General features: G+C 38.3%; 1 protein-coding gene across 1 annotated transcript; it reads left to right on the top strand.

Moving 5' to 3' along the window:
* Positions 1-389: 389 nt before the first annotated feature.
* Positions 390-20,739, top strand: LOC127944534 (transmembrane channel-like protein 6). The gene is made up of 24 exons (XM_052540543.1): positions 390-524; positions 1,268-1,382; positions 1,520-1,630; positions 8,387-8,506; positions 8,861-8,969; positions 9,112-9,199; positions 10,233-10,481; positions 10,625-10,770; positions 10,861-11,005; positions 11,845-12,006; positions 12,612-12,745; positions 13,589-13,682; positions 14,332-14,429; positions 14,501-14,596; positions 14,683-14,758; positions 15,524-15,657; positions 15,747-15,854; positions 15,955-16,033; positions 16,128-16,209; positions 16,364-17,105; positions 17,406-17,490; positions 18,079-18,174; positions 18,848-18,994; positions 19,823-20,739. The coding sequence occupies exons 2-19, from the start codon at positions 1,283-1,285 to the stop codon at positions 16,206-16,208; spliced, it is 2,130 nt and encodes a 709-aa protein (XP_052396503.1). The 5' UTR covers positions 390-524; positions 1,268-1,282; the 3' UTR covers position 16,209; positions 16,364-17,105; positions 17,406-17,490; positions 18,079-18,174; positions 18,848-18,994; positions 19,823-20,739.
* Positions 20,740-55,200: the final 34,461 nt, after the last annotated feature.

Here is a 55,200-nt window from a genome sequence, read left to right on the forward strand (position 1 = left end):
AGGCCTCTGTTTACAATATCACATACTGTACCACACTGTAATGTAGAACACCTGTCTCCCACCTGATGATGGATGCTGTCATTGAGTGTTTGTTTCTTCTGCTCTTTCCTGCTCTATTTTCACAAATTAGAAATATTACATTGCAGTCCAGTTGCTGTGAATGATAACTGTGAGGTTTATATGGATGAAACACTGTGTGAAGTAAAAGGGATACTTTGTGGTTTTCTGTTTTGTACTAACTGAGATTATACTGAAAGGTTTACTTTTCTTTTTTATTATCTGTTGTGCTAAGAGTGTTGTTCGTAACACTACGTATAGTACCAAAAATAGACAAAAAGAAGAAGGAAAAAAACCTTGCTAGACGTCAGCCTGTTGTTGTTTCTTCCTCCCAGCATGGTTACTGTGGTTTTTCCCCTTGTCTGTCAACGGTAAAATTGTTTCTGCTGATTGCCAAAGTACCAGTCACCATTTCTTCATACGAAAGCTTTGTCCAGAGTATTTTCTTCTTAGACTGTGCTGATTAGGTGAGTATGGTTATTGGTGGTACTTTATCATTGACGTCTGCTCTTTCTGTCTAAGATGAGTGTTGTTAAATGGATAGCATGGGTTGATAGAAAAACTACAATTGGCTCTGAAAACTACCGTGATAGAGCTGAATACCCTTGTGGAAAAGAAGTACACTTTAGCATACTTTTTAAAAGAAAGTGTGTACTATGGAAAATATACTTTAAGAGAACATACTTGAACTGAATGTAATGATAAACACATTTAAATGTAATTTAAGTACTTTACATGTGTTACTATGTTAGACAAAACACACACACACACAAATAGGTGTACTTCTTTAAAGCATGACAAGAGATTTGTAATGATTGGAAGTGTATTATAAAGTTAACCGTTTAATTAGTCATTATCACACAGATCACTTGAAAGAGCACTGACTTAAGTTGCCTTTTATTTCATTAATATTGTATTATCCGTAGGTACAGTTTTCATTTATATATTAGTTTTTAAATATATTTATTTATACAATTAAACACACTTCTTCTTTTTTTTTTTTTACAATAGTTTTAACGTGTGAAATGGACAATTTCTAAGGGAACATTTATTTTGTTATGGTATCTTCTGATACTGATTTTGACATGAATGAGGCACTTTTTGTTTTCATGGTTTCTTCATGTGGTTTGTAATATGCTACATTTCTCTGGAACATAAATCCCAGGCATATATTGCCTCATAGTAGGAAAGTTAATTCTTATACACTCAGCTCTAGACAGTCTTGATGGCTGCGTCCCGGTTCATGGAGATGAATTCCAGTGAAGATGAACATGAAGACGTGATTGAGCTGGAAGCTATTAGGAGACCGTACAGACCAGTTAAACGTGGGTACACAGCATACAGACAGCCTGATGTGAATCACATAGGACAAAAATCACTTATTTTAAACTTAAATTCTCTCTCTCTCTCTCTCTCTCTCTCTCTATCTATCTCTATGATCCAACACGTGCAAACCGAGAAGACTCAGGAGCACAGCATTACCATGATCCCAGATACACCAGTGCCGTGCACATAAATAACTGGTCCACTTCAACCCAGAGGGTCCTGTCTTCCATGCCTAGTCGCTCTATCAGTAAGAGAATGAGTTGATGCTCTTTTTCATGTAAATTTGCACACTTTATAATAAATAAAATCAAAGCAGTTTTACTAAAATAAGTTATTGTGGCTGTAATAATAGATCCAACCCTAAAAGTATTTTCATTTATTGTATCAGATAACAAAATAGTAGTGTATGCAAACAAACCCTTGTGAAAAATAAGTATACTTTAGCATACTTTTAAAAAGAGTGCTTATTACAGAAATAAAATAATTTTATTGTTTTTGGGCTCTTATTGCATGTTATTTACATTTAAATGGAAGTGTGTTTAAATTGATATTAAATGCAGTTAGTTGAACTGTAAAGTGCTTTTTTTACCCATGCATTTAAGAACATTGTTATATGTGGTTTTATAATTATTTCTGTTGTTTTTGAAGTGAATGTACTGACAAGCATTTAAATGTACTTTAATTCTACTGAAACTTGTGTTTTTAAATATATTTGTAATTCCACATGATGAACAACGTACAAATGATGAGTAATGATGAAGTTGCAATTTAGTACATTTAAGATATATTTACATTTAAGTTAATTAAAATTAAATCAAATTTCTGCATTAAACAGATGCTTTTATTCAAAGCAATATATATATATATATATATATATATATATATATATATATATACACACACACAAATTTTACTTTATTACAAAGTGCATTTTTTATGTAATTGTAAAAAAAAATCATCAAAATATTTTCTCATTCAGTACACTTCAGCTGCCTTTTATTTAATTAACATTTGTTATCTGCAAGTAAATTTTTTTACATTAAAATACACTTTTTAAATTTGAAATGCACTGTGGAAAATGTAAGTTTGAAGGAATTTTCTAATGTATTTATTTTTTACAAGTGTTTTACCTTTATTTTGAATTTCACACGGCATTGCATTGTGTTTTAGAGTTTTACAGAAATGCCGTAAAATTAATGGATAATGTCTCGGTAGTGAGCCGCCAGTACTTCTGTTATCTTGCAGATGTACTTCTTAGTGTACACTACTAAGCTCAAGCTCATTCAATACAATTTCAATTAAGTTCTAGAAATTTCCTCTGAACTGACTTTTGCATTTTCTTTTGATCAGCTGATCAAAATCAGTTTTCAGTCTTTGTTCAAAGTCAGTTCTTCTGAAGTTCACATTGACCACTGTAAGAAAAAGTGATGAGGACATTGAAGATCTTGATGAAGATGTTTATTGCAGCATAGTGTAACGAGGAGTTTTCAGAGTTGTTCGGATCCAAATGCAGTGCTTTATTTAAGAATGGTCAAACAGGCAGAATTCAGGAACGGCGTTGGGTATGTCAGGGATACCAAGAATCATAAACGGTAACAAGCAGAGATCAGGGCAGGCAGCAGAGAATCAGGGTCGGTTAAACAATCCAAGATCAGACACGGGAAGAACAAACACAAGGAAAAACGCTCGAAAATGTCAGACAGGCTAAACAAGACTTCGCAATGTGGCTGTGTGTGAGTGCTGTTTATATGTGTGTGTAAATGAGGTACAGGTGTGTAATCAGATGCAGGTGTATAATCAAATGCGGGTGTGTGTGGCAGTCCCAAGAATGAGGCAGGATGGGAAATGGAGTTTGAATGGAAATGGGATGGAAACAACAATGCAGAGTCCTGAGGGGAGTGCCCTCTATTGGATTATGGGCACTCCAGCCAATGATCATGACATAATCCCCCCACAAGGAGCAGCTTCCAGACTCTTCATACAGTCTAGGAGGGCAGTGGAGCAGAGGTGGAACAGGGGGAGGGACGGAGGGCCAGGGCCACGTGGAAGTAGAGAGGCTGGGGACAGGGATAGAGCCAGAAGAGCCGGAAGCCAGGGTGGAGCAGGCGGAACTAGAAACCTTCAGGGTGGAGCAGACGAGACTGAAGCCCACCAGGGCGTAGCAGCAGATCACCATAGCCGAGCAGATGAGACAGAAGCCCACCAGGGCGTAGCAGAGGATCACCATAGCCGAGCAGATGAGACAGAAGCCCACCAGGGCGTAACAGAGGATCACCACAGCCGAGCAGATGAGACAGGAGCCCACCAGGGCGTAGCAGAGGATCACCACAGCCGAGCAGATGAGACAGGAGCCCACCAGGGCATAACAGAGGATCACCACAGCCAAGCAGATGAGACAGAAGCCCACCAGGGCATAGCAGAGGATCACCACAGCCGAGCAGATGAGACAGAAGCCCACCAGGGCGTAGCAGAGGATCACCACAGCCGAGCAGATGAGACAGAAGCCCACCAGGGCATAGCAGAGGATCACCACAGCCAAGCAGATGAGATAGAAGCCCACCAGGGCATAGCAGAGGATCACCACAGCCGAGCAGATGAGACAGAAGCCCACCAGGGCGTAGCAGAGGATCACCACAGCCAAGCATATGAGACAGGAGCCCACCAGGGCGGAGCAGAGGACCACCACAGCCGAGTAGATGGGATAGGAGCCCACCAGGGTGGAGCAGAGGACCACCACAGGGAAGTCGATGGCACAGGAGAGCAAGTCTGATCAGGTGGGACTGAAACAGAGATCATAAACAGGTTAATAGCGGCCTCCGTGACCAAGGATGAGATGGTAGCTGGCCTCCGTGGCCATGACAGGGCAGGCGTTGAGTTCATGGAGGGTCTCCGTGGGCGTGAAAGGACAGACAGGGAGTTGGTGGATGGACTCCATAGCCATGACAGGAACGAATGAGAGTTCATAGACGGCCTCCATGGCCATGACGGGACACGCGGGGAGTTCATAGATAACCTCTGTGGTCATGACAGGACAGTGAGTGAGTTGGCTCTGGGAGTTCGGCTGAGACGTGACGAGGCTCTGGGAGTTTGGCTGAGATGTGACGAGACTCTGGGAGTTCGGCTGAGACGTGACGAGGCTCTGGGAGTTCAGCTGAGACGTGACGAGGCTCTAGGAGTTCAGCTGAGACGTGACGAGGCTCTGGGAGTTCGGCTGAGACGTGACGAGGCTCTGGGAGTTTGGCTGAGATGTGACGAGGCTCTGGGAGTTCGGCTGAGACGTGACGAGGCTCTGGGAGTTCGGATGAGACGTGACGAGGCTCTGGAAGTTCAGCTGAGACGTGACAAAGCTCTGGTAGATCCGTGGTGATTTGACTGGGTTCATGAAGATCAACTGTGACCTGACTTAGTTCATGAAGATCAACTGTGACTTGACTTAGTTCATGAAGATCAACTGTGACTTGACTTAACTCAGAGAGGTTAATGGTGACTTGACTTTGTTCATGAAGATCAATGGTGACTTGACTCTGCTCATGAAGATCATTGGTGACTTTACTTTGCTCATGAAGGTCATTGGTGACTTGACTTTGCTCATGAAGATCAACTGTGACTTGACTTTGTTTATGAAGATCAACTGTGACTTGACTTTGTTCCTGAAGATCAACTATGACTTGACTAGTCTCTGGGAAATCAACAGGGACCTGAATTGACTCATGAAGTTGAACTGTTGTTGTACTTGACTCTTGGGTGTTAGTGGTGACTTGACCTGACTCTGGACGGTTGAGGGTGACCAGACTTGACTCTGGAAAGTCGACGGGGACCTGACTTGTCTCTGGAAATTCGACGGGGACCTGACTTGACTCTGGAAAGTCGATGGGGACCTGACTTGACCCTGGAAAGTCGATGGGGACCTGACTTGACTCTGGAAAGTCGACGGGGACCTGACTTGACTCTGGAAAGTCGACGGGGACCTGACTTGACTCTGGAAAGTCGACGGGGACCTGACTTGACTCTGGAAAGTCGACGGGGACCTGACTTGACTCTGGAAAGTCGACGGGGACCTGACTTGAATCTGGAAAGTCGACGGGGACCTGACTTGACTCTGGAAAGTCGACGGGGACCTGACTTGACTCTGGAAAGTCGACGGGGACCTGACTTGACTCTGGAAAGTCGACAGGGACCTAACTTGAATCTGGAAAGTCAACGGGGACCTAACTTGAATCTGGAAAGTCGACGGGGACCTAACTTGACTCTGGAAAGTCGACAGGGACCTGACTTGACTCTGGAAAGTCGACGGGGACCTGACTTGACTCTGGAAAGTCGACGGGGACCTGACTTGACTCTGGAATGTCGACGGGGACCTAACTTGACTCTGGAAAGTCGACAGGGACCTAACTTGACTCTGGGAGATCAATTGCGGCTGCCATCTTGTGCAGTGGCGCTGGGCTGGCGACCATGATAGGATGAGTCTCAGGGGCGGTGGCCAATTTTGTGCAGTGGCACTGGGGTGGCGGCCATCTTGTGCATCTCGTCATCCACATCACCCACAGTAAATGCGGAGCCACTTATTTGAAGTGCCAGATCAATATAAATTTCAAGGGTCCAATGAGGTTTGTTCAAAGGCATGAGTGAGCCAAGCGGCTCAGATAGGCCACTACGAAAAAATATCATCGGACATATCTCGTCCATGATAGATACAGTATTGTTCAAAATAATAGCAGTACAATGTGACTAACCAGAATAATCAAGGTTTTTCGTATTTTTTTTATTGCTACGTGGCAAACAAGTTACCAGTAGGTTCAGTAGATTCTCAGAAAACAAATGAGACCCAGCATTCATGATATGCACGCTCTTAAGGCTGTGCAATTGGGCAATTAGTTGAATTAGTTGAAAGGGGTGTGTTCAAAAAAATAGCAGTGTGGCATTCAATCACTGAGGTCATCAATTTTGTGAAGAAACAGGTGTGAATCAGGTGGCCCCTATTTAAGGATGAAGCCAACACTTGTTGAACATGCATTTGAAAGCTGAGGAAAATGGGTCGTTCAAGACATTGTTCAGAAGAACAGCGTACTTTGATTAAAAAGTTGATTAGAGAGGGGAAAACCTATAAAGAGGTGCAAAAAATGATAGGCTGTTCAGCTAAAATGATCTCCAATGCCTTAAAATGGAGAGCAAAACCAGAGAGACGTGGAAGAAAACGGAAGACAACCATCAAAATGGATAGAAGAATAACCAGAATGGCAAAGGCTCAGCCAATGATCACCTCCAGGATGATCAAAGACAGTCTGGAGTTACCTGTAAGTACTGTGACAGTTAGAAGACGTCTGTGTGAAGCTAATCTATTTTCAAGAATCCCCCGCAAAGTCCCTCTGTTAAAAAAAAGGCATGTGCAGAAGAGGTTACAATTTGCCAAAGAACACATCAACTGGCCTAAAGAGAAATGGAGGAACATTTTGTGGACTGATGAGAGTAAAATTGTTCTTTTTGGGTCCAAGGGCCACAGGCAGTTTGTGAGACGACCCCCAAACTCTGAATTCAAGCCACAGTACACAGTGAAGACAGTGAAGAATGGAGGTGCAAGCATCATGATATGGGCATGTTTCTCCTACTATGGTGTTGGGCCTATTTATCGCATACCAGGGATCATGGATCAGTTTGCATATGTTAAAATACTTGAAGAGGTCATGTTGCCCTATGCTGAAGAGGACATGCCCTTGAAATGGTTGTTTCAACAAGACAATGACCCAAAACACACTAGTAAACGGGCAAAGTCTTGGTTCCAAACCAACAAAATTAATGTTATGGAGTGGCCAGCCCAATCTCCAGACCTTAATCCAATTGAGAACTTGTGGGGTGATATCAAAAATGCTGTTTCTGAAGCAAAACCAAGAAATGTGAATGAATTGTGGAATGTTGTTAAAGAATCATGGAGTGGAATAACAGCTGAGAGGTGCCACAAGTTGGTTGACTCCATGCCACACAGATGTCAAGCAGTTTTAAAAAACTGTGGTCATACAACTAAATATTAGTTTAGTGATTCACAGGATTGCTAAATCCCAGAAAAAAAAAATGTTTGTACAAAATAGTTTTGAGTTTGTACAGTCAAAGGTAGACACTGCTATTTTTTTGAACACACCCCTTTCAACTAATTGCCCAATTGCACAGCCTTAAGAGCGTGCATATCATGAATGCTGGGTCTTGTTTGTTTTCTGACAATCTACTGAACCTACTGGTAACTTGTTTGCCACGTAACAATAAAAAATATACTAAAAACCTTGATTATTCTGGTTAGTCACATTGTACTGCTATTATTTTGAACAATACTGTAAATGGGCCAACTCAACAAAGTCCCTCACATAATCCTTGATGCGCCGAATTCCTTGACGTAGACACATAATTTGGCCTACTGGGTTCATGACTGACCTGGATGTACTCATTAAAGCTACTGGATCTTGGTTTGGGGAAGTCTTCTGTAATGAGGAGTGTCAGAGTCATTCGGATCCAAATGCAGTGCTTTATTTAAGAATGGTCCAACTGGCATTTTGCGTCAAACATTCCCATACTATAATTGGTCACCATTTGCTCAGGATATGATCATCCCAAATGGTCTACAAATAACATAACTGTTGACTTTCTTCTTCTCTATAATAATTAAGCCATTTTGGGAAATGAGCATGATCAAACATATTATGGAGTGGAAACTGGGTCAAGGCAGACTATAATTTCTTACACCACCAACATCGTCAACAAATGTTTAATGTCCATGTGCCTTTTGCACTAGTATATATATAAAAAATGCCACTATTTATTTTATTTTCAAATGCAGTGGCATTTACACATTAATCTACACTTTATATTTTATGGTACTTGTAGTTTGTTACTTACAGCTATTGTACATTGAGGTACAGAAGAGCAGAGTTCTCTCCACTAACAATGTATTTATTATCTACAGTTTCCAGTGTATGGTGTTACATTTATGATCCTTTTTTGCTTTGTCTTTCCTCAGGATTTCATCAGTTGAATGCGTTCTCCCGATCCACAGGGACACGTAGAAGACAACCTCCTAGCGTTGTGTCCACCACTCACCGCTCTACAGAGCATGATATCTTTAGAGAGCAGGACGAATGTGAGAATGATGGTTTGCAGCAGTAAAACACTCACAGTGCCAACTATCTGAAGCAATCAGGGCTCATATTATGATTAATCAAAATTTTCTTGATATTTAAAGATAAAATAATTTGATGTACTGTGAAACATACTAACTCTTCCTCCTCAGTGACTAAGAAATTCTTACTGAAACTAAACTGCAAGAATGACTCATTCTATACTTCTCCAATTTAATTTAACACTTGTGGACATAAAAGTCTTACAGGCACAGCAACGATAAACGGGCTGTATACAGCGAGATAATGGATGCAGAAATCTTATTTTGACATTAGAAGTGGACCTCTGAAACTTTGTTACTGTGTTCTGGTTCTAGTTACCCAAAAGGAAGAGCTGATAAACAAACTACAAGGTTTGTCTTCTGGTGAATGTGTGCGTTTGTTGCGTGAAATGCCCCTTAGTGTCTCGGAGAAACGTCAGATCAGGTGACTTTAAGACAGCATTAGTGCATCTTTTAAAAATGATGTTACCTGAGTGCAATAATTCATTTGTTCTGTGTCAGAATGGTTAATTTCATTTTTTAATTCATCACAGTCTTTACGTAATCTTATCTAAATGTGTTTTCAGAGCTTTGGTCTTCTGTTGGGAGGCTGGACAGCCTCTCTGTGCTAACAGATCCTTGTGCTGCCGTCAGTTTAAAACTTGGTTGTTGAAGGTGAATGTCTGCTTTCATTTAAGGATACGTTTACACAACAACAGTGTAGTCGAAAATGGGTTTTTAAAAAATTTCACGTGTACATGACAACATTTGTTCAAAAGGTTTTTATTTACACATATCCACGAAAACAGCCAAAAACACTGTATTATGTATAGCAGGTCAATAGTTTGCACTGTCACCTTGTTAGTAAACAGTACCTGTAGGGAAGTGACGATTATATGTTGTTTATGATGCGTCTCCGCTGTTGGTTGTAATATTGGTGAAGTAAATCCACACTTTGCTGAAGAAGCGTTAGCAAACTCTTGAGGAACAACAACACTAGCATGTAGTCCGCCATTGTTGTGTATGTTTATTCACGACATTAAAAATCAACACGTACTGCGCATGTCTACATACCTAACACATACTACTCACTCGCATGACGTCACCGTTTCCAAAGATTCCGGTTTGGGTGTTTACCATACTGTATAAAAACAGTGTTTACACAGAAACGATAACGATGCCATTTTCAAAAACTTGCACTTTGAAACCCATTTAAAAATATATGAGTTTTCAGTCCCCAAAATGCTGTTGACGTATAAATGAACAGATTAAACACACAAAGTGTTTAAAAAACGCATAAATTTAGCATAAATGAAGCATAAATTAATTATATTTAATTAAGTATTATTATTATTATTTTGAACATGTGTGTGTGGGGGGGGGGGGGGGTCATGTGTGGTTGCTCTCTGAATGTTGTCCATGACTAAATATTATGTCATTAATACGAAGTAAAAAGCTTAATAAAAATGCAATTAATGAAAGATCAAATCAGTAGATTTTAACATGCCAAAATTGTTATACGTTTTCTCTCAAGATGGCTGATTTGATTCCTTCTTTGCTTTAGCAAAGTAAGGGAACACCAGTTTGTACCCAATTCAAAATACAAATCACCATTGAAAGTGACATTTTTCAGTTTTCCAGAGTTTAATACTGAAAAAAGCAGGTCTTGATCCATCAATCTGTATGCACTCTTGTTTTTGATCTGTAGGGTTTGTGTGGTTGGCGCTATGGTAGAGTCTCCTGGCAGAAACCCATAGAGCTCTGGCAGGGAGAGCTCAAAACCATCAGAGATCACTTCGGCAGCGGGGTTCTGTCTTATTTCATCTTCCTCAGAAGACTGTTACTTTACAACATCCTCCTCTTCCTAATCAATGGATTTTTCCTGGTCCTACCACAAATCCAATTCCACCAAAAGAAACACACTTCCTCTGATGACCTCTGGATGCTTACTGGCACGGTAAGGGTGATACTATATGTCTAATTTTAAATGTTGGTGCTTTTTATGAGGTTTTCCAGTCTTTGGAAATTTAAGATGAGCAACATTTATATCACTTCTACTCTTTAGTGAACGTTTTGTTTTTTGTCTTTGTTTCTCAACAGGGCATCCTCACAGACTCGGTCATGTTTTATGGCCACTATTCCAATGAAAACTGCAGAATGTGTCCAGAAAATTACGACATACCACTGGCATATATTTTTACTATCGGAGCAGGCATGTTTATCACATGTGTAATGCTGGTTTACAGGTTTGTCTGTTTTCCTTGTACACTGTGTTAATTCAGTATCACATCATTAGCTTGCCCTGTGATTAAGTCAGATTTTGTTTATCTTTTCAGTATGTCTAAATCAATTGGAAAGAGTTTCCATGTCTTCAAGACTTCTGGTAACCTAGCTTTAAAAGTTTTCTGCTCTTGGGATTTTAAAGTCAGCAAGAAACAGTCTGTTAAACTGCAGTTGACGAACATCTGCACTCAGCTGAAGGTTTGTTTCAATATAACTATTCATGTTAAAACTAATTTATGCTCCAAATAATTGCACGAAAAAAATGTCATAGACAATGCGTATGCTATTAAAGTGAGATCACATTTTATGTTTGCGGTCAAACATGTGATATGAATAACAGTGTGTAATGCAAATGTTTAAGGTTTAAATAGCATATGAAACTAACACGAGGTTAAATAAATATAGCTGAAGGCCGAAAATCTCCAAAAAAGGGGATGAAAGGGTGGAGAAACTCAAAAAAGACATAAATGACATAACTTGTCCTATTAACCACAGTTAACAAGGAACTCTGATCAATGAACTAAAGTACACAATTAATATATGTTTCCATTCCTCCCAGAGAAGTTCTAGAAAACTATATATAGTATTGACTAATCAATAACTAATGTAGATCAAATGATCACATTTTAACCACTACTTTAGCATTTACTTATAATCACTAGGTAATAGCTACAGTAATTTAAGATTATGGCGAGTTGTTAATTATTACTACATTTAATCATTCCTTTTAAAGAGCTTACGATGTTTACAAAAAAATGTTTACAAAGCCATTCGTTGGTAGACTTTCTTTAAAAAAAGTGTAAACACTGTCGCACTTTCAACACTGTTTTTAGTCTGATTTAGTAACATCAGTAAAACCACTGCTGTGAAAGTCTGATGGAGGACGACCTGTTTGTCCAACCCAGGGCAGACAGGGAGCACTGTGTTTGGTCAGACTGAAGCAGGAATGACACACTTTAATAATACGTAACGTCACGGGCAATGCTTTGTTGACTTTCACAGTGACGCTTGGATTTGAGTCAATGTTTGTGTTTTAGGAGATGCTGTCTGAGCTCAGCTGTAGCAAACAGAAGAGGAACTTGTGTTCAACTTGGAGCTGCTTACACTTTCTTATATGGTCCATTTGCATCTTTTGCATAGCTGGCTGCATGCTGACTGTTTACTACTTGCCCCCTTTGTTTGACCAGATCTCTTCCAAGGTAAGGGTTTGGTCATCGTCTTGAATAGACAACAGGAAGGCAACCGGATGCTTAACACTTAGGAAATCACACAATTCATGACAGAAAACACTAGTCACATCCTGTTCAGTTATTTTATTGCCTCGTTACGATGCAAACAGCTTTATTTTCAGCTCACTGCATTTTCTGCTCGGCTGTACAGCAGTGTTTGGGAAAGTTACTTTTAAAAGTAATGCATTAAAATATTGTGTTACTCCCTAAAAGGTAACTAATTACATTAGTCAGTTTTTATGGAGAGTAATGCGTTGCATTACTTTTGAAATCTGGGCGAGGATTGCTTGTTTGATGTTAAAGGGATACTTCACCCCAAAATTAACATTTTGTCATTAATCACTAACCCCCATGTCGTTCCAAACCCGTAAAAGCTTGAAAAATAGGATGCAGGAGAAGAAATTCAACACTCTTCAGCAATAAAAAAAAAGGTTGCTTATGAGTGTGATTGAATTGCATCACTGTAATAAAATGGAATTAAATAAAGGATATTTGTGTATTTAATTATCGCAGGTTTGTGTCATATTCTGAGTTTGCATTTCACAGATTTTAATCAAACAGTGGACTCTTTTCAGAAAGCTGTCGGTTTGCTGATGCTGCCTTTGTTGGTGTCATGCATCAGTCACCTCCTGCCTGGTTTCTTCAACATGTTATCCGGGGCAGAGCATTACGAATCCCCGAGCACTCAGATCTACGTGTCCATTGTGAGGTCAGGAAAGCCATCACCATTTGTTCACTTACTTTTTACTCACTTCCTGTTTAATTCTGAACTAAGTTATATTTCCTTTCAGTATAGCATGAAGCAAGTTTAACATGCTTAATTGTATTGCTTTTAAAGCAATGCTTTAAATAGCCCATTTATCATCTCTCATGTGTGACATTACCCTTATGAAACAAAAATATATTGCAGTATATTGGAAAATATCATGTAATATATTAGGCATATATTCTTATATATATTTATTTTTTCCAATATATTGCAATATATTGAAAGTGGCAATCATTTGTATATTTTGCAATATATTATATAATATATGTATCATCAATATATTATTAAATGTATTCAAATATATAAAATATTAGAAAATAAAAAGGGAAAATAATATATTACAATATATCACAATATATTTTAAGAAATATATTGGTAAATATATTTTCCTTTCGTAAGGGTATAAATTTGCATGACTCTTATCTTGAGAACTACTTTCAGAAACATTTGTCTCTTTTAGTCACAAGAAAGTCGTCCAACCAAAGCATGAAGTTGCATCATTTACTAACACAAGCAGTTATTTTTATTTACTGTAATATTATGTAATTCATACATACAGTGATTTGAGATATATGATGATATGTATATAATTATATTATATGGATTATGGCAAGAAAGTTTGTTACCTAAAAATGTTCAAATATGTACAGTATATACCAAAGTCCATTTAAGGTATTGTATAGCCTTTGGCAATACCCATGAATTTCCTGTTAAGTTTGTTGTAACATAACATCAATAAGTCTCTGAGTGCTCATCAAGATCTTTCGCTTTCTTTGTTCGTAGGAACCTGTTGTTGAAGGGTTGCATTTTTGGGGTATTGTGTTACCACTGGCTCGAGCAACTTTGTTGCAGGAGGAATGGATTAAATACACACCAGGTGACCAAAAACTTGAGATCTGATTTTTATTTATTTATTTTATTCTGAAACAGTATGTTGTGATTATTTTGACAATAATAACAAAACAATCCTTACAGTTTGTTGATACATGTGTATTAGAATAGTAGAACTTTTAATTTAAAAAAAAAACTATTTTTTTTTATTATAATAAAGCATAAAAGATCATAATATGTTTGCAGATGTTTAAGAAACATGCTAAGTAAACATACTGTAGCAAACAATGCTACAGTCAGTTATGCTCCTTTGAAAATGTGCGTTCCGGGCCTAAATATCTGTCTTTGTTTTGGTTTATGAAACCCGCCCACTGCCAGTTCACCCAATTGAATTTCAGCACCCCGGGTTGCCAGTTGGTGCAAAACACAGCATATTTAATTTCATCCATCGCCATGTACGCTCATTCCTGTTTGTGTCGTCAATCTGGCAACCTGCATGTGCATCAAGTCTGAGGAGGAGGAGCCGGTTGAAAAAACCCTCTTCAATATTTTGAATTTGGACTGCAATACCTAGTTCAACCACTCGGAGTCAATACTACATACAGCAGCTTTAAGAGATATAGCTTATATATCTATGAGATTATTAGTTGAATATCAATTGAAGCAAGTCTGTTTTCATTTGTGCTTACTTGCAGTGCTGGGAAACACTGGTTGGACAAGAGGTTTACCGTTTGGTTATAATGGACCTTCTATTTGCAATTTCATACATCATCTTAGTAGAGTTTGTGTGGGGGTAAGTTCCCACGTTTCCAGATGATAGCAGGGATGTTGAGCTTAGTTTGTTGACTCTTTCTTCCCCTTCAGGCTGTGTATTAGAAACATGACGTTCAGAAGAAGGAAACTAGAGTTTGATATCGCAGAAGATGTTCTGGAGCTCATCTACGGCCAAACCCTTGTGTGGTACTGTCCTCTCCTCCTCAAGAAGAAACATTGCATTGTGTTCAGCTGGCTTCTCACTAACAGTCTTTTCTGTGTTCTCTTTGTAGGTTTGGTGTGCTGTTTTCACCGCTCTTGCCTGCAGTGCAAATTGGGAAACTGTTTCTACTGTTCTACTTCAAAAAGGTGAAGATCTTCTTAGTCTTTTATATAGGCTTCATTGGGTTGAAGTGGATGGAGGATACAGGATCGAGTTTAATGCTTTCAATGTAAAAGTCTAGTTCCTTTGAAAATGAAATTCTGTCATCATTTATTTACCATCATGCTGTTCTTGAGAAAAAGGAGAAAACATAAGCTGAATGTAGTGCTTAGGGATTGGGAGTTCTGGAATACTGCCAAAAATACACAAAAAGCATCACAAAAGTGGATCGTGTGACTGATGCAGTGTTTTCGTGAACAGAATTTGTGAGAAGCAATCCAAGAGTGAGGTTGTTATTTACTCATTTGTCATGTTTGGTCACATGACATCCAAGAAACAATGACATCACATCAAACCTATTTTAAAGTATTTGAATTAGACACAAGTGTGAATGACCTCACCAGCAGATGGGGACATTATAAGTTTTTGTTGTTTGTTTGTTTTTTATCTTTTCTTAACACATACTGTAGATATGGTTCTTAAGATTAGGAACATAGCCAGTTAAATGAGCTACCTTTTTACAGTCACACAAATTTCTTTACAAACACATTTTTTTGCATATCTACCTCTAAGTAGTACCTTGAGGATACATATTATACTCTAATGTGCTGATATGCATCTTCTTGGGGCAGATAAGTTACAAAGTCCCAGTAAAAAAAAAGTTGCAAAAATTGAATTTTTAAATGTATAAGAAATGTTTTATTTACTACATATTTTTAGTATGTCCAATATGCTTGTCACCCCCTTTATAGACGAGTTTGATGAGGAACTTCCAACTGCCCCAGAAACCCTGGAGGACCACTCAGATGAGCACACTGTTCATCAAGCTCCTGTTTTTCCCTTCCTTCACTGGGGCCCTTGCATGTGTCATCTACGCAATGTGGAGGTTTGTCTCTTCAGAGTATACACTGACACAAAGCATATGATGTCAGTCATATAGAGATGTTAAAGTGCGAGTGTGTTTGGTTCTCTCAGGGTCAGGCCCTCATCAGACTGCGGGCCCTTTAGAAACCTCCACAGCATGTTTCTGCTGAACCTGGTGGACAACCCTTTGTTCATGTTCATCGCCTCGGGCCTGTTCCTGTGAGTAGTCCTCACTCCTGGGTCACTCCTGGGTCACTCCTGGGTGCATCAGATCAGATCTGGGTCATTTTTTTAAACTGTCACCTCTGTCTCTTTCCAGCACCGTTATATACATTCACATACAAGTTTTGGATGGCCAAAAGATGATCATCGTAAGGTTACAAAAACAAATAGACAATGTGAGTATAAAGAGCTTTGTTGTTCTTTAACCATTTTGGTTTTCTAGGTCATGACGCACAGCCTAATGATTTCTTGTTTTCATCTCATTCTTAGGAGGGTGAAGATAAGAAGTTCCTTATAGCCAAACTTCAGGCCCTCAATGAGGCGAGCGCCACGAGTCCTCATCCGCAGTAAGGTGAGCTTACAGTCTTTCCTTTAGACTAGAAATTCTCCTTTTACTTTACTTTGTGCATTCAGGATGTCTGATGTTCAGATAAATGAATATTTGAAGACAAATTCCACAGCTTTTTTTAAAGTGATGCAATGGTTCACTTCCTTCTTGTGAACAGGGATGTTTTCCTTGACCTCGTCACCTGCTCATTTATTTCACCCCGGAAGGCTGAATTCTACAGAAATGAATTCAGAAGAATACACTGTGGGAACCCCCTCAAAAAAACCATACCTGAGGAACCAGTGCGTCAATGTTTTGGTTTGTCAGTTCTTCATGCCGTTGTTTAAAGGTTATATTTTGTATGGTTGAGGAAGAGCAACAGGCTATCAATATGCAGTGTTTCTTCTATCAGGTTAATTATGAGATTCACTTCAGTTTATCTATCTGCTATGTTTTGAACGTGTGAAATCAATAAATGAATGCAACATATCTGAATGACCATATATTTTTTTGAATTGCTCTTATTTTAAATTGCTATTAACTCTGTTAAATACATATGTCTGATTTGTCAAATGCAGCATTCCATGATGATAAGCTTTCCACAGTGCAAGTGTTTTGTGATGAAGATCGGCTGACTGAACATTACTCCTTATTTTAACTGGTGTATATCCCTCGGACAAAGACTGCTAAGGTCACTTGAGATTTTAATGTATGGGGTATTTTGTCTGAACCTGTCAAACTGAGATCTGCAGAACTGTGGTCACATGGTCCAGAGCTCAGTTTACCGTGTGATGTTTTGCATTCTTTGGGAGGAGTTGCTTAAATCTGACATACACCTTATTAAGGAGCTGTAAGAAACCACTTTGGTTAATTTGGCTCCCAACATCAGATCATATCAACTACAACAGTCGTTCAGAGAGGTATGTGCATGTGTCTCCTCTCGCAATCCAGCTGTTAACCATTACTTTTACATTTCCCACATCTGTTAATCATTAAATGAAGTGGTTAATTCTGTTGTTTTTGTGTAAATGCTCGTTTTATGGTTCTTGGTCATATACTGATTGTATATGTATTTGTTTCTATGTATTTTTTGGTGAAATGTACTAGAAATTTGTAAATCCTAACATTTCTTCTCTCTCTCTCTCTCTCTCTCTCTCTCTCTCTCTCTCTCTCTCTCTCTCTCTCTCTCTCTCTCTCTCTCTCTCTCTCTCTCTCTGTAGAGTTTATTCAACAATGCATCCCCCACAACGTTTTTACATCCACCTCCCAGAAAAATATGAAGATTTTAAAAAATGGGGTGAATGGGTAAGCAATGTCAGAGCTCATGTTTCCTGTCCTGCACGAATTGATTTGCAGGGACATTTTATACAAAATAATTTAATATAATTAATGGTTTCTAATGAATTCTTCATTTGAGTAGCTTTTAATTATACAATTAAATCAACAAAAGAAAACTGGGTATAAATAAATAAGACAGTTTGAACAGAAGAGTAATCTGATTGGCTGAACAGAAATTGACCACAATCACATTTGTTTTCCAATTGACAGAAGCTACAGACATATTTTATGACAGTGAAATCAATGGTACCTGTCAGGTATTATTATTTACATTTATGCATTTAGTAGACACTTTTATCCAAAGCGACTTACAGTACATTCAGGCTAACAGTTTTTACACAACATGTGTTCCCTGGGAATCGAACCCACAACCTTGCGCTGCTAATGCAATGCTCTACCAGTGAGTGCCTTTTTATAAACAATGGTTTACAGCGCCTTTATTTGCCACTGGCTTTTAAATCTGTTTTAGGTGCAAGTTTAACATAAGTGGTATTTGGAAACTGAATGGATGGAGGTTTGTGATTTGATCGATGTCTTGTCTACCTCTCTTCATAGGACCATGGGATTTTCATCACTGATTTGAATCCATTGGTGAAACAGGGCGAGCTTCACGACTACTTTGAAAAATTTGGGACAATTACAGAATGTGTAGTAAGTTATTATTACATAAATATGTTATTATTTTATTATCATGTATTTATCGATATATTTATAAATAGAAAACACTATTATAACAAGGTAATGTTTATTTTATTCTAATATAGTTATTATATTTTATTGTCATCTCGCATGTTATGGATCTGCATGTTCTGTAATGTATTTCTATAATAAAAATACATATCTGATATTCCTATTATATAATTAGCATCAAACAAACAATATAATAATTTTACTCGATGAATAACCCAAAAAAAAAAAAAAAAAAAGAAAAGAAAGAAAGAAAAGTGATTGTACAGCCATCAATTAAGTGGCGATATGCACTAAGTAAAAAAAGTGACTAGTCAATTCATGGCTCTGTTGAGAATGTCTTAGCAAACAGTTAAAAATAGTTAAGTTAATGGTGACTAGTTGGGAGAGAGAGAGAGAGAGAGAGAGAGAGAGAGAGAACACATTTTAGTATGTTGGGTGAAACATTTAACCCAAACAACCTAGCACAGGGTTTGTTTATTTTTGATCCAGTGGTGTTTTGCCAAATTGACCCAAATTGGGTTGTTTTTAACCCAGCAATTTGTCTGTAGTTTACTTAGTTAATCTCATGTTTTTCATGATCTTTACTGTAAACTTTGACTCCTCTTGTAATTTATGAACTTTTCTCAATGAACAGTTCACCATCGACAAGTCATCAGGATGGCCAAAGGGTGTGGGCTTTGTGAGATATTCATCTTCAGCACAGGCTAAAGCAGCCGAAAAGGCTGGGCCGCACTGTCTTGGAGGCTTTCCCTTAAAGATCAACAGAGTTATTACAGAAAAAGTAAGTCAATCTATAATTCCTACCTAAAAAAGACTAGCTTAGACTTCTGTGCTGGTTTGGTGCTGCTCATGAAGGGGAACCAGCATAGCCATGACCAAAAGAAGCTTGCTAGTTAAGATAGACTAAAGTTGTGGTCACATTTACTGTTGCTCTGTGAAATTGTGTGTGCAAAATCCAGTTATTCCAGTGGTTTCACTCATATTCATGTTGGTCGCAAGAATTCGCTGTGTTGAGAAATAAAAACAGGCTTGTTTTGAAAGTGACTTTTGAGTGAGCTGTGCCTTTTACATCTCTACACTACTGAGAAGAGAAAGTCGATCTTTCTTTGCATGCAAAATTTTGTTAATGTGATCACACCCTAAGAAGGCATGGTTGGGACACCAGCATCCCATACCGAAGACCAGCATCCAAAACACAACATCGCCTACACTGATGAGCAGCAGGGCTGGTCTTTTCAACCCTAGAACTGTAGAAATCTATTCAATAATGTCCTTTAATCTCAATATGGCAGTTGCTTGGTTTGGGACTGTTTGCGTTACTTCTTGTAATTCCAGGCTGTGTTGTCATGAAGTCAGGAAAAAGCAGTGACATGGCATTTCAAGTTTTAAGGTTTAACATTTTAAGATGATCGGCTCAAAACAGCCTGGTGGGAGAAGTGTACTGTCATGAGCAGATTGCATAGCATGCACTGCCATTGAGATGAATGAGAATGATAAAAGATTATTTTCTGCAGGTACTAAAGATCTCATTTTATGATTTGTAATAGAGAACACCTTGAACCCAGTCACAGCTCTCTCTCTCTCTCTCTCTCTCTCTCTCTTCTTCCAGTTAAATGCTCCTCCATGCCAAGCCTTTCAGACAGACTGTGTGTGAACTAGAAGTGGAGTATAGGAGCACCGGAAGTGATTTACACTAAACCTCATCCTACCACAATGTGAACTAAACGTTTCTGCAGGATAAACCAGAGTATATTGTTACATTTTGTACCTAGCATTCAGTTTGATTTAATGTCTGTATGCCCTACTGTAAATGATCACTTTTATATGTATTTCTCAAATGTTGAAGAAAGTGCTTGGTGCATAATAACACTTTTGGATTAGGATTAATATTTTCCCGTGGAAAACATCTTTTATGTTATACTTGGATTAGCCTAGTTAATGTATAATTAAACTCTTTAATCTGCACATAACGGTCAATAATATTTTTTGTTTCAATTTGCGAAAATACCATGCTATCTGTTCTCATACACACTATGTGAAAATAGGACCAAGGAGCACTAAAACATATGTACACAATAAAATATATTTCAGTGAGGACAAGATGCAATATTTTATGTCAAATATTTATCCATCAAGAACACTTAAAGGGATACTTGAAGGGATTACCCCCATAAAAACCTGTAAAAGCTCTGTTCGTCTGCGGGACGTATATGTATTTGAACACCACAAATAATCTCAGACCCTCTGTAAAGGAAGTGATGTGTCCATTATTGGTAATCTGTTCTTTTAAACTTTGCTGTGAGTTTGATTATAGTTAGACTAATAAACCATGCTCATGTTATTTAGCCCTCTGTGAGATATCCATGATATTTTCTCACTGATGTCAAATTTCCTTTGCAGCTTCTTGACTTTTAATTTAGCTGAGGAGCCAGAAGATGGCGATGTAACCAAGTTCTGCTTGTGCCCGAACACCCTGGACTTCAGTTTGCATATTAGCACATGCTTCAGTCTTATTTTGATAGTGTATACGTGTTAAATGTATGATTGATAAAAAAACAAAAACAATGTCTCCGTGTTATTTGATTTGTGATCCGATGCTCATCGATCTCTTAAAGGTTCATATTGTTTAGCGGTTGAACTATGTGCCTCCAGCATGTCCGGGGTCGATTGGGATGCCTGCTGGGTAACAGCGCTGTTATTGCCTCCTGGTGAAGAGGTCTGGACTCTGTAGGCCACCTGTGCTCTGCTCAGCAGCAGGTGCTCCCAGCATGCCTTGCCCCGCTCCCCATCAAAGCCTCTCAGAGCAGTTGGAATTGATTAAAGTAATAAGGGAGGCAGCAAAGACCCTCAGATGATGACGAGTGGCAGGAAAAAGAGGCACCCCCCTCCGGCCACTTTGAAGTTCCCCCCTTACCCTCGCTGTCCTGCAATGTGGTATAGTGGAAGGTGTCACAGAGGTGAGAGAGGGCACAGGGCGGAATGTGTGTGTGTGTGTGTGTGTGTGTGTGTGGAGAGAGTGTCAGCCTGTTAAAATTATTGTGACCACACGCATAGTTGTTCAGTTTTAGTGGAAGCATAACAGAACAAATTGGAACCAAAGACATGACACAGGAAGAGAGGGGTGTGATCTTGAGTGTAAATAAACAAGACGTTGAGTCGCTCAAGGGGGCTCGCGGGCTTTCATCAAGGCACAGAGAAAGCTTTTTGCTCTGATAATTGCACTCTTGGAGTTAGTCGAACCTGCCGCCAGTGAGTTTCCAGTTGTGATGTTAAGGGGTTTGCTTGAATAGGTTTGTTATTGGATAAGCAAAGGAAAAGGCTGGTTGGATTCTGTTAGATCCTGTAGTTAAGGGAAACAGCAAGAGATAAAGCTTGTTAGTTGGATACAAAAGCTTATTGGCTTATGTTCAGATAAAAACCTGTTTTGGGCTGTTTTGTGGTTTACAGGTCTGGAAAATGTATTTAACCATGGGAATTTGTGTATAGTGAAAATATATATTTGTTTCTAGTAATGTTCAGATTTAAATATTTAATAGGCTAGAAATTGTTTTTAGCGAATATGTTTATAAAATTGAGGAAATCCAGGTTGTGCTTTTTATGGAACATAACTGCTTCATAAAATCATATATCTTTGCAGTTCACTTCAAACTTGATAATTAAACTTCACTACTAAAGGATTAATGCTTTTTATGCCATGGTCTGTCTGAATACTCAATTCTGATTGGCTGGCGGGTGTTGATTAAATTTGTGTAACTGCACAGGAAGTATCAGGTCAGTTCTGTATTAATGCGCTTCCTATAAACATTGATGAACATAGAAACATCTAACAAGTTGTAAATGACTAATAACCGTAATTTTTATAGTTCTAGTCAAATATTGCAGCACAAATATTATTAACATATTTAAAATGTGAATGCTGGCAAATGACCATGTCATAAGCGTGATAATCAACGGCTAGCTGTGCATTAAACCATTTGAATGCATTTTTCGGAGGCAACTTTCTTCACCTGAACGTGCACCAAATCTTTCAATGCACAGCTAGCCGTTGATTATTCCTTACATGTTAGATGTAATTTTAATTTTGTAATTATAATAACCCATATTGTATTATCAGTTTTGCATTAATTCGCAAAACGAGATGTTGTAGATGTTGTCCCTTTTCTTGCCATAGAAGGTTTGATGAAATGCTTCAGAAAGCGGCAGCTCTGATGAAAAATGCTTAGGTTGCAAGTTGGAAATCTTTAAAAGGGTACATCAATGTACACTTATGTCAATTTAATAGCAAAACATCTTTGTTTAATTACTTTGGGTGGTTCACTGTCTTTCAAGAACATCTTTGCTTATTTATATGAGTCACTGGGAGTTATTTCAAACAACTGATGTCTATTATAATATATATATATATATATATATATATATATATATATATATATATATATATATATATATATATATTATAGTTTTTTCAAACAATGTGTCTGTCTTAGTGTTGATTATGCAGAACTAAAAACAAATTTCTGATTCCGGAAGAGATTTGTGTTTAATCCCGCCCTTCATTTACAGCCATTTCATGCAGTCCTGATAATGGCGAATGTTTAATGCTATAAAGTCACTAAACTCATACAATCACTTATTTATGGTAAACATGTCTGTGGTGTTGAATATATTTCTATCTATTTCAGTTTTCTATATGATCATTGTAACCGCCTATGTATCTCAGTGGAACAAATGAGCTCTGAAGGCAGCAATATTAAACATTTGAAAGCAGTTAAGACAAGAATGGAGGGGTGGGTTGAAAAGAGTAATGAGTTAAAGCTTTTCTTGATCCTACATTAAAGACTGGGAGTGTCAACAGCTATTCCAGACACTTTGGAGAAGCTCTTTCCCTGTGAGACACAGACGGATCCGTCTCCAGTTGGGCAGTAGAGTTTGGACGGGTGTACAGAAGCCTGTGGTTTGAGAGTAAGGCAGTGTGCTGGAGAAGATGTTATGAAGTTACTATGGTGTGGCATTCTGACACATAACACAGAGAACATCTTCATCACTTTATCATTTCTGACAAAAACATGAACTTCAGGAATACTTTCTTAAAAGAATGTTCTAACTTAAGCTCATTAGTGATGTTGATTATTAAAAAATAAAATAATTTTGACTCCTCCCTCCCTCACATCTCTTCAAGTAAATCAGGCTTTGTTTAAGCACTATCATGAATCGTATGGGTTAACTGTTTGTTTAGACGGGGTTATGGGTTACTGACTTGAATGAATATCTTACCTTGTTTATCTACTTCACATGATCGCAGCATTGAAGCTGGAAAATTGGAAATGTTTTTGTTCTTCACAGTTAGGGTATCTGATTCACAAATAAGTTGTATTCATACTGTACATACTGTAACCAAAGCAAGAGCCAAAAATAACCATAATATTCGAATCAGTCAAATAGCCAACATTTTTCATGATTTTATCACAATTCTTTGTCATGTTGGTTTTACTATTCTTCAAGTTGTCTGAGCATTACAGCCAAACTTTTTTCCCTATTATAAAGACAAAGTTTTTCAAGGTAACCAAAAAATTAATAAAGAATGGCAGATATTTAGGCCTTATTTTTTAATAACAAAGATAACAGAATGACAAAGATACACTTTACAACTACACATAATATACAAATAAAACAAACAGTGCTTCATTTTCAGCCACAATATGTGTATTTAGCAGGAGCATTCAAGAAATTGAATGAACAAATATAAAAATAAAACACTATATAAACTGAATCCTAAATCAACTGTATTACATTTCTTCATTCAAGAGCAATGAGTGATTTTTATCTGTTTTTTTTTTTTTTTTTTTATTAACATTAAATAGTTAAAAAATTAAAAATTCTGTCAGCTGTCTGTCCATTCTGTCAGTGTTTTATTTTTTTATTCCACCATTTACTCACTCAAGAGTGAAAGAAACTGAATGAGTTTGAGCTATTTTGAGGAACATGGAAAACCAAACAGTTGCTGGTCCACAGTGACTTCCAGAGTATTTTTAGTTATTATCAAACTCAATGTGGACCAGCAACTGTTTGGTTACCCGCATTCTTCAGAATATCTTCTTTTGTGTCCAGCACAAGAAAGATATTAGTACAGGTTTGAGGCAACGTGACAGTGAGTAAATAAAGAGATAAATGATTTTAGGGTGATCTGTCCCTTGACAAACGACAGTAGGGTGCATGTTTAATAGGCCTTCTGTCCCTTTAAGACCTGCACACATCTAATATACAGGCACGTATATGTTTTTTTCTTAACAGTTAACTTTTATTTTAGATATAACCAACTTGAGTCTACATGTAATCCTTGTGTGTTTTTACAGTATTAGTGCAAAAGATAACTTAGTTCAATAAACAGGCACTGTTTGACAGGCTTTAGCACATGCACTTCGGGTGTATGTGGCGCTCAGATAAAGTCAGTCCAGCGCGCGATTGAAACATTTAAAAGCACATGCAAATAATGAGAGAGTAACTCTAGCACTGAGCTGGCCTCTGAGGAGCCTTCCTCCAAAACCTGGCTTGGCTTCACCAGGGAGCCTGGGGCTCTGTGTTTATGCTGATAAGGACTTACCTGGCAGCTTCAGACAGTAGGGCACTTTGCTGGGATCACTCCTAAGTGCTTTTGGCGCTTGGCTGTTTGTCTGGGGGTGAGGTCGGATCTCTGCTGTGCTCTACCTATTGGCGGGTGCTCTTGAAGTCATGGCGGAAAAGACTCTTCCGGAACAAGTGAGGTGGATGATCGGGTCACCGACCTTGGCTTGCAGCTTAGGAGGGGAAAAAGTGCACAAGAGTTGAACAATTAGGCTATTTCTGGAGCCGCTCTGGCCTTTCTTTGCTAGTAACCACTGTGCAAGTCCCACTAGATGCCCGAGGTGCATGCAGTAACAACAAGGCAATCCCCTTACATAACACCAGCCTCTAAGTGCCTGACCTTCAATTAGTTTTGGGGAGGCCTCTGAAAATAAAGAGCCGCACTGACTTGAGTGACGTCAGAAGGTCAGGGGTAACTGGGGCGATGGGTAACCCAAATTAGAAGTGACTTGACTGGAGGTTAGCAGGGTACTCTATTTTTAGGTATTTCAACGGTTGAAAATACCACTGCAGAGGCCCTGTATGTACTTCTCCGAAGCTTAGCAGACCTAGTGCAACATAACGTCATGTGCTTCAGATCAGGAAAGGTGATGTTTGAAAAGGAGCAATTAATGAGTGAAATCTCTTTAGGAGCCTGCAGAGCTATGTGGAGTCACACCACAGTTTCATCGTCAAGTCAGCGCTGCATTGTTTGAGAACTCATCACTATTTCCTGCATTCATATCATATCTCAGAATATAGTTTAATGGTGCGTTATTACAATTGTGCTAAATGGGGAAATTTACAGGAAAAGTCTGTAAAGCTTCAAAAAGACAAATGTATCATAAAAGTGTTACATAGGTCTTAGCATTGTGTCAATAACAGATCACATTTTAAGCCTTAATTCAGCAGCTGAGTTGTGTATTCCTCTACTGATTCCAATTCATCCAAATGATTTTGATTAGTTATTGTTTCCATTAATGTTCTTGTATGACTTTTTAGGCAAAAACACAGTTTTTACAGCATTCACTGCTCTCGACATGTCTGCCAAATGAGATCATTTCAATAGAACAGATATGTGAAAGTTGTGAAAGACTTTCGAGATGAACATTTATTCATTTGGCAGATGCTTTTATCCAAATTGACGTTGCAACACTTTTCAGGGAGTGGCACTAAAAGGTTAATGTACCACCTACACTAAACCCTACCCTAAACCTAACTGATAGTGCTAACAGAAGCAAACATGAGATAAAACCACATTTGCTTAGCAACTATGTCATTTTAGCTTGCTTCTACAAGTCTACAAGTCTCTTTTATTGTGACTTGTGTTTTACGGAGCTTGTACCCGACACACTGTAAGTGAAGTACTGTACCGGGTGTGCTACTAAGCAAGTTTATTATGCCAGAAAAGCCATATAAATGGAACTGGTTATGTAGCATAAATGTTAAACACCCTCTGTATCTTTCCCTCTGTTGAAGCTCTGTAATGGACTACAAATGCTAGAGCCAAATGCCACTGGTTCTTGTCACCAGACTTCATAATTTGAGAACTGTAAGAGAATGCATTCCAGGAAACAGAATTTTCTTTTTTTTTTTTTTTTGGTCTCCTACACACTTCATCCCTTCAAAGAGCTGACTCTGGAGGGTAAACCCTTCGAAGGTGTTAGGACACAGGGATGAGCACTTCAGAACGGAACGCACAAAGACAGAAACCGAGGATGGGTCTGCCTACTTTTACCAGACCAATCACATGTGGATTATATGAGGTCATTTTCCTAGACAAATTTATCTACCTGCTGAGCTGAAATGGCATTCCTGCCAGATGGCTTTATATATATATATATATATATATATGAATCTGAAATGATGACCATAAAAACTTGGGTATTTTGGAACTCTTAGCTGTGAGATACTGGGAATGTGAATACTTTACATTAATATTAGTGACCAATGTTTTGCCTTATTGTGGTTCGTAAGAGCACCTGTTGTGTAATTAAACTGTATGTACAGATTTGTATTATTAAAGGAATGCATAAAAACCTTGAAAGAATCTGAATGTTGAGTTTAGAAGGAAAAATTGAGGTGCTTAAAAGTTAGGCTTCTTTTTTTGCTCATGGCATGCGACCAAGGAGACCACTTTCACGTTTCTGTGGTAGGAAATCTAATAAAACAAAGAGTGAGCAGCCAAGGTGATTTACCAACCTGTCTTGACATCAGAGCTGAAATAAAGCAGGGCTGTTGGAAATAGGTTGGTTTGAGGGAGTAAGAAGGTTGAGCTGTTACTCACATGGTACATTCGACAGGTCCACAGAGTGGTGCAACATATGAACATCCATGAAGATATTTCCTTTGTGACGGAAGAAATGTCCCAACCGCAGACAGATATATTTGCGTATTTGTACTTGACAGACAGGAAATTAACTTGTGCACTGTAAAAATATCCTGTTAAATTTATGGTATATACACATAGGTATTTAAGGTTCATACGGTATAATTTCATGCTCACAAACACAAAACACAATCTGGGTATCACGTGACCAAATACAAAATAATGTAATAAATGAAATCAAAACAAAATTATGTAATTAACATGGACCAAATAATGTGAAATTGTTTAATGTGCTTCCTGATAACAAGAAATACACACTAAAAAATGCTGCAGCAATTAGTTATAACAACTTAAAATTTGTTGGAATAACTGAAACATTCAACTTAACTCATTTTAAGTCAAGCATGAAACAACGCATTATTTTCTTATTTTAATGTTGAATGTCCTTTTGCTGTTTTTCACTGTAAATAAAGAGTAATTCATATTTCTTATTTCCAGAAACCATAAAATGTACAAATTTTCAAGTAAAAATACACCAAATTATTAGCAGGATTTTACAGCAGAGTTTTTAAGATCTTTGCAAAGATGCAAACATTTTTAGTGTAGATTTATTTTGAGCTGCTGTTACAGATGTGTGTATATCGGATATGGGACAATGGCTTTGATTGTTACCCATTCAGCCAAACTTTTTGCAAATATTTGTTTTTATAAAATTAGTTTTACTTTTTTGAGACACTTGTTTTTTAGTATTACGTAATGTGAATATAGGCTAATTTGTTTTTGCAATGATGCCGTACTGTGGCAATGAAGTTTCGAATAATAAGATGCCATAATAATATAGGTATTTTGTTCACTGGACTATCCAACAGTAATTTATTTGATTTTCAAGCGATAATTACAGTATTATGTAATTACTAATACTGTGATGAAAGATTTTGGTCATGCTCCCCACCCCTAATTATTTCTACCACAGGCATAATGATGCTATAATGTGTCTAAAATAAATATATGTATACTATAATAATGTGATTATTTTCAGTCCTGTGGACATTTAACCAGATGAGGCAAGTCTATGTGAAAGGAAATAGTTAATGAACCAATAACCTTTGTATAAAGGCCCCGTCCTCCCTCATACTCGGCGTCCTCCTTGATCTGAGTGTGCTACTCCTTCCCAGACATGAAAAGTAAACCACTCCAAAAACAGCAGCAGTGCAGATCCAATCTCAATGAGCTGTAATTTAAAAAACGGCCTGCTGGAAAAACAGCAATAAATTTACAAAGCCTTCAAAGGAGCCGCCTGTGCGTTCACCTTTTTGTACATAAAACAAAAAGACTTTAGCAACTGGCTATGAAAAACATCTCACATCACGCTGGGACAGAGAACAAGATATAGAGAGACTTTGGACTGGGTGTGTGTGTGTGTGGGGGGGGGGGGGTTCTGGGGAGCTGTCAAGCACACAGCCCGATGTATTCAGGCATGCATCCATGAATGCTGCTGAGAAATTGAGAGGTACCCAACAGCTATCTCTGGATGTCAGTGTTGAGGAAGCTAATTGGAAACTGTAGAGTTCCAAACTACTCATAATTGTAAAAAGGTAGCTTGGCTTAAAGCCCAAAGTTTTCTTTAATTTTGATGGCAATTGAAATCTTGTAACTGGAGTTGCGCATACTGTTGTTGATGTCAGGGTTGCTAGGTCTTTTTAACAAAACCAGCTCCATTGAAACTCGAAAAAAGCTCGCTCAATCACAGCCAAAACTAGCCCAATCATGTTCTGGGGGTGGAGGGTTATCAAAATCATTCCAAAATCACAATCTGTGGGGTCAAAACCTCCTTCCAGGGGGTTCCACCTTGGTTGAAATCACGTTCATATGTGGGGATTTCACTTCCACTTGCAGACTAAAAAACAACCCACGACAGCACTATATAAGTAGTCCAATTACGGTATGGCGTGAACGCACCATATCATGTTGTTGTTTCTTTGCAGTTTCCTACAGTTGAGGCCAGTGTTGCCATCTTGGGGACCAACTAATTACTACAAAACAATTCAAGTTCCACACACACGATTCACATGGTTAGCAGCACCAGACTGTACCCACATACGCTGATGACGAAACTCACATCAAGGACACTGTATATTCATATCTTAGTGTTCATGTGAAAAATCGAACTTTGGGCTTAAGTCAAGCTACCCTTAAAACTACTTTTAAGTGTGCAGTGTTGAACCTTTTCATTTACATGAATGGTCTGAACAATCTGATTCAGTAAAATTATGAATAACACTGAAAACTCTAGAAATGAGAGTGAGCTGTGTGATTATTGCCTCAGCTTAATACAATACAAATGCGCTATAGTTCACTTTTGGAGGCTTCAAAGTTTCGGCTAGACAAAAGGGAACTGAAGTGCTGCTGGTATCCCATGTGGTGTTCATGGAAGGGTAAACTGTTCATGAAAAAGAATTTGGAAAAAATCCAGGCACTCAAAATGCAAAAGCCTTTATTATTTAAAACGGGCTAAAGCATAAAACACCAACGCGGCCCACTGGACTTCCTCAAAAAGTTTTTTTGTCTGTTGCAGAAGTACAGATGTTCCTCTCGTTGATAGCAGAGGAGGGGATCCAGCGAGAGCTTGATGGGGTGATATGGAATGACATTTCTTTTTAGGAGTGTGGCAATAGAGGTGACGCAACTATAGCGGCATGTGAATAATCCTGCCCACTCTGAAGCAATACTAAACTGCAGTGGAAATGCAAACCAAGCCGAGCAGTAACGTACTGAGCCATGCCGAGCCGAGTCGTACCACACAGTGGAAAAGCCCCAATGAAACCAAAAAATTGGATGGATATTGTCACGCTACACCACAACTTAGTAGAAATGCTACGATTTTTTAAACACATATAAGCTACTCTCACACTAAAAATCTAGTTAAGTTTGTAGCATCTTATTTACACCTGACTTATTGACATGGACAGGAGATGAGGGTATTTAAACAAGTCTGCATTCCCCATATATGGCAAAACAAAGTAGTTTGGCCCAGTCAGCCACATCATGGTAGTGGTTTAAAGGTTCCTGAGCGTAGTGTATCTGGTGAACCTTCCTACTCTCCTGGAAATTAGTGTGTCTTCACCTTTCTTTGGCAAGCAGATTCTGATAGGATATCAATAGGAGTACGATTTCCTGAATGTATGACCGATTGCTCAGAAAGAAAGGGCCAAATATCATCAGTACCCCTGTCGTCCAGTGAGCTATGACACAGGAACTCGGAGCACTGAGCTGTGGAGACTCAGCCATTCCATCAAACCATGCTCCTTTCATGCTAGTCCAGACTGTGGTGTTTAGTGTTCAGTACACTATAATACCAACAGTTACCCAAACTAGCTCTAAAAGAATGAATAATTTCATAAAGCAGCTTAGCCAGTGTTGATTTACCAATAAGAGAACAGATAACTTCAATGTCCAAAAGACATAGGTGACTTACAGGGTATGTAAGTCACTATAGCAATATATTCTCTTAGCATTGTACAGTAATGTACATTAATTCTGAGGCTAAGAATTTGAGTAGCTGCTGACTTGGTGGCTTTATATCATCTTCCTTGATCTCCTCTGATTGTGGAAATATTGCTACAATATTAAAAGGAAGTCAAGGCCCCTTAAAACAATGTTAAAACAAAACCATCTATGCATCTGTGATATTTAACTGGGAAACAAGACCTGTCCACCTACAGCTGAATAAACTACTTAAGTCGGTCATATACGGAGAAAGACATGGTCTCAGTGACGGGAAAACCTCAAATGTGGTAACAGAAGAAGAGATAGATAAACATAGTGTTTGAAGTCTCGTGGATCATAAAAGCTTATAACAAAGGTTTTGTTTTTGATTTTTTTCTGTAGAAACCGATCAGCTCATGTTGATACCATCTCTTGACAACATACTGCAGTTCCCAAGCACACTGTCTTGTTTTTTAACAATCACAGTCTGTCAATCTTTACTGTCCTGAAGTCAAACAATAGCTTAGTTTAAGGAACAGACCAAAAATTGTATGTCATTTTTTACTGATAATATGGAAAAATATCTCTTTTATATCCATGATCAAATCAGTTATGATCGATCAATGTTTGTGAACTTGTGATAAATCATACCTGTGTATCTTTTATTTTCTTCAAGTTTTTTGTTAAATAAAAAAAAGTAAAATCAACAAATATCTCTTTTTTCACTTTTGGAGGTTAACAGTCACAGTTTTCATTTTAATGTATGTCAAATACACTGTTAGGGAGAAGAAGAAAATAAGGCTAAAAGTGACCATTGAAGGTACTGATCATTTTCTGCCTAGACACTACTGTTAAGTTTACCGACTTTTCCTTTAACCTTAAAAAAAAAACACAATACAATGTTCAATTTGAAGCTTTTTAGTCTGACCATTCCTTAAAAGATGAGCAGTCAAACTGTTTCCTCTTTGTCAAATATAAATACACCCTAATAATATTTTAGTGTGGCTTCACAGGCAAATATCCTGACTTTGGTCACCTGTTAACGTCTTGTGACTGATTACTTTATTTCCAGCATGTTTAGAGGACAAGCCAGTGCACTCTTCAGTTTGTGGAGAACACACTGAGTGAACTGCAGATTAGAGGACGTCATACTTTGATCTGCTAATCTCTGTGGAAAACGACCTGGCAAACCACCTTTTTTCATCATCTAGCTGCATTAGCAGACGTTCAGACTTTAAAAGGACATTTATTGAACCATAAATCTGTAAAAGCACTGTTAGTGGTATGGGGATTTGTGCTGTTGAAGTGCCAAATGATTAGTCATTTTTATGTAAATGAAATTGAATGCACACCTTGGAAGACAATGTGTTTTTTCTTTAATGTTGATATTCCATCTGTTGTGAATGCAAATAATCTTTCTTTTAACACAAATTCAAAAGAATGTTTAACTCATCTGTATTACACTTTGAAGTTCTCCTTACGAGGTCATATCTGCACCTTGATGATGACTTTAATTACCGTTCACACTGAGTAACTACAACTGAAACCCATGGAAGTGGCTCCAGGTTTAATGAGGTTGTCCCTAAAGTAACTCCCATGCCAGCTCTGCCAAAGGAGCACCAGCACCTCTAAAATCACCATCTGCTGTGCGTTCACATCACCTGCTTTTGTGTAGGAATGCATTTGTGTATATTACACCTACATGCAGTATATGAACACAACTCGCTCCCACTTGCATACAAAGAAAAGCAGCAAACAAAGAGCAAAAACTAACAAAGGCATCACGCAAGCCCCTTGTCAGATTTAAGATGGGACACATAGTTTAGTTTCACACCGAGTCCTCCGCCCCCCAAGGCCAGTTGGTTTTGCTTTGATTCTTTATTTTGCACCGTGTCCTCTCTTGTCTCTTAACCAGCTCCCCCGGCCTCAGGTCCAGCTGATGGAGGACTCTTTTGTCCAGTAGCACCCAGGCATCGACATCAAAGGATCCAGGCTACAACTAAAGAATTCCCCTAAAAACAAAACTACCGGTGGGCCCAAAGCCATTGCATATTTAAAACCGTAATATTCTATACTAAACCTAAACTAATCTTGACAAACTATATATCATTGGAGACCTTAGAGGTTGTATTTTTTATATTTGACCACTGTTTTATATTTAAAATTATGTAGTGACAGTAATTCATTAATTTGTGACAAGAAAATTTAGCAAAAAAAAAAAAAGTAGTTGCCTTTTGTTACAAAAAGCTGATACATACATATACAATCACGAAAGTATATATTTCTTATATTTTTTTGGCTGCCAATAATTCAGACAAAACATCTTTTCTAGTTTTTATAAAAAAATTTGAGAATAAATTGAATATGTATATTTGTATATCTATGATTGATGTTGCAAGTATTCAGTAAAAAATTAAATGAATGTCAATTTCATGTATGATCATAATATGATGTGATAATATGATCATGATCATGTATGAAGTTTCTGTAACAACACTCTAGTAGCTATGTTTGATTAAAAAATCATTTACAACCTATCTAGAATGTTTTATTGCTGTTTGAATAAAAAAAATCAAATCAGTCGTCCATTACAATTCATACAAGGAGCATGAATAGTACCTAGTGGACATTGTTGGTATAGCAACTAAAAATAACACAGAAACCTCATTTTTTGTGATATCAATGTCAAATTTGGAACACAACTTCTTTAGATTTTAGGCTTTTCATTTGACATGAAATTAAATTCAACACATACTTTTTTTTTTTTTTTTTTATAAAATATAAATAAATATTAAATTATTATTTTTTTATTACAACAAACTTAAACACCTATAACTTTTTTATTTTACATTTTATTCAACTTCTTTCACATGTACAAGAAACTTCCAAGTGTGTTTTTAAAAACGAGCCCAAAATTAGGTTCATATTCCAAACCGTTCCAGAATTACATTAATTTGAATCTGGACATGCCCTTTTCAGCTCTACCCCCAAAAAGGGGGGGTGACACTTAAGGGGTTAAAATCCAAAACAGAGTTCCCAAAGTGGTTAATGCAAAGGAGACAAGCCAGGAGTGAAAAAAAGATCCATAATTGGCTGGTTGAACAATTTCAGGTTGAATGGACAAGAAGTTTGACTTGAGAGCAACAGAGAAAGGTTAACATTTCAGCGAACAATGATTTATATAATGCACTTTGTATATAATATAATGCATCTTGTATGGACTACACTACATGCAGGATCGACTGTGACCAGTGTTATGCATTACAAGTACAGGATCAGATTACCTTTTGAAGTAACTAGTAAAATAATACTTTTAATTTACAAGTAAATATCTGAGTTAATTTTTTCAAATAAGTAATGCCAGTTCATTTGTTTTCCTATTGTTTGACTGACAGCTGTCCCATGCCCATGTTGAGAGAAATCGGGAGTAGTGGAACCTGATGGTTAAACGTAGTTGATCATCAAATACATATTCAGTATATGGCTCCCAAACTCTGGAATAGCCTTCCTGATAATGTTCAGGGTTCAGACACACTCCCTTGTTTAAATCTAGATTAAAAACACATCTCTTTCGCCAAGCATTCAAACAATGTCTCTCTTAATATTAGTATTAGTGTAGTTGCATCTGATCAAATGCGCATTATTACTCTTTAGCTTGGGTTAAACTAATTAACTTTACTTTGCTGGAACAGCAGCTATGCTAATGATGTCTCTATTTGTTTCTCTGTTTTGTAACTAGGATTTACACAAGCTCCAGTCTGGATCCAGAACACCTGAGAAGAGATGATGCTGACCCCTCAGAGGACCCCAGATGATGCTCACCCTGAATCAACAAACAGAACTAACAAATATTGCTACAAGTGTGACTGCATCATATAATAATTGCTGTTAATAATGTTCATCCTCTGGCTGACTTCGTCTTGTATTAATTTTTTCTAAAAATCCTGTCAAACGTGCACAAACTGAAAATCACCACCGATAAGCTACTACTAAACATTGTAGAAACGCAATTTTCTGTAAAGTTGCTTGTAACGATTTGCATTGTAAAAAGCGTTATACAAATAAACTTGAATTGAATTCCTCAAAATTAAAATATAAAAACAGTGAAAAGCAAGCTTAAAATATTACGCAAACATGTAATAATGTTAACACAAAAACCGTATTCGTATTTAATCACATTTTATTTACCGGTGTCTGTGCTGCTTACCTTCAATGATCCACATCAACCAGAAGCAAAAATGACTCATTGTATCCGTTGGCTTTCTTCTTATTATTATTAATTTTTCTTTGGTTTCTTCCCCTCTCGAGTCTATGGCAGCACATAGAACCACTTGAGGGAAAGTTGTGAAATTTGGCACACTGATAGAGGACAATCTCAACGTTAACCATAGCAAGTTTGGAGTCTCTGACTCAAACTCTGTAGCGCCACTACTTGTCCAAATTTGCACTCATATTTATGCTAATAACTTCTGAACCGTAAGGCACAGAATTTTTTATTTTTTTTTCCCGGAATCCTTGGCTCATGCCGAGTCAACATCCAAAATCTATTTTTTTTCTTGCTTCAATTCATCCTAAATTTGCTTTAATTGCTCATTGTTGCAGTTGGTCTGATGCTCCATGCCATGCTTAGCTCCTCATTTTGCCTTTGGAGTACTTGGCCCCATAATTGCTGCTTGCAGCTAAATTGCATTATTTATTTTTATCTTTTTTGTGTGTGTGATTTAAAAGTTCAGAAGTCCAGAATGGCAGCAAAGCTGAAAGGACTGGTTGAACTTTTTGAATTTACATTTCCTTCAGCCAGAGAACTATAAATTTTTTTCTATTACAGTATTTTACCAGATGAGAAAAAGTAACGCACAAGAAATGTAACGCGTTATTTTTAAGAGAAAGTAACTTAACTAAAGTAACGCAACTAGTTACTTTTTTAGTGAGTAGCAAACGTTGTAATGTGTTACTTTTAAAAGTAACGTTCCCCAACACTGCCTTGAACATTCTGCTAAACATCTCATTTTGATGGATGATGGAATTTACATTTTTGAGTGCGCTGTCACTTTAATGACAGTCCCTGGATTACCAACTATAAATAGGGATCTTAAGATCTTTGAGATTTGTATGCTCTATATTTGACTCTGGCATTCTTCCTTGTAAAAGGAATCCATGTCTGTTGTCCGCCCATAGGGCTGGTTTCCCGCTCTAATGCTGGCACCAGGTTGCCAACCAATGTTGTGCAAGCCCTCTATTCAGTCCGACGACAGAGACGCTCCTCCATCCGGGCCCAGCTTGTAATTAAAAGTCCAGACCTCAAAGAGCACAACATTTCAATCTTAATGGTAGGCTTCTTTCCAAGGCCCTAGTTTAAGACTAACGCAGCACCCATAAACCAGTGATGTGGACAGAAAGGAAGAAAGATATTAAGACTACAAAGTGCTAGCGTCCCATCTCGGATTAGAGGTTTACTGTCCCTTTGTAGTACTAAGTGGTAGATGCACACAATCAAAAATAATAACTTAATTTGAGTCTCTCTTATTGTCTTGTCCTTCGCTCTATATTAAGACTGCACAACAATGTTCAAAAGCAGCGACAGGAAAATGTCTGGGAGAAAATTAATGCATTTCATGTTTAGAGAGCGTGTTGTGCGATTAAGGGAAGCCCACATCAAATGGCGCAGCTTCAGAAAACCACCACTTGAAAAACAAGGCGCTTCTTCTTTGTGGAGTTGTGGAGAAAAGAGGAGGTGTTGTTTTTAGAGAGGACCAAGCCCATGTTAACAGTTTCCTGGAGCAATATGAGTCAGGACACATGGACAAAACAGAGACTAGTTGAATAAAGAGCAGGCATGCAAATTTGCTCAAAGAGTTAAGCGAGTGTAATAAAGCCATCAGCAACTTGATGAGATCTTAAAACGTCAACGTCAAACGTCGCTCAAACATAACTAGGAGCATAACTTGGACACATAATCTTATAAAATGTATTCTGGGATCACTGACAGCAATTTTTAACATCGTACAACCTGAGTTTTCATCTTTGTCTGCATCGTTACATTTGTGTGGCAAGGTGAGGACAAGTCCTGGAGTCGCTTATTCTCATCTCAATATCGTAGCCACATGTGTAAGGCTGTTTAATTTGTTTCTGACTGGAGGAATTCCATGAATCAGATCGTATCTTAAAAGCCAAAATTATTAGCATGTTGTTTTTCTCCTCTACAAACTGCACACAATTTCCCATTGAATAAATAGGCTGATACACATGTACACACTTATAGTATGTCCCCGATGGGCCTTTAGGTGAGGAGATGGCAAGTTTATTTGAGTCAACCACATCATAAGAGAACCTAGGTCAGGACACATGGTCACATGGAGGCTTTGGAAACGATCAAGCTCAAAGAAAGAGAGGTGGGTGGGGAAAGAGATGTGGAAAGGGAAAGTGTAGGGGAGAGTGGAAAAGATACGACTTGAGAGAGGAGGAGTTTGAACTGAGGTTTGGAGAAACCGGCCCTCCGATTGCATCCTTGTACAAATAACAGTCTCTTCAGAGTAAAGCTGTTGTGTAGGAAGAGGAAGGCTTTTCTTTGGGAAAATTCTAATTTCATCTATATGGGGTATAACTTGGTGTGAGAGAGTATTAGAAAGGACACAAACTTTTATTCGAAAATTCGGTTTGGTGTGTACTCTTCAAAAACCTGCAGTGGTCATATAAGCTGCTTTCTTTGGCAGAAACTACGGTATGATACACAGGTCTCTTCTTATTTAAAGGGCATAGGAAAAATTATGTTTGTTTATATGTTTCAGTATATATTGCTGCAGGGATGACATTTATTTTGGTAGGCCAAGCCAAAAGTTAGCACCCTGCATTTTTTTTCCATTGGCTTCTAGATTTTTGAGACCAAAAAAAAAAGATTCTTACGATTTGTTCACCGTGATAATTTTCACAAATCAAGATCAAACTTTCAATCCTAAATACAAATGGCAGAAATAAAAAGACCCCAACCTCACTACAACTATGCATTCCAAAAATTATTTCAATCTTGAAAATATACTAGCTGAAAATGTTTTAGTAAATTAGCTTGATAGAGCTTGATTATAAACACAATGAGGCTGTGAAAGCAGTCTAGTAAGTAGATGAGTTTAATGTTCAGCATAAGGACATTAAATATCTGTTTATTAGGCCAGATAAGCTTGTTAGCAAACATCTTTTTTAATATACACTAAAAAATGTGTTGAGTGCGGTATTACTGGTGTATTTTATGTTGTAGAATAAACTGAGAAGTGCTGTTCCAGGACTCAAAGGGATGTTGACCATGTTTTAGTGTGCAAACCCATTATAAGCATCTGGGGACAGTGTCACGGTCAGGGATCCACTTTGAAGAGAGTAATTACTCTGGTGGTCCAGCTGAATGGTGGAAGATAAGCTTGAACGGAGGGACAAAACAAGGCCATGGTTCTTCTGGTATGTCTTTCATTCACCTTTTTTTCAACTTTGTCCTGTATTTATCTCACTCACACATCAACACTGCCCAAAGCATGAAGTAGGACCTCATTGGACAAACCAGATAAGTGAGTTCTATTTTTGGCCAGGTTGATCAAAGCTCTCTCAATTGTCCAACTCTCCACGCTGATGAGGTCACAGGCATCGGAAATGAGCATAAATGATCCACATTCCCTTTGAGCAGCTCACCCTAAGAGGGCATCAGTAAGGATCCGGACCCATTTAGAGTTAACTTCTATGGCATCCTGAGATGAGGAGGCTTCGTCTCAGAAGAGATTGCAGTTCTCAGGATGCGGCTGTGCACCTGCTTCTTGAACTGTAGTATATCCTAAGACAATGTGAGGAACCTCAGCTCTCTGTCTACTGTAAATTATTCAATCCCTCTTATAACTGGCCTTTTCAATTGGAAGCATGTTTGTGTAATCTTTGCACTTCTACAGTATCTACTCATTTCAAAATTAAAGCTGCATTTTTGGTAAAAAAATTATCCAAAATCAATTATTAAGTACATAAGCAAAAAGTATCCAAAACGATTTCTTACCTTATCTCGATTCATCATTATAGGATTGTATAATATATTTCGTATTTGAGTGATTTGAGTTGGTTGCTAAGTTTGCTGCTGTTCGTCTTTATATTATTATGTCACATCTGTGTTCATGAAGGAGTCCCGGCTAGTAGGTTATATCACGCATGTGTTTATTTTTATTTTTATTTGTGGTTAAAATAACAATTGCTTTTGATTACATTTGAATGATATGACAGAATGAGATTAGAGTGTACAGTAAATTGAAATCTACAGAAAACACCGTACACAGTTACACAATGTTGTTAACGTTATCTGAGCTAACTTTGCGATCGTTAGATTTGATCACCACTGGAAGCACAATTTATGGACTTTTGCTTTTTTCAGTTGGTCAGAACAAAAATGGCAGACATGTTACTTGTATTTTGGACATACTTCTAAGCAGTAGTCTCTGTAACTCCGAAGTACAGTGAATATCCACACTGGTGTTGACTGACAGCCAACACATACTTCACCTCAAAACATTAGATTCATCCACGCTGAGGAGCCACGCTGATGCACAACCCACGTAAAGAAGAAAATTCCTCAAATAACTGCAATTGCAGGTTTCAGACAGAGATGGCGACAAAGAGTCAAAACGTATGGACTGCAGCTTTATAAATGTTCACAGAGGAATGAAATAGGCTCTCATGAAGACCACCCACATAGAGAGCAGCAACATGACACTGACTGCCTGGTATTGACTATATAGAGACACTGTAGGGATTGAGGGGTTTTGTCCATGGCTTTGATGTCTTCACTGTTTGTATACGTTCAATGCAACTTTGCGAATATTTACATCCATGCACTGGCTCATGTGTCCATATGCCGTGGATCGTTCATGTGGAAGACATGCAAGTGTCTGCAAAGGCAGACAATTACAAACAAAGAGGTGATTCTGGCATCTAATGATCCTGATAATGACAAGAAAACAGTCGGAGGAATGTTGCACTAAAAATAGCAACAAAACTTTTTCCATCCGTGTTTCCTATCCCAAGCTCCAAGAGGTAAACAGAGCTGGCAAAGTTTAGAGAGGCATGTTGTGATGGAAAATGAAGTCCCTTTCAACTCATCTTTGCAGACAACAAGTGTGCATTTACTAAAGTGCTTTCTTTGCGTACAGAACTGACCAATGGAAAGTATATGTTCGGCAAGTTTCACCCATTCTTTATTATTCTGTATAATACAGTTTCTGAGTAGAAAGGATTCGGTGTAAATGGTTGGGACTACTTTGATTTAAACCTTTTTTTTTTGCAATATAATTAAATATAATAAAGCGCTAGAGATTATTTAGGAGGACTATGACAGGATACTTTCTATGCTGTCAAATTACTGATTTCTGTTATTAATTATACATCATAAGGTCCTTTGAAGATTTTTGAAGATCACTCCTCATTAGAAAGACAAGATGTCTGGTGGATGAAAAAAGGACGCATTATCCAAGAGAAAAACTGTTGTTCTTAGAAAATCAGTGGTTTCTGTCCTGTTGAATCATTATTAGTTTTCTGCTTCGTTTTTCAAGCAAAACATCAGGTCCTGACGTCATTGTATCATTGTCATTTCAAACGTACCCTTGGAAGCGGCACACAAGCTGTGATTGAACTCAGAAAGCTGCCCTGGAGCATTACTTTGAGGGAGAAACCACAGAACCACAGCTAATGCCTTGCAGTCCCCTACTGTCAACAGATTTTGACTCAGTGAAATACTTGAATATGATTGTCATTCCAAATTCTCTCTCAGCAGAAGCTTCGGCACTACTGACAAATGAGATGAGATTAAAGCAACAACTGCAGAAACAAATATGAGCTCAACTGTTTGCTTGACAACAAGCAAAGACACGGGAAGAGTCTGAGCACAGCTGCTTTAATATAAGAACAAACTTTGCTTTTGCCTTGAAGCAAGAGAATATCTTTGCACAACATCAAGTTGTGCTAGAGTTTGTTCTGCCATTACCTCAAAGAATGTGGAGTCAGCTGGGTTCTCTTTGGAGAAGTCTCTTTGTTGTCTCTCTTCATAAACGGTTACATGACATGAGGGGCAAGGTTAAAAGAATAGAGCTACAGTAGATGGACTTTTCAGGAGAACTTGGTCTGGAGATTCTCCTTTCATCCCTCACCACAAGCTGAAGAGACATATAAAAAGGTTTGTGCAAAAAGTTGCAATAGTTGTTTTTAATTCAACCAAAACCAATGTGAACGGTCTAATTACAGAAGAGTGAGCAACCCAGCCCTTTTTCAAATGACAGTATAGTAAGTTTGATGTTTTGTGTCCTTCATCCTGTTTTGTTTCTTTTTCTTTCCTTCATCTTGTGTGTTATAAAGAATGCCATTGACTCACTTGTGGTTTACATTTAGTCAAAGAGTGTGTCTCCTTCTGCACCCTCATGTTTCCACCCTTTCCTGGCTTTGATCATCATAGAGACTAAACTGTCTGTCCCGTGGACTCATCCACCATGTGTCTGCTCAGTACCATTGTTATTTACACTTGCTCCTAGTAATCTCCATTGCATTTGCGTATTTACCCACATTCCTGGATGAATAGGTCATTTTTTATTATCGTGCTAAAAATAGCCTTTAACATTTACTCTAAAATAAATGTCAATCATTACACTTCTGGGGGATCGAATTATAAGGAATTCAGTCAGCCATGACACCATTCTTTCCATTCAACCATCTCTCCCCAATACCTCCAACACCCACGATTAGTGGGCAGGATTTAATGAGCCGAATCAAAACAAAATGGTCATCATTCCTTATAAATTCTCCAATACTCCTGATGCATTATATGGTCCTGTCACCCTCTCCTCTGCTATCCTCATTAGAGACCATCCATCCATCAATTTTACAAATGGCTTTTCCTCTGTAGGATTGAAGGGATGCAGGGGCCTATCCCAGCATCTCGGGCCATAGGCCATTAGAGACCATTTTGGACTAAAACATTCTTTCACACCTTACAAGTCTTTGTGCATCCAGTTGACCTCTCGATCCTATCCTCTGCTCCCTTCTCAATGAAATACCCTTTCCCAAACTCCTTTGCCATTCATCTACAACCAGTAGATTTTCCAAGCAGTGCTGCGTACTGTAGATTTTTAAAAACCTACAACTCTCTTCATAACCAAAACCATGGAATGATCTGTTTTAATCCATAGTGGAAATAATATCACAAATATCAAGTTTTACTTGTGAATGCTTATCACTCTTGTCAGTCCTCCTCCTGGAGGGCCACTGTCCTGCAGAGTTTGTTTTGGGGCAAGTTGGAGCTAAACTCTGGAGGTTGTTCCCTCCAGAAGCAGGTTTGGATACCACTGCATTACTAAAGCACAAAGTGTACTTCAGCCATCCATGTTCCATGGCAGTCCAAGCAATGCAATTTTCATCACCAGAAGTGTCGTATGGATGGTCTGCATAAAACAGTGCAGGCACAAGGTGAATGACAGAACAAGTCCACTAGGTTTATTTGAATGACTCCTATTACCACTAACAGCAATCGATTTCTTAGATTAGAACAGTGCTGATCTAGTAAATCAAATCCAAATTTGAATTTCCAGGATGCATAGATAAGACTTAAGCCCCTTTTACACTGCAAGTCGGACCCGGCATATTGCCAGAACATTTCCGGGTCGCCTTCTGTGTGAAAGCAACCACGTCCCGGGATTGATTCCCGCATTGAACCCGGGTCAGGGACCTAGTAACATTGCTGGGTTCAATCCTGGGACAAGTGGTGTGTGAACAAAAGCCAGATCTAATGCCGTGTCGAAGAGATGACGCACGTTAACGCAACTCTTTTACCGGCTGTTTTGAAGGAAGATCAACGTTCTCGACGAAAAAATATGTGCAAACTGTAATGATGCAGAGATCAGTTAATTCCTCACTTTCCGTGCTGACGCAGAGATCGTTTGATTGTTTCAATGAAAGTATAACGTGCCTAATGTTTTCGACTCGTACATTACACGTCACGCCCTGATGTCACGTGTCGTTACGGGATCTTTACGGGTTGTGTGTGAAAGCACACACATATCCCGTGTAATCACTGGCAGTGTGAAAGTGCAAAATCTAGCAACCCGGGAACGATTGCCGGAACACTTTACCCGTGTATTTGCCGGAATGACAGTGTGAAAGAGGCTTTACAAGCACACTGAGACCTTGACAGACTATGGGGCCTAGACCTCATTGTGGAATATTCTGATAAACCCCAATCACTACAAGATTGAGCAAGGGACAAAGACATCAAAGTAGAATTACACAGGCTGTTTGATCTCTTTCCATTCCCCCCTCTTTTTAACATCACGCTGTACTGTTTACACTCTGTTCCTCGTTATTCTCTTCACCCATCAGACTCTCTTGGAATCCATCAGTGAAAATGAACATGACGTTTAAGATGATGTTGAAAATCTTTGGTTCCAGTTTCTAAACATTAGGCAATATTGGTGTGTAATTCCTATTTTTATGCTAACAAGTGCATGCGACTGATGGATTTGAGATAGTAACACTTCACTGATTTAATAATCCTGCCAACCTGTGCTAGTGAGTGAAAAGTCATCACAGCATTTCTTATCGTCAATCATTCAAGATCTCTTTTTGAAGGGAATGGGACACCATGGGTTCACCTTACGGGAGCAAAGGTCTTTCCCCCCATCTGGCAGTTATAAGTGTGTTGAAGTGTGCATGTGCAATGTGTTTGTATAAATCTCTGTCCATATTCTTACCAAGGTATTGTATAATGTGTGTGTGTGAGTGAATGTGAAAGCTCAGTGAGACAGAGACACTTGTGCCTGTGGCGTCAGGGAGAGCTCGTGACTGCGCCTGTTTAACTCCGCTAACAGAACAACCATCCTCAAATGCAATCACGCAAGCCACAGATGGCCCACAGAACACAGACAGCCACACAGAAACTAACATGGAACCATAATAATCTGCCACCCCACAGCATAGACACATAAACCAGAGAGAATACGAACCTCACCCAAAACAGAACAATTGTGTTGTTTTCGCAACACCTCCCACCTGTTTCCAAGAAGTGGAAAAAGTCTTTGAAATTAATTCTGGGAAATGAATCAGAATCGTAATCTCTGATAGAAGGGGTAATTGGTTTGTCACTGATTAACCTTAACTTGAACTCAAACATGTTCAATAATTTCACCTCTAATTCCATTGATATTCAGCGGAATTCAGTGGTTGTTGATATTTAAATTCATCATTTAAAAAAATTTGAATATTGAGACATTTTAAGTTGGATTAAGGCTCTCTGTGGAGTTGATGTAAGAAACCTTTGCAATTTCTATAAACTATTATAAGTACTATACTAAATTACAAGTATACTATATTTGAATTTTCCTGCTAGCTAGATGTGCTGAAAAAGAATAAATAATATAATTATTTTCGCTATACATATTATTTTATTTTAGTTTCAGCCTCAGATGTCCCCATGGATCATTGGCTAAACATCAGATGCATATGGGACACAAAAGTGGAAGCACTTCAGGAGTGTCGAAGTTGTTATTGGATTGGTTGAATTCTACAGGATTTCCGGTAGACGTGTGTGTCGCGTTTCTTAACGTTCTGCCTAGAAACAAAGATGCTGTGATGCCAAACCCCCTCATGAAAGAAGAAAGCTGTAGTGTTTACAACTGTGATGATGAGCGCTTATCAGGATCAACCAAACACTGGAGTTTCAAAAGTATGTGAAATGAAACGAACTGTGATTGGTTGTTTGACATATCGGTCAAACGGCCTCATGGGCATAGCCTGGTAATATCAGACTCTGCTACTTCACTTTGCTTCGTAGACAGAGTCTGGAATGGCACAATAGAGAAGTGTTTTCTCTCTCACTAGGGGGTGCTTGTCTGAAGTTTAAAATCATTGGTTACCCGTAAGCCAATCAGATACGTTTAGTTATGACGTATGTTATGCGCCTGTACAGCCGCATCGAAGCACAGACATCATGCATCGAACTCAAATCTATGATTGAACTTCCACTGTAAACCTGTTGTAAACACATGATGATGCGAGCGAAATGCCAGAGTGAACATGGCTGTAAACGACTTTTGCAGTTTGAAAAAGAGTTGAATGTTCTCCATTACAGAGCGAATTGCATCCCGTGTCTCGTTTCCCATTTCCGCGGTCGTTTCGGTTTTCGGTTTCTCTAACCTACAATGTAAAACTCGGCGCTTAGCATCTACGTCACAGCTCTCAGCCCGCCCTCTGCTCGTTGATTGGCCCGGCTGTTTCCAGACCGGTGGCAAACAGAAAGCTCTGATGCTGTATCAGACTGAGTACAGAAGCGAAATGAAATTGAGCGGAAGTAGGAAGTCTGACATAGTCAGGCTATCATGGGCAGGCCTTGGCCAATGAAAGCTGCCAGTCTGAAGGTCTGGCTATGGAGACTAATCTTATCTTAACGTCTTTTTCAAATGCCTCTCTACACCAAGTGTGAATATTCTATGCAAATTTAGAATAGAAACTGCATTCCTACAGAACTGTTCTCACTGGGGAATATTCACCACCTAAAAAAAACAATAGACAATACTACAAGAAGTATTAAAATAGTACACTTAGAAGAAAACTACTTGTACATTGATTTTAGTACACTTATGCAAGAAATCCTCTTACAAATAGTCAGAAGTTGACCACTTCAGTCACCCCAAAATGGATGTTAACATCAAGCGAAGCAGGGTTTAGATATAGGAACAACACCAGCTCCTTTGGGTTCCTTTGCATCATTTGCAGCTAAAATACATCCTGTATTGTTGATGGCTGCGAGGAATGCTAAAAGAAGGACATAAGCATGACATAATTACTGCTTACTGAAGCATTTTTAACTGCACTATAATAGTATGTAACCCCAAATATAAGACGTCAGTTCCTAGCTGAAGAGTAAACGGTAATTACAATAATCTCTTGAAGCTTTTATCGCATAATACTGTTTGCCCAACATTGTAACGGTCATTATGTTTTCATTATTTCAAAGTCTTTATTCATTTATATCTGCATTCCTATCAATCTGCCTGCAGACCTTAAAAATATGAGAGGCTGCCTGTGGCATCAGAGATGCATATGATCTTCCCAAGTTGTTTCCTTTGCTTTGATGAATCCAACGCTGCTTGAAAATCAATAGAGTGGCTCTGGAGAGTGAGAGGTCAGAGTAAGTGCTCTTGAGTTGTTGCAGTCGCAGTGGTGTGATGGGAGCAGACTCAGGCCAGCATATAATGTGGCCCCTCACTTCAAAGGCCCAAAGAAAATACATAAATACAGAGTCATTAGGCGGATTGTTTTCTTAACTTAACATTTCAAACACATCGTCCACCATCATGTGTTGAATCTCCCCATCTACATTGCATAAAAAAGAGGCAAAAGAAGAACAAACTGTTTCCTTTGTTATAGGAAAGTCGTGGTATAGAGGTTAGAGAGTTTGACTCCTAACCTTAGGGTTGTGGGTTCAAATCTCGGGCCGGCGAGGTGCCCTTTGAGCAAGGCACAAAACCCCAACTGCTCCCTGGGCACCGCAGCATAAATAGCTGCCAACAGCTCCAGGTCTGTGTTCACTGCTGTGTGTGTGCACTTTGGATGGGTTAAATCCCGAGCACTATTTCTGAGTATGGGTCACCATAGTTGGCTGAATGTCACTTCAGTTCATATGGCTCTGATTGTCCGCCTAACACTACAGGCCCTGGTATACTTTTTTGTGCACATTTTAGCCTTTCAAAGTGTACTACACTCACTGTGAGTGCAGATGGACACATTTGGCACATGTGCATTATCTAGTGGATCTTTGAGTTTGACTGATAAATCTCTCGTACGTGCACTGTTATCGTGGCAACAAACTTTTAAAGTGCATGGAAACATACTGTCAATCAAAACCCCTAAGACATTGATTCATCTTTGGATCACAAATGCAGATCTTTTAAGAAATCTGAAAGATTTCTGTCCCTCCATTGACAGTGTACACCACTACCAACTTGGCACTTCAGAATGTTCCTCACAAAGCTAATCCAAATGAATTGAGCAGTTTAATCCAAATTGTCTGAAGAGACTCAATTGCTTTATATGATGAACAGATTTAATTTAGGCTTTTATTCACATATCAACATTGATCAAGACACACATTATGTATGGCGAATGGAAGCATGCTTACTTGAGTTGTGAGAACCAGCGCAGCACGTTTGAGCTTCCATAAGAACGGATGACATTTTTTCTTGCATTGTCAATCAAACACAGTTGAGCTTCGTAGTTTGATTATCAATGTAAATGTGTGAATAAAACATCCCATGCTTATTGGAAATTAGTGATTGTGGCGATGTTTATGCAACATGGATATTACGTACCTTACTGCACATTTGACCGCAGTTCAAATTTGGGAGACTTGCTAAAATGCTCTATTGTGTTGGAAAACAACAAATCACCTAAACAAAGCCCAACCCTAAACCTAACCGATAGTGTTAAAGGGGGGGTGAAATGCTCGTTTTCACTCAATATCCTGTTAATCTTGAGTACCTATAGAGTAGTACTGCATCCTTCATAACTCCAAAAAGTCTTTAGTTTTAATATATTCATAAGAGAAAGAGTCTGTACCGATTTTTCCCGGAAAAACACGACCGGCTGGAGGCGTGACATGTGGGCGGAGCTAAAGAATCACGAGCACCAGTAGGCTTTTGCGTTGAGAGCATGTGGAAGCTGTGACATTACCTTAAGGAAAAAATCATCATCCAAAACAAACCATGGCTAACAGTCAGATTCAGCGTATATTTATGATCCAGAATCAGATCCAGAGGCTGAAACTGAACGAGAGCAGCAGCAACGACTCGCTCCGAGCGGGACTCGAACCCGGTCTCTGGCATGGGAGGGGACGCACTAACAAGGAGGCAGAGATATTTTAAGCAGTTTTACTCACCGCCTGCGTTTCCAACACACGATCGTGACCCTTTTTCGTTGGGATTGCATTATCCTTAAGAAATAAACGATACGCAAATCCGGCATCAAACTCTACCTTGTTTGTAAAACAAGCATCTTCAAAATGCAGGGAACAAACACAAACACTTGCACAACTCCGTTGATGCTCTGTAAAAATAAACTCCATCCACTGGTCCCTTAATGCTGTTTTTTTTTTGGTAATCTGTGCAGGGTTGTCTTGCCCTGGCAACCAAAAACACACTTCTTTTGTGACATTTCGCGACGCTCTCGCTCTGATCAGTGAAGTCTGTTGTGCTCTCAGTGCTCTGCTATACGGGAGCGCGCGCTCTTCCGGCAGAAGTGCCTCAGGACCCATATAAGGAAATTCCGCTCCATCTAACGTCACACAGAGCTATACTCGAAAAAAACTTTCCGAAACTTGTGACAAACCGGAAGGAGTATTTTGGGAACAAAAATACTCCTTCAAACGTACAACTTAATTTGAAAAAAACTCAGTATGCATGAAATAGCATTTCACCCCCCCCCCCCTCCCCTTATAGAAAGCAACAGTGATGTAACCATGCTTTTTTAACATCATTATGCGTAGTATTGTTGAACCGTAGATTCATGGGATTCATGGCAGAGTGTAGTTGCACAGACTGTTAATGGAGGGACAGGAATCTCTCAGCTTTCATTAAAAGCATATGTGTGACTGATAACAATATGCTACAAACTGCTGTTAAAAAGTAACAACAATGAAGCAGTTCCACTTCTGGATTCTTATAGCTTAGTATCAGAAAGAGTGGACATGAAAAACTATTGAGCTACTGTAATTTTCTGGAGAAAATAAAATGAGTAACAAGACAGTAATATTAAAAGTGTTCAATAGTGAGCTATTCCTCAACACTGCGTAAAGAATGGTGGTTGGTCCTCAAGCATGCACACATCTGTGGGAGAGAGTGCCACAAGTCTGGAGTTCACCCAGCAAGTTGTAAATGTGGATTTTCGAGACAACATTATTAGTGTCACAGAGGAGTTTGTAAACCAAACAGCTGACACTGTGAACTCTAGATACAAGGGTGATGTTCCATGTAGACAGATTACCACTTCATTAAAACAACAAGGGCTTCAAACGGCAAAAGTCTCGTCAGCATGCATTCCAGTCAGAAAACGAACCACATCAGACAGAATCAGAGTCTGTCTTGTTTTAACTTATTATAACTCCAAATGTTTACTGGAAGGAAATCGCCTCCTTTCCCCCCAATACTACAGTACATCGGTAATAAACATGTTTACGAGTCCAAGACAGAAACAAACTCTTAACATTCTCTTAAGCTATTTTTAGACATGAGAGTTGTAAAAGCATTGTTAAAAGACACATGAAGCAGAAAACCATTTTAAGAAGAAAGAAGAGCTTCCTAATTTTTTGAGTGGTTAGAGCATTAGAAAAAAAACTCACAAACCCGCTAGACAAATGGTTAAATGTTGTTGACCACAATTTGGAGTTTGATCAAAAAAACTTATAATGAACCACTAGCATTGGAGCTGCATTTATGTGTTGCTTTCCATCTCTCTATAGATATCCAACGCCGCATTTACAGCATTCATTCAAACAGCTAAAATTTGTGATGGAGAAACATCTGGAGTTTTTACACACTAAATAACATAAGGTGACATATTTATGGGTTTGAAATTCAAGAAGCAGTGTTATCGCCTCCTTAAGATGAAACGCTTGGCGAATTCCTCAATTAAATTAAAGCGTCTGCTAGATCAATAAACGCACATGTACAATCTGTTAGTAGACTCATCAAATATCAGGTCTGTTAAATGTTCAAAACTATGGCAAATGGAATAATTTTATTTTGTTGTTGTTTTATCCTTCTATTTCACCAATATAAAATCCATTAAATAAAGGTTTTAGTGGTGAAAATGGTGATATTGGTCTTGACAGTACTTGGTATCAGATTGAAAGTGTCTGTTTTGATCATATGTTTGTGCAGAATTCACCACCACAGTGCCAGGGCATTGCTAAGGTGTTCTGAGTGTTTATAGTTTATTGTTTTGCAGTTGCTAAGGTGGCTCCGAATAGTATGCCAAGCAAAATCACAAGTCCAATTGCTTAGAAAAATAATAGCACATCTCTCATGATCTGAGGTAGTATTCATGTCTGAGGACAGAACGAGTAGCATGACGAGGGTTTGGGGTTTTGTTCAAAACTCCAACACCTTCTTTTTTTTGCAATAATAATAATAGTGATGCTCAGCTTAACAAGCACTTCTAAGAGTGGACAGACCTCCAAGATGTCAAGTGGCCAAAATCGAGTTCAGTTGACTAGTGAGGTGCCAAATTCAATTATCTGTCATCATTCACTCACCCTTAAAGATAGGGTACTATCTATAGTAAATTTTGGATCCGCTTTCCAGTGCTGGAGAGGACTCAAGGAGCGGGAAAGGCCTGCGATCGGATGCCAGGGTTGCTTTGTTTTTTCTCAATAGGTGAGTGACATAGGTTTTTCATTGTTTCATAGAACTAATGTATGCTTCTTGAATATGCTTTTGTGTCATGTGTGTTTGTTTGTTCATCTGCAATTGTATTGTCGTTCCCACCAGCTATGATAAAGTCACATTAATAAAGCCTGGAGCATCTAAAGCTACTCCCCTGTCTGTTTCAAGCATCAAGCTCCCAAAGTGTGTCCGAAAATTAAGATAATATGTTTACTACAGCAGATTCTGCCATAATTGTTGCCTGGGTTGTGTATGCATGTGTGGGGCAAAGCTATCAAAGCAGGGGCGAGACCCTTTTGGGGTAGGGGTGTGTTTTTGTTTTTGTTTTGTTTTTTGGTAATTTGAAATTGAAAAACATTGGCTACCAGAATTAATTTAACCCACCTTTAAATTGTTCTGAACCCGTATGACTATCGTTCTACCGTTGAACACAAAAGAAGACTCTGTATTTCAAAGAAAGTTGCCATTGACTTCCATTGTTCTTCTTTGGAAGTCAACTGTTTGGTTCCCAACATTCTTTGAAACATCTTCTTTTGTGTTCAACAGAATAAAGAAAGTCATACAGGCTTGGAACAACTTGATGGCGAGTAAATGATGGAAGTATTTTCATTTTTTGTTGAGCTATTCCTTAAAGGAAGAAACTGCTAATTGGTAAATGTTTACTCATTAGGGTAACAAACAAGTGAATATATTGTGTGCTGGGAAATCAGCTAAACATTAGTGTTTTTTTCTGCTCAGATACAATCAGAATGGGGCAACATGCCAACAATAATGCAATGACACCTTTCTAGAGAAGAAACAGACCCTCGCTCACTTCAAAGAGTTCAGGAGTGCTTTCAAACATCGACTGGTAATGAAATACAACAAAGATTCATCGCTTTTCCATGACATGAAAGGAATCTCCAGCATAAAGGATACCTGACCTCACTGGGAACTGTTTGTCATGTTTTTCTTCAGAAATCCAGTTTGCTCAGCAGCTCTATCTGTAGCTTTGTTTGCTAATGTAGATATTGTTGTGCAATTTTACATTCAGCAGCACATGGTTACAATATATATAAATATATTGTGTACATATTACAGACATATTACAGAGATCTTCTTGGAGCTGCACAAATATGTTAGTGAGAGATCAACTAAAGGATGGGAGAATAGAGACACATGACTTGAGGGGAAAAAACGTTTTCTTTGCTCTGAAATGTATCGATGGATAGGGCCCTGTGCTGTGAGAACTCCCCCTTGAGGTCACTCAGGGTACACTGAAAAAAAACTGCTCTTTGGCTTGTTTTCTAGTATAATTATCCATACATACTTAAATCAACATGCATTTACTTTAGAAGCAAAAGCATATATTTTTTCTGAAAAATTTATAAAAGTTTTGTTAGTTTTCGCTTAAAATAAGGAAAAGAAAAATAATCTTCATTCAAAGGATAAACAAGATTATGTTTCCTGCCCCATAGGCCAATATTTGTTTTCCTTTTTTTTAAGCACAACTAACAATTTATTTATTTTTTTTTTCAGAAAACAAGTCTTATATTGTATATAATTGAGTCCTTTTGCTTCTCTGGTAAATGCAACTTCTTTAAGAATGTTTAGATATTTATGGAAAACAAGATAAAAACAAAACAGAAAAATGTTTATGAATACAGCATGGAACAATGCATTTTTGAGTAAGAAGTGTGTTTTAGGTTCACTATGTAACAAAGCTGCTTTCCACTTGTAGTGAATATTCAAGCTTTCTGCATAATTGTGTGACTTGCAGAATTTCTCGATGTGTAGACTGCTATTCCTTTTTTAGGCAGGGTCTTAAAACCATGCATGGATAGAAATTAGAGACACAATAAATGACTGATGAACATCAAAGGTTAAGGCATTATCAGCATTATGTCTTTAATGTTGCCTCAAGATTAGTGTAACAAATCCTCCACAAACACAACATTTCTAAATGTACCTTGAGAAATCCTGTGTTGTTATGTGCATCTGGCTCTGCTCGTCTGGTTCCCACTCGCTGCTGCAAGAAATCGAAGGAATGACAAAAGCATTTTTCAAATTACAACCCTGGCCATTTACTATTTCAGGACACACTAGTCAAACTCTTGTCAACACGTCTACATTTTTTTTTTACTTTCTCCCTGCATTAAAAAGCATGCTACATCGTTCTGAAAGTACAGAGCAAAGGAATGACCATAATTGCAGTTTGGGACAGCAGGGTAGTGCCAGCCTGGGACCTTTAATCTGCACATCTTCATTTGTCTCTCCCTGGACAGTGTGGTATATTCTGTTCTCATTTAACACGACATGACGACGGTCATTTTCATAATGACCAAAAATACCAGTGGCGTGCTGTCTGTTCTCTCACTGTGCGCTCTCAATATCCACCACATACAGTAGCCCAAGATGTATTAATCATTGTAATGCCTTCATAACAGAGAGGAAATTTCCAGCTGGCGCTCTGACTGAAGCCTGTGAGCTCACAGATGCTTCATAAAGGCATTCAAGGTAAAGAATGCTGCTGATTGCACTTGCTTCCTGACTGAATATGATAGATACGACTGCAGCGCTTTTGTCTGTGCTGTGTAGACTGATTTATCTTAGATTTTTCTAATTGAGTAAAACACAGTAGTAATCCCAGTTGATATGGTTTCTCTGTCTCCGCTGTCTCGGTCTGGAACAACTGTTATTTTACTTGGAAAGGTTTGCCGCTCTAAGAAATGTGGATTACGACGGGATAGAAATAGACCAGATCACACACACACACAACATTGTGTGGTAGAAAAATAAATAAAGTCATCAAAACTATGATGTAATTCAATTAGAAAGATGTTTTTTTGTTGTTGTTTTTTGTTTTTTGGTTTGTCCTGGGATGCTTTTAAAATAGTTTTACAGGATATTACTAAACTCTACTTAAAGAAATGGATGTTTTCATGACTGTGTTTCTTAACAAACTTGTCAAATTAAGTTTTAAAAATGCATTTTAATCATTATGTTAACATTCTTTTGTCGTGCTATGATGAAGTGCACTTATTTTGTTGTGAGGTGCATGTAACTCGTTTTAAACTGTGCTGTTGCTCAATATTTTGTTTAAATTATATATTTTAATAGTAGTTACCTTAGTAGTAATATATTTAAATACATGACAGAAGATTTGATAAAAATTACATTAACTTTTAGTTTACCGTAAATACGTGTAAGTACATTCAGTAGTTCACAATAGACAATAGATGTAATTATGAAATTTCATATAAAGACGTACTTAAGTGAGTCAAAAATGTACGATATTATATTTAAAACGCAGTTAGAAATTTGAACTAATTTGCACCTAAGTATATTGTTTTAAATAAATCATTCTTGCTTATTTTAAATGTATGCTAAAGTGTACTACTTTGTCACAAGGGTTATATTGTCAGGATCGCCACATTAGAGCAAAATGAAGAGTTGTCTACAACCGAGAGTTTTCCCTTTCAGGTCAACTAAGCTAATTTTTACTGATTTTACTTTGCTTCCTACTAAATTGTAAAAATGTGAAATGTTTGTTTTGTGAAGGTGCATAAATTAATCTCACAAGCATTCAGAGCAAAAGGATTTAACATCATAAATACAGTCTTATCCAAATGCTTGACTGGTAGTACATGCAAAGAACACTATGTGCAGAGAACATCAAATAATAGAAGAGGGTAAAAAAAGCATCTACCCAACTCTGGCATGCATGTGAATGTGGGTGTGCATTTTCCTCTGTCTATTTACTATCAGTTACACTTTACAGTTGTCTCTGCTCAAATGCACCATCAAAGTGATCTGTCGACGGCAGAAGTCAGGGGTATTGTTGGCCATGGAATACAACTGACTTCAAAGATCACATTGCTGGCTGTTGTTCTTTTAAGGTTGCAATCAAGAGAGAGGCATGCACAGTAAATAAAGCAGCAGCGAGCAGCGTTTGTGTTCATGCATGGTTCTTTCTGGCCCAAGGAGGTCTTTGCTCACAAAGTTGCACTCAAAAGAGACTATCTTTGAATAATTAGACCCACTGACATCAAAGCGAAGCAAGCTAGGTTTAGTCTGCTCAATCTCTGCAACACAACAACAAAAAAGCCTGTCTTCGTATTCCGGCCAGTTGTTGTTGTTGTTGTTGTTCTGGATGGCGAAACCCAAAACCATGTCAAACATAATGGAAAATATTTGAGGTCCTCTTTTATTAACCAAGAACAGCTTTGATGTTTGACGTCTTTATTTATTTTAAAAGAAGAAAGAGATAAAAAGGGGTGACATGGCGTGTCAACGGTCTTCTTTTGGAGACCAGAGACGAAGAAGACAAATAATATAAACCAGAACCAGAACGCCCTCTCTCCATATAATCAATTAAACATCATTATCAGATAAATTTGGGTGTTTTAGCAAAGATCAAAGAGCAGTAGGGAATGATCAAAGTGACAGCGTTTGTTAAAGCCGAGAGCCTCTTACTGCTACTGAAGCTCCTCCTCCTGTGTGATGCGTCTGAGTATGAGCTCCAATCAGCAAACCAAAGAAAAACAGTCAAAGGAGAGGACGAGGAACGCACCCCTAAGAGGGAACACTGCCCTTTCATACTTTCATTGTTTGTGTGTGTGATCCTGAATGTAACATACATCCCAATGATCAAGTGATGTCTTTGTTAAATAAACATTTGGTTTGTTGCGTTAATCAATTTCATGCGATTTGGCGATTAAATTAAACGGTGAAGCTGAACTATAAGGATGCTGATGAACCTCAACAGACACATCTATACACTTTGGGACCAGCCAAAGGAATTTCAAACATCTCCTTTATTGTATACCATGAAAAGTCCACATGGCTCCAATATGAGTACAGAGCCTCAAAGCATAGAGTCAAAGTGTAACATTCCTAGCTACAAGAAGAGAGCCGTAGAAGATGTCCTTCACATTTCACTGCTCTGAGGTAGCTCTTTCATAGGTCTGGAGACTTAATTCGGTTCATATTTGGTGTATTAATGTAACTAAAATTATGTTTCTCCTAAAAAGTTTCAAATGGACACAAATGCTAAGCTTTTAGGTTCTTCGCTCAGGTTTTAAGTTCAAAATACCTAAGAAGCAATGCTGTTAGCAAACTTCTCGACACTGTCCATGCTGCTTGGAGTGGTGTTTA

The sequence above is a fragment of the Carassius gibelio genome, chromosome A3, assembly GCF_023724105.1.
Source record: "Carassius gibelio isolate Cgi1373 ecotype wild population from Czech Republic chromosome A3, carGib1.2-hapl.c, whole genome shotgun sequence".
NCBI classification, from domain to species: Eukaryota; Metazoa; Chordata; class Actinopteri; order Cypriniformes; family Cyprinidae; genus Carassius; species Carassius gibelio.

Excerpts from the sequence above, each read along its gene's own strand:
- LOC127944534 (XM_052540543.1), top strand. The coding sequence starts at position 1,283 with ATGGCTGCGTCCCGGTTCATGGAGATGAATTCCAGTGAAGATGAACAT. Across the intron at positions 1,631-8,386 it reads CATGCCTAGTCGCTCTATCA|GATTTCATCAGTTGAATGCG; the intron begins GTAAGAGAATGA and ends GTCTTTCCTCAG. Across the intron at positions 15,855-15,954 it reads ATCGCCTCGGGCCTGTTCCT|CACCGTTATATACATTCACA; the intron begins GTGAGTAGTCCT and ends GTCTCTTTCCAG.